This window comes from Dermacentor andersoni, unplaced genomic scaffold (genome assembly GCF_023375885.2).
Source record: "Dermacentor andersoni unplaced genomic scaffold, qqDerAnde1_hic_scaffold ctg00000039.1, whole genome shotgun sequence".
Lineage (NCBI taxonomy): Eukaryota > Metazoa > Arthropoda > Arachnida > Ixodida > Ixodidae > Dermacentor > Dermacentor andersoni.
The window spans coordinates 15,797,064-15,869,152 of NW_027314752.1; positions in this window are offsets into that span (position 1 = coordinate 15,797,064).

Sequence of the window (72,089 nt, forward strand, 5' to 3'; positions counted from 1 at the left end):
CGAACCCCGCCAATTCAGTGTAGACGAGTGAGTATGAGGAACTAGCTATACAATTAAAGCCCAATACGAAAATCAGACGAACACCTATCTGTGCTCCGAAATAGTAGCGCAAGAAAGTAGCGAACCCCGCCAATTCAGTGTAGATTAATGAGTATGAGGAACTAGCAATATATTTTAAGCCCAATAGGAAAATCAGGCGAACACCTTGTTGTGCTCCGAAATGGGAGCGCAAGAAAGTAGCGAACCCCGCCAATTCAGTATAGATGAATGAGTATGAGGAACTACCAATATATTGAAAGCCCAATACGAAAATCAGGCGAACACCCATCTGTGCTCCGAAATAGTAGCGCAAGAAAGTAGCGAACCCCGCCAATTCAGTGTAGACGAGTGAGTATGAGGAACTAGCTATACATTTAAAGCCCAATACGAAAATCAGGCGAACACCTATCTGTGCTCCGAAATAGGAGCGCAAGAAAGTAGCGAACCCCGCCAATTCAGTGTAGATTAATGAGTATGAGGAACTAGCAATATATTTAAAGCCCAATACGAAAATCAGGCGAACACCCATCTGTGCTCCGAAATGGGAGCGCAAGAATGTAGCGAACCCCGCCAATTCAGTGTAGATGAATGAGTATGAGGAAAAAGCAATATATTTAAAGCCCAATACGAAAATCAGGCGAACACCTATCTGTGCTCCGAAATAGGAGCGCAAGAAAGTAGCGAACCCCGCCAATTCAGTGTAGATGAATGAGTATGAGGAAAAAGCAATATATTTAAAGCCCAATACGAAAATCAGGCGAACACCTATCTGTGCTCCGAAATAGGAGCGCAAGAAAGTAGCGAACCCCGCCAATTCAGTGTAGATGAATGAGTATGAGGAACTAGCAATATATTTAAAGCCCAATACGAAAATCAGGCAAACACCCATCTGTGCTCCGAAGTGGGAGCGCAAGAAAGTAGCGAACCCCGCCAATTCACTGTAGACGAGTGAGTATGAGGAACTAGCTATACATTTAAAGGCCAATACGAAAATCAGGCGAACACCTATCTGTGCTCCGAAATAGGAGCGCAAGAAAGTAGTGAACCCCGCCAATTCAGTGTAGATGAATGAGTATGAGGAACTAGCAATATATTTAAAGCCCAATACGAAAATCAGGCGAACACCCATCTGTGCTCCGAAATGGGAGCGCAAGAAAGTAGCGAACCCCGCCAATTCTGTGTAGATGAATGAGTATGAGGAACAAGCAATATATTTAAAGCCCAATACGAAAATCAGGCGAACAGCTATGTGTGCTCCGAAATAGGAGCGCAAGAAAGCTGCGAACCCCGCCAATTCAGTGTAGATGAATGAGTATGAGGAACTAGCAATATATTAAAAGCCCAATACGAAAATCAGGCAAACACCTATCTGTGCTCCGAAATGGGAGCGCAAGAAGATAGCGAACCCCGCCAATTCAGTGTAGATGAATGAGTATGAGGAACTAGCAATATATTTAAAGCCCAATACGGAAATCAGGCAAACACCTATCTGTGCTCCGAAATTGGAGCGCAAGAAAGCAGCGAACCCCGCCAATTCAGTGTAGATGAGTGAGTATGAGGAACTAGCTATACATTTGAAGCCCAATACGAAAATCAGGCAAACACCTATCTGTATTCGGAAATGAGAGCGCAAGAAAGTTGCGAACCCCGCCAATTCAGTGTAGATGAATGAGTATGAGGAACTAGCCATATATTAAAAGCCCAATACAAAAATCAGGCAAACACCTATCTGTGCTCCGAAATGACAGCGCAAGCAATTAGAGAACCCCGCCAATTCAGTGTAGATGAATGAGTATGAAGAACTAGCAATATATATTAAGCCCAATAGGAAAATCAGGCAAACACCGTGTTGTGCTCTGAAATGGGAGCGCAAGAAAGTAGCGAACCCCGCCAAATCAGTGTAGATGAATGATTATGAAGAACTAGCAATATATTTTAAGCCCAATAGGAAAATTAGGCAAACACCGTGTTGTGCTCTGAAATGGGAGCGCAAGAAAGTAGCGAACCCCGCCAACTCAGTGTAGATGAATGAGTATGAGGAACTAGCTATACATTTAAAGCCCAATACGAAAATCAGGCGAACATCAATCTGTGCTCCGAAATGGGAGCGCAAGAAAGTAGTGAACCCCGCAAATTCAGTGTAGATGAATGAGTATGAGGAACTAGCCATATAATAAAAGCGCAATACGAAAATCAGGCAAACACCTATCTGTGCTCCGAAAGGGAGCGCAAGAAGTAGCGAATCCCTACAATTCAGTCTAGATGAATGAGTATGAGGAACTAGCAATATATTTAAAGCACAATACAAAAACCAGGAGACAACTATCTGTGCTCCAAAATAGGAGCGCAAGAAAGTAGCGAACCCCGCCAATTCAGTCTGGATGAATGAGTGTGAGGAATCTAACAATATATTTAAAGCCCAATACGAAAATCAGGCGAACACCTATCTGTGTTCTGAAATGGGAGCGCAATTAAGTAGCGAACCCCGCCAATTCAGTGTAGATGAATGAGTATGAAGAACTATTCAATATATTTAAAGACCAATACGAAAATCAGGCGAACACCTATCTGTGCTCCGAAATTAGAGCGCAAGAAAGTAGCGAACCCCGCCAATTCAGTATAGATGAATGAGTATGAGGAACTGGCAATATATTTAAAGCCAATTACGAAAATCAGGCGAACAACTATCTGTGTTCCGAAATGAGAGCGCAAGAATTTAGTTAACCCCGCCAATTCAGCGTAGATGAATTAGTATGAAGAACTAGCAATATATTTAAAGCCCAGTACGAAAATCAGGCGAACACCTATCTGTGCTCCGAAATGTTAGCGCAAGAATGTAGCGAACCCCGCCAATTCAGTATAGATGAATGAGTATGAGGAACTAGCAATATATTTAAAGCCTAATACGAAAATCAGGCGAACACCTATCTGTGCTCCGAAATGGGAGCGCAAGAAATTACCGAACCCCGCCAATTCAGTGTAGATGAATGAGTATGAAGAACTGGGAATATATTTAAAGACCAATACGAAAATCAGGCGAACACCCATTGGTGCTCCGAAATGGGAGCGCAAGAAAGTAGCGAACCCCGCCAATTCAGTGTAGATGAATGAGTATGAGGAACTAGCAATATATTTAAAGCCCAGTACGAAAATCAGGCGAACACCTATCTGTGCTGCGAAATGTTAGCGCAAGAATGTAGCGAACCCCGCCAATTCAGTAGAGATGAATGAGTACGAGGAACTAACAATATATTTACCGCCCAATACGAAAATCAGGCGAACACACATTGGTGCTCCGAAATGGGAGCGCAAGAAAGTAGCGAACCCCGCCAATTCAGTGTAGATGAATGAGTATGAATAACTAGCAATATATTTAAAGCCCAATACGAAAATCAGGCGAACACCTATCTGTGCTCCGAAATGGGAGCGCAAGAAAGTAGCGAACCCCGCCAATTCAGTGTAGATGAATGAGTATGAGGAACTAGCAATATATTTAAAGCCCAGTACGAAAATCAGGCGAACACCTATCTGTGCTGCGAAATGTTAGCGCAAGAATGTAGCGAACCCCGCCAATTCAGTAGAGATGAATGAGTATGAGGAACTAGCAATATATTTAAAGCCTAATACGAAAATCAGGCGAACACCTATCTGTGCTCCGAAATGGGAGCGTAAGAATGTAGCGAACCCCGCCAATTCAGTGTAGATGAATGAGTATGAGGAACTAGCGATATATTAAAAGCCCAATACGAAAATCAGGCGAACACCTATCTGTGCTCCGAAATGGGAACGCAAGAAATTAGCGAACCCCGCCAATTCAGTGTAGATGAATGAGTATGAAGAACTAGCGATATATTTAAAGCCTAATACGAAAATCAGGCGAACAACTATCTGTGTTCCGAAATGAGAGCGCAAGAATTTAGCTAACCCCGCCAATTCAGCGTAGATGAATTAGTACGAGGAACTAACAATGTATTTAACGCCCAATACGAAAATCAGGCGAAGACCCATTTGTGCTCCGAAACGGGAGCGCAAGAAAGTAGCGAACCCCGCCAATTCAGTGTAGATGAATGAGTATGAAGAAGTAGCGATATATTTAAAGCCCAATACGAAAATCAGGCGAACACTTATCTGTGCTCCGAAATGGGAGCGCAAGAAATTAGCGAACCCCACCAATTCAGTGTAGATGAATGAGTATGAAGAACTAGCAATATATTTAAAGCCTAATACGAAAATCAGGCGAACACGTATCTGTGCTCCGAAATTGGAGCGCAAGAAAGTAGCGAAACCCGCCAATTCAGTGTAGATGAATGAGTATGAAGAACTAGCAATATATTTAAAGCCCAATACGAAAATCAGGCGAACACCCATTTGTGCTCCGAAATGGGAGCGCAAGAAAGTAGCGAACCCCGCCAATTCAGTGTAGATGAATGAGTATGAAGAACTAGCAATATATTTAAAACCCAATACGAAAATCAGGCGAACACCCATCTGTGCTCCGAAATGGGAGCGCAAGAAAGTAGAGAAACCCCGCCAATTCAGTGTAGACGAATGAGTATGAGGAACTAGCTATACATTAAAAGCCCAATACAAAAATCAGGCAAACACCTATCTGTGCTCCGAAATGGGAGCGCAAGAAAGTAGCGAACCCCGCCAATTCAGTGTGGACAAGTGAGTATGAGGAACTAGCTATACATTTAAAGCCCAATACGAAAATCAGGCGAACACCCATCTGTGCTCCGAAATGGGAGCGCAAGAAAGTAGTGAACCCCGCAATTCAGTATAGATGAATGAGTATGAGGAACTAGCAATATATTTCAAGCCCAATAGGAAAACCAGGCGCACCCCTATCTGTGCTCCGAAATGACAGCGCAAGCAATTAGAGAACCCCGCCAATTCAGTGTAGATGAATGAGTATGAAGAACTAGCAATATATTTTAAGCCCAATAGGAAAATCAGGCAAACACCGTGTTGTGCTCTGAAATGGGAGCGCAAGAAAGTAGCGAACCCCGCCAAATCAGTGTAGATGAATGATTATGAAGAACTAGCAATATATTTTAAGCCCAATAGGAAAACCAGGCGCACCCCTATATGTGCTCCGAAATGACAGCGCAAGAAAGTAGAGAACCCCGCCAATTCAGTGTAGATGAATGAGTATAAGAACTAGCAATATATTTTAAGCCCAATAGGAAAATCTGGCAAACACCGTGTTGTGCTCTGAAATGGGAGCGCAAGAAAGTAGCGAATCCCGCCAATTCAGTGTAGATGAATGATTATGAAGAACTAGCAATATATTTTAAGCCCAATAGGAAAATCAGGCAAACACCGTGTTGTGCTCTGAAATGGGAGCGAAAGAAAGTAGCGAACCCCGCCAACTCAGTGTAGATGAATGAGTATCAGGAACTAGCAATATATTTAAAGCCCAATACGAAAATCAGGCGAACACCCATCTGTGCTCCGAAATGGGAGCGCAAGCATGTAGCGAACCCCGCCAATTCAGTGTAGATGAATGAGTATGAGGAAAAAGCAATATATTTAAAGCCCAATACGAAAATCAGGCGAACACCTATCTGTGCTCCGAAATAGGAGCGCAAAAAAGTAGCGAACCCCGCCAATTCAGTGTAGATGAATGAGTATGAGGAACTACCAATATATTTAAAGCCCAATACGAAAATCAGGCGAACACCTATCTGTGCTCCAAAATAGGAGCGCAAGAAAGCGGCGAACCCCGCCACTTCAGTGTAGATGAATGAGTATCAGGAACTACCAATATATTTAAAGCCCAATACGAAAATCAGGCGAACACCTATCTGTGCTCCAAAATAGGAGCGCAAGAAAGCAGCGAACCCCGCCACTTCAGTGTAGATGAATGAGTATGAGGAACTAGCAATATATTTGAAGCCCAATACGAAAATCAGGCGAACACCTATCTGTGCTCCGAAATGGGAGCGCAAGAAAGCAGCGAACCCCGCCAATTCAGTGTAGATGAATGAGTATGAGGAACTAGCAATATATTTGAAGCCCAATACGAAAATCAGGCGAACACCTATCTGTGCTCCAAAATAGGAGCGCAAGAAAGCAGCGAACCCCGCCACTTCAGTGTAGATGAATGAGTATGAGGAACTAGCAATATATTTGAAGCCCAATACGAAAATCAGGCGAACACCTATCTGTGCTCCAAAATAGGAGCGCAAGAAAGCAGCGAACCCCGCCACTTCAGTGTAGATGAATGAGTATGAGGAACTAGCAATATATTTGAAGCCCAATACGAAAATCAGGCGAACACCTATCTGTGCTCCAAAATAGGAGCGCAAGAAAGCAGCGAACCCCGCCACTTCAGCGTAGATGAATGAGTATGAGGAACTAGCAATATATTTGAAGCCCAATACGAAAATCAGGCGAACACCTATCTGTGCTCCGAAATGGGAGCGCAAGAAAGCAGCGAACCCCGCCAATTCAGTGTAGATGAATGAGTATGAGGAACTAGCAATATATTTGAAGCCCAATATGAAAATCAGGCGAACACCTATCTGTGCTTCAAAATAGGAGCGCAAGAAAGCGGCGAACCCCGCCACTTCAGTGTAGATGAATGAGTATCAGGAACTACCAATATATTTAAAGCCCAATACGAAAATCAGGCGAACACCTATCTGTGCTCCAAAATAGGAGCGCAAGAAAGCAGCGAACCCCGCCACTTCCGTGTAGATGAATGAGTATGAGGAACTAGCAATATATTTGAAGCCCAATACGAAAATCAGGCGAACACCCATCTGTGCTCCGAAATGGGAGCGCAAGAAAGCAGCGAACCCCGCCACTTCAGTGTAGATGAATGAGTATGAGGAACTAGCAATATATTTGAAGCCCAATACGAAAATCAGGCGAACACCTATCTGTGCTCCAAAATAGGAGCGCAAGAAAGCGGCGAACCCCGCCACTTCAGTGTAGATGAATGAGTATCAGGAACTACCAATATATTTAAAGCCCAATACGAAAATCAGGCGAACACCTATCTGTGCTCCAAAATAGGAGCGCAAGAAAGCGGCGAACCCCGCCACTTCAGTGTAGATGAATGAGTATCAGGAACTAGCAATATATTTGAAGCCCAATACGAAAATCAGGCGAACACCTATCTGTGCTCCGAAATAGGAGCGCAAGAAAGCAGCGAACCCCGCCAATTCAGTGTAGATGAATGAGTATGAGGAACTAGCAATATATTTAAAGCCCAATACGAAAATCAGGCGAACACATATCTGTGCTCCGAAATAGGAGCGCAAGAAAGCAGCGAACCCCGCCAATTCAGTGTAGATGAATGAGAAGAGGAACTAGCAATATAGTATTGTATATAAAATATAATATATAGTATGTATATAGTATATAGTATACAGTATATATAATATATAATATATAGTATAGTAATATATAGTAAATAATATATATATTGAAAGCCCAATACGAAAATCAGCAAACACCCATCTCTGCTCTGAAATGGGATCGCAAGAAAGTAGCGAACCCCGCCAATTCAGTGTAGATGAGTGAGTATGAAGAACTAGCAATATATTTAAAGCCCAATACGAAAATCAGGCTAACACAGATCTGTGCTCCGAAATAGGAGCGCAAGAAAGCAGCGCACCCCGCCAATTCAGTGTAGATGAATGAGTATGAGGAACTAACAATATATTTAATGCCCAATACGAAAATCAGGCGAACACCAATCTGTGCTCCGAAAGAGGAGCGCAAGAAAGCAGCGAACCCCGCCACTTTAGTGTAGATGAATGAGTATGAGGAACTAGCAATATATTTGAAGCCCAATACGAAAATCAGGCGAACACCTATCTGTGCTCCGAAATAGGAGCGCAAGAAAGCAGCGAACCCCGCCAATTCAGTGTAGATGAATGAGTATGAGGAACTAGCAATATATTTAAAGCCCAATACGAAAATCAGGCGAACACCTATCTGTGCTCCGAAATAGGAGCGCAAGAAAGCAGCGAACCCCGCCAATTCAGTGTAGATGAATGAGTATGAGGAACTAGCAATATAGTATTGTATATAAAATATAATATATAGTATGTATATAGTATATAGTATACAGTATATATAATATTTAATATATAGTATAGTAATATATAGTATATAATATATATATTGAAAGCCCAATACGAAAATCAGCAAACACCCATCTCTGCTCTGAAATGGGAGCGCAAGAAAGTAGCGAACCCCGCCAATTCAGTGTAGATGAGTGAGTATGAAGAACTAGCAATATATTTAAAGCCCAATACGAAAATCAGGCTAACACAGATCTGTGCTCCGAAATAGGAGCGCAAGAAAGCAGCGCACCCCGCCAATTCAATGTAGATGAATGAGTATGAGGAACTAACAATATATTTAATGCCCAATACGAAAATCAGGCGAACACCAATCTGTGCTCCGAAAGAGGAGCGCAAGAAAGCAGCGAACCCCGCCACTTTAGTGTAGATGAATGAGTATGAGGAACTAGCAATATATTTGAAGCCCAATACGAAAATCAGGCGAACACCTATCTGTGCTCCGAAATAGGAGCGCAAGAAAGCGGCGAACCCCGCCAATTCAGTGTAGATGAATGAGTATGAGGAACTAGCAATATATTTAAAGCCCAATACGAAAATCAGGCGAACACCTATCTGTGCTCCGAAATAGGAGCGCAAGAAAGCAGCGAACCCCGCCAATTCAGTGTAGATGAATGAGTATGAGGAACTAGCAATATAGTATTGTATATAAAATATAATATATAGTATGTATATAGTATATAGTATACAGTATATATAATATTTAATATATAGTATAGTAATATATAGTATATAATATATATATTGAAAGCCCAATACGAAAATCAGCAAACACCCATCTCTGCTCTGAAATGGGAGCGCAAGAAAGTAGCGAACCCCGCCAATTCAGTGTAGATGAGTGAGTATGAAGAACTAGCAATATATTTAAAGCCCAATACGAAAATCAGGCTAACACAGATCTGTGCTCCGAAATAGGAGCGCAAGAAAGCAGCGCACCCCGCCAATTCAGTGTAGATGAATGAGTATGAGGAACTAACAATATATTTAATGCCCAATACGAAAATCAGGCGAACACCAATCTGTGCTCCGAAAGAGGAGCGCAAGAAAGCAGCGAACCCCGCCACTTTAGTGTAGATGAATGAGTATGAGGAACTAGCAATATATTTAAAGCCCAATACGAAAATCAGGCGAACACCTATCTGTGCTCCGAAATAGGAGCGCAAGAAAGCAGCGAACCCCGCCAATTCAGTGTAGATGAATGAGTATGAGGAACTAGCAATATAGTATTGTATATAAAATATAATATATAGTATGTATATAGTATATAGTATACAGTATATATAATATATAATATATAGTATAGTAATATATAGTATATAATATATATATTGAAAGCCCAATACGAAAATCAGCAAACACCCATCTCTGCTCTGAAATGGGAGCGCAAGAAAGTAGCGAACCCCGCCAATTCAGTGTAGATGAGTGAGTATGAAGAACTAGCAATATATTTAAAGCCCAATACGAAAATCAGGCTAACACAGATCTGTGCTCCGAAATAGGAGCGCAAGAAAGCAGCGCACCCCGCCAATTCAGTGTAGATGAATGAGTATGAGGAACTAACAATATATTTAATGCCCAATACGAAAATCAGGCGAACACCTATCTGTGCTCCGAAATAGGAGCGCAAGAAAGCACCGAACCCCGCCACTTCAGTGTAGATGAATGAGTATGAGGAACTACCAATATATTGAAAGCCCAATGCGAAAATCAGGCTAACACAGATCTGTGCTCCGAAATGCGAGTGCAAGAAAGTAGCGAACCCCGGCAATTCAGTGTAGATGAATGAGTATGAGGAACTAGCAATATATTTAAAGCCCAATACGAAAATCAGGCAAACACCCATCTGTGCTCCGAAATGGGAGCGCAAGGAAGTAGCGAACCCCGCCAATTCAGTGTAGATGAGTGAGTATGAGGAACTAGCTATACATTTAAAGCCCAATACGAAAATCAGGCGAACACACATCTGTGCTCCGAAATGGGAGCGCAAGAAAGTAGCGAACCCCGCCAATTCAGTGTAGATGAATGAGTATGAGGAACAAGGAATATATTTAAAGCCCAATACGAAAATCAGGCGAACACCTATCTGTGCTCCGTAATAGGAGCGCAAGAAAGTAGCGAACCCCGCCAATTCAGTGTAGATGAATGAGTATTAGGAACTAGCAATATATTTAAAGCCCAATACGAAAATCAGGCGAACACCCATCTGTGCTCCGAAATAGGAGCGCAAGAAAGCGGCGAACCCCGCCAATTCAGTGTAGATGAATGAGTATGAGGAACAAGCAATATATTTAAAGCCCAATACGAAAATCAGGCGAACACCCATCTGTGCTCCGAAATGGGAGCGCAAGAAAGTAGCGAACCCCGCCAATTCAGTGTAGATGAATGAGTATGAGGAACAAGCAATATATTTAAAGCCCAATACGAAAATCAGGCGAACACCCATCTGTGCTCCGAAATAGGAGCGCAAGAAAGCAGCGAACCCCGCCAATTCAGTGTAGATGAATGAGTATGAGGAACAAGCAATATATTTAAAGCCCAATACGAAAATCAGGCGAACACCCATCTGTGCTCCGAAATGGGAGCGCAAGAAAGTAGCGAACCCCGCCAATTCAGTGTAGATGAATGAGTATGAGGAACAAGCAATATATTTAAAGCCCAATACGAAAATCAGGCGAACACCTATCAGTGCTCCGAAATAGGAGCGCAAGAAAGCAGCGAACCCCGCCAATTCAGTGTAGATGAATGAGTATGAGGAACAAGCAATATATTTAAAGCCCAATACGAAAATCAGGCGAACACCTATCTGTGCTCCGAAATAGGATCGCAAGAAAGTAGCGAACCCCGCCAATTCAGTGTAGATGAGTGAGTATGAGGAACTAGCTATACATTTAAAGCCCAATACGAAAATCAGGCTAACACCCATCTGTGCTCAGAAATAGGAGCGGAAGAAAGTAGCGAACCCCGCCAATTCAGTGTAGACGAATGAGTATGAGGCACTAGCTATACATTTAAAGCCCAATACGAAAATCAGGCGAACACCTATCTGTGCTCCGAAATAGGAGCGCAAGAAAGTAGCGAACCCCGCCAATTCAGTGTGGACAAGTGAGTATGAGGAACTAGCTGTACATTTAAAGCCCAATACGAAAATCAGGCGAACACCCATCTGTGCTCCGAAATGGGAGCGCAAGAAAGTAGCGAACCCCGCCAATTCAGTGTAGATGAATGAGTATGAGGAACTAGCTATACATTTAAAGCCCAATACGAAAATCAGGCGAACACCCATCTGTGCTCCGAAATGGGAGCGCAAGAAAGTAGCGAACCCCGCCAATTCAGTGTAGACGAGTGAGTATGAGGAACTAGCTATACATTTAAAGCCCAATACGAAAATCAGGCGAACAGCTATCTGTGCTCCGAAATAGGAGCGCAAGAAAGTACCAAACCCCGCCAATTCAGTGTAGACGAGTGAGTATGAGGAACGAGCTTTACATTTAAAGCCCAATACGAAAATCAGGCGAACACCTATCTGTGCTCCGAAATAGGAGCGCAAGAAAGTAGCGAACCCCGCCAATTCAGTGTAGACGAGTGAGTATGAGGAACTAGCTATACATATAAAGCCCAATACGAAAATCAGGCGAACACCCATCTGTGCTCCGAAATGGGAGCGCAAGAAAGTAGAGAAACCCCGCCAATTCAGTGTAGACGAATGAGTATGAGGAACTAGCTATACATTTAAAGCCCAATACGAAAATCAGGCGAACAGCTATCTGTGCTCCGAAATAGGAGCGCAAGAAAGTAGCGAACCCCGCCAATTCAGTGTGGACAAGTGAGTATGAGGAACTAGCTATACATTTAAAGCCCAATACGAAAATCAGGCGAACACCCATCTGTGCTCCGAAATGGGAGCGCAAGAAAGTAGCGAACCCCCCCAATTCAGTGTAGACGAGTGAGTATGAGGAACTAGCTATACATATAAAGCCCAATACGAAAATCAGGCGAACACCTATCTGTGCTCCGAAATAGGAGCGCAAGAAAGTACCAAACCCCGCCAATTCAGTGTAGACGAGTGAGTATGAAGAACTAGCTATACATTTAAAGCCCAATACGAAAATCAGGCGAACACCTATCTGTGCTCCGAAATAGGAGCGCAAGAAAGTAGCGAACCCCGCCAATTCAGTGTAGATGAATGAGTATGAGGAACTAGCAATATATTTAAAGCCCAATACGAAAATCAGGCGAACACCCATCTGTGCTCCGAAATGGGAGCGCAAGAAAGTAGCGAACCCCGCCAATTCAGTGTAGATGAATGAGTATGAGGAAAAAGCAATATATTTAAAGCCCAATACGAAAATCAGGCGAACACCTATCTGTGCTCCGAAAAAGGAGCGCAAGAAAGTAGCGAACCCCGCCAATTCACTGTAGATGAATGAGTATGAGGAACAAGCAATATATTTAAAGCCCAATACGAAAATCAGGCGAATACCTATCTGTGCTCCGCAATAGGAGCGCAAGAAAGTAGCGAACCCCGCCAATTCAGTGTAGATGAATGAGTATGAGGAACTAGCAATATATTTAAAGCCCAATACGAAAATCATCAAACACACAATCTGTGCTCCGAAATGGGAGCGCAAGAAAGTAGCGAACCCCGCCAATTCAGTGTAGATGAATGAGTATGAGGAACTAGCCATATATTAAAAGCCCAATACAAAAATCAGGCAAACACCTATCTGTGCTCCGAAATGGGAGCGCAAGAAAGTAGTGAACCTCGCAATTCAGTATAGATGAATGAGTATGAGGAACTAGCAATATATTTCAAGCCCAATAGGAAAACCAGGCGCACCCCTATCTGTGCTCCGAAATGACAGCGCAATCAATTAGAGAACCCCGCCAATTCAGTGTAGATGAATGATTATGAAGAACTAGCAATATATTTTAAGCCCAATAGGAAAACCAGGCGCACCCCTATATGTGCTCCGAAATGACAGCGCAAGAAAGTAGAGAACCCCGCCAATTCAGTGTAGATGAATGAGTATAAGAACTAGCAATATATTTTAAGCCCAATAGGAAAATCTGGCAAACACCGTGTTGTGCTCTGAAATGGGAGCGCAAGAAAGTAGCGAATCCCGCCAATTCAGTGTAGATGAATGATTATGAAGAACTAGCAATATATTTTAAGCCCAATAGGAAAATCAGGCAAACACCGTGTTGTGCTCTGAAATGGGAGCGAAAGAAAGTAGCGAACCCCGCCAACTCAGTGTAGATGAATGAGTATCAGGAACAAGCAATATATAAAAGCCCAATACGAAAATCAGGCGAATACGTATTTGTGCTCCGAAATGGCATCGCAAGAAAGTAGCGAACCCCGCCATTTCAGTGTACATGAATGAGTATGAAGAACTAGCAATATATTTTAAGCCCAATAGGAAAATCAGGCGAACACCTTGTTGTGCTCCGAAATGGGAGCGCAAGAAAGGAGCGAACCCCGCCAATTCAGTGTAGATTAATGAGTATGAGGAACTAGCAATATATTTTAAGCCCAATAGGAAAATCAGGCGAACACCTTGTTGTGCTCCGAAATGGGAGCGCAAGAAAGTAGCGAACCGCGCCAATTCAGTATAGATGAATGAGTATGAGGAACTACCAATATATTGAAAGCCCAATACGAAAATCAGGCGAACACCCATCTGTGCTCCGAAATAGTAGCGCAAGAAAGTAGCGAACCCCGCCAATTCAGTGTAGACGAGTGAGTATGAGGAACTAGCTATACATTTAAAGCCCAATACGAAAATCAGGCGAACACCTATCTGTGCTCCGAAATAGGAGCGCAAGAAAGTAGCGAACCCCGCCAATTCAGTGTAGATTAATGAGTATGAGGAACTAGCAATATATTTAAAGCCCAATACGAAAATCAGGCGAACACCCATCTGTGCTCCAAAATGGGAGCGCAAGAATGTAGCGAACCCCGCCAATTCAGTGTAGATGAATGAGTATGAGGAAAAAGCAATATATTTAAAGCCCAATACGAAAATCAGGCGAACACCTATCTGTGCTCCGAAATAGGAGCGCAAGAAAGTAGCGAACCCCGCCAATTCAGTGTAGATGAATGAGTATGAGGAAAAAGCAATATATTTAAAGCCCAATACGAAAATCAGGCGAACACCTATCTGTGCTCCGAAATAGGAGCGCAAGAAAGTAGCGAACCCCGCCAATTCAGTGTAGATGAATGAGTATGAGGAACGAGCAATATATTTAAAGCCCAATACGAAAATCAGGCAAACACCCATCTGTGCTCCGAAGTGGGAGCGCAAGAAAGTAGCGAATCCCGCCAATTCAGTGTAGATGAATGATTATGAAGAACTAGCAATATATTTTAAGCCCAATAGGAAAATCAGGCAAACACCGTGTTGTGCTCTGAAATGGGAGCGAAAGAAAGTAGCGAACCCCGCCAACTCAGTGTAGATGAATGAGTATCAGGAACTAGCAATATATTTAAAGCCCAATACGAAAATCAGGCGAACACCCATCTGTGCTCCGAAATGGGAGCGCAAGAAAGTAGCGAACACCGCCAATTCTGTGTAGATGAATGAGTATGAGGAACAAGCAATATATTTAAAGCCCAATACGAAAATCAGGCGAACACCTATCTGTGTTCTGAAATGGGAGCGCAATTAAGTAGCGAACCCCGCCAATTCAGTGTAGATGAATGAGTATGAAGAACTATTCAATATATTTAAAGACCAATACGAAAATCAGGCGAACACCTATCTGTGCTCCTTAAATTAGAGCGCAAGAAAGTAGCGAACCCCGCCAATTCAGTATAGATGAATGAGTATGAGGAACTGGCAATATATTTAAAGCCAATTACGAAAATCAGGCGAACAACTATCTGTGTTCCGAAATGAGAGCGCAAGAATTTAGTTAACCCCGCCAATTCAGCGTAGATGAATTAGTATGAAGAACTAGCAATATATTTAAAGCCCAGTACGAAAATCAGGCGAACACCTATCTGTGCTCCGAAATGTTAGCGCAAGAATGTAGCGAACCCCGCCAATTCAGTATAGATGAATGAGTATGAGGAACTAGCAATATATTTAAAGCCTAATACGAAAATCAGGCGAACACCTATCTGTGCTCCGAAATGGGAGCGCAAGAAATTACCGAACCCCGCCAATTCAGTGTAGATGAATGAGTATGAAGAACTAGGAATATATTTAAAGACCAATACGAAAATCAGGCGAACACCCATTGGTGCTCCGAAATGGGAGCGCAAGAAAGTAGCGAACCCCGCCAATTCAGTGTAGATGAATGAGTATGAGGAACTAGCAATATATTTAAAGCCCAGTACGAAAATCAGGCGAACACCTATCTGTGCTGCGAAATGTTAGCGCAAGAATGTAGCGAACCCCGCCAATTCAGTAGAGATGAATGAGTACGAGGAACTAACAATATATTTACCACCCAATACGAAAATCAGGCGAACACACATTGGTGCTCCGAAATGGGAGCGCAAGAAAGTAGCGAACCCCGCCAATTCAGTGTAGATGAATGAGTATGAAGAACTAGCAATATATTTAAAGCCCAATACGAAAATCAGGCGAACACCTATCTGTGCTCCGAAATGGGAGCGCAAGAAAGTAGCGAACCCCGCCAATTCAGTGTAGATGAATGAGTATGAGGAACTAGCAATATATTTAAAGCCCAGTACGAAAATCAGGCGAACACCTATCTGTGCTGCGAAATGTTAGCGCAAGAATGTAGCGAACCCCGCCAATTCAGTAGAGATGAATGAGTATGAAGAACTAGCAATATATTTAAAGCCCAATACGAAAATCAGGCGAACACCTATCTGTGCTCCGAAATGGGAGCGCAAGAAAGTAGCGAACCCCGCCAATTCAGTGTAGATGAATGAGTATGAGGAACTGGCAATATATTTAAAGCCCAGTACGAAAATCAGGCGAACACCTATCTGTGCTGCGAAATGTTAGCGCAAGAATGTAGCGAACCCCGCCAATTCAGTAGAGATGAATGAGTATGAGGAACTAGCGATATATTAAAAGCCCAATACGAAAATCAGGCGAACACCTATCTGTGCTCCGAAATGGGAACGCAAGAAATTAGCGAACCCCGCCAATTCAGTGTAGATGAATGAGTATGAAGAACTAGCGATATATTTAAAGCCTAATACGAAAATCAGGCGAACAACTATCTGTGTTCCGAAATGAGAGCGCAAGAATTTAGCTAACCCCGCCAATTCAGCGTAGATGAATTAGTACGAGGAACTAACAATGTATTTAACGCCCAATACGAAAATCAGGCGAAGACCCATTTGTGCTCCGAAACGGGAGCGCAAGAAAGTAGCGAACCCCGCCAATTCAGTGTAGATGAATGAGTATGAAGAACTAGCGATATATTTAAAGCCCAATACGAAAATCAGGCGAACACCTATCTGTGCTCCGAAATGGGAGCGCAAGAAAGTAGCGAACCCCGCCAATTCAGTGTAGATGAATGAGTATGAGGAACTAGCAATATATTTAAAGCCCAGTACGAAAATCAGGCGAACACCTATCTGTGCTGCGAAATGTTAGCGCAAGAATGTAGCGAACCCCGCCAATTCAGTAGAGATGAATGAGTATGAAGAACTAGCAATATATTTAAAGCCCAATACGAAAATCAGGCGAACACCTATCTGTGCTCCGAAATGGGAGCGCAAGAAAGTAGCGAACCCCGCCAATTCAGTGTAGATGAATGAGTATGAGGAACTGGCAATATATTTAAAGCCCAGTACGAAAATCAGGCGAACACCTATCTGTGCTGCGAAATGTTAGCGCAAGAATGTAGCGAACCCCGCCAATTCAGTAGAGATGAATGAGTATGAGGAACTAGCGATATATTAAAAGCCCAATACGAAAATCAGGCGAACACCTATCTGTGCTCCGAAATGGGAACGCAAGAAATTAGCGAACCCCGCCAATTCAGTGTAGATGAATGAGTATGAAGAACTAGCGATATATTTAAAGCCTAATACGAAAATCAGGCGAACAACTATCTGTGTTCCGAAATGAGAGCGCAAGAATTTAGCTAACCCCGCCAATTCAGCGTAGATGAATTAGTACGAGGAACTAACAATGTATTTAACGCCCAATACGAAAATCAGGCGAAGACCCATTTGTGCTCCGAAACGGGAGCGCAGGAAAGTAGCGAACCCCGCCAGTTCAGTGTAGATGAATGAGTATGAAGAACTAGCGATATATTTAAAGCCCAATACGAAAATCAGGCGAACACCTATCTGTGCTCCGAAATGGGAGCGCAAGAAATTAGCGAACCCCACCAATTCAGTGTAGATGAATGAGTATGAAGAACTAGCAATATATTTAAAGCCTAATACGAAAATCAGGCGAACACGTATCTGTGCTCCGAAATGGGAGCGCAAGAAAGTAGCGAAACCCGCCAATTCAGTGTAGATGAATGAGTATGAAGAACTAGCAATATATTTAAAGCCCAATACGAAAATCAGGCGAACACCCATTTGTGCTCCGAAATGGGAGCGCAAGAAAGTAGCGAACCCCGCCAATTCAGTGTAGATGAATGAGTATGAAGAACTAGCAATATATTTAAAACCCAATACGAAAATCAGGCGAACACGTATCTGTGCTCCGAAATGGGAGCGCAATAAAGTAGCGAACCCCGCCAATTCAGTGTAGATGAATGAGTATGAAGAACTAGCAATATATTTAAAGCCCAATACGAAAATCAGGCGAACACGTATCTGTGCTCCGAAATGGGAGCGCAAGAAAGTAGCGAAACCCGCCAATTCAGTGTAGATGAATGAGTATGAAGAACTAGCAATATATTTAAAGCCCAATACGAAAATCAGGCGAACACCCATTTGTGCCCTGAAATGGGAGCGCAAGAAAATAGCGAACCCCGCCAATTCAGTGTAGATGAATGAGTGTGAAGAACTAGCAATATATTTAAAGCCCAATACGAAAATCAGGCGAACACCTATCTGTGTTCCGAAATGGGAGCGTAAGAATGTAGCGAACCCCGCCAATTCAGTGTAGATGAATGAGTATGAAGAACTAGCAATATATTTAAAGCCCAATACGAAAATCAGGCAAACACCTATCTGTGTTCCGAAATGAGAGCGCAAGAAATTAGCTAACCCCGCCAATTCAGTGTAGATGAATGCGTACGAGGAACTAACAATATATTTAACGCCCAATACGAAAATCAGGCGAACACGTATCTGTGCTCCGAAATGGGAGCGCAATAAAGTAGCGAACCCCGCCAATTCAGTGTAGATGAATGAGTATGAAGAACTAGCAATATATTTAAAGCCCAATACGAAAATCAGGCGAACACGTATCTGTGCTCCGAAATGGGAGCGCAATAAAGTAGCGAAACCCGCCAATTCAGTGTAGATGAATGAGTATGAAGAACTAGCAATATATTTAAAGCCCAATACGAAAATCAGGCGAACACCCATTTGTGCCCTGAAATGGGAGCGCAAGAAAATAGCGAACCCCGCCAATTCAGTGTAGATGAATGAGTGTGAAGAACTAGCAATATATTTAAAGCCCAATACGAAAATCAGGCGAACACCTATCTGTGTTCCGAAATGGGAGCGTAAGAATGTAGCGAACCCCGCCAATTCAGTGTAGATGAATGAGTATGAAGAACTAGCAATATATTTAAAGCCCAATACGAAAATCAGGCAAACACCTATCTGTGTTCCGAAATGAGAGCGCAAGAAATTAGCTAACCCCGCCAATTCAGTGTAGATGAATGCGTACGAGGAACTAACAATATATTTAACGCCCAATACGAAAATCAGGCGAACACGTATCTGTGCTTCGAAATGGGTGCGCAATAAAGTAGCGAACCCCGCCAATTCAGTGTAGATGAATGAGTATGAAGAACTAGCAATATATTTAAAGCCCAATACGAAAATCAGGCGAACACCTATCTGTGCTCCGAAATGGGAGCGCGAGAAATTAGCTAACCCCGCCAATTCAGTGTAGATGAATGCGTACGAGGAACTAGCAATATATTTAAAGCCCAATACGAAAATCAGGCAAACACCTATCTGTGTTCCGAAATGAGAGCGCAAGAAATTAGCTAACCCCGCCAATTCAGTGTAGATGAATGCGTACGAGGAACTAACAATATATTTAACGCCCAATACGAAAATCAGGCGAACACGTATCTGTGCTTCGAAATGGGTGCGCAATAAAGTAGCGAACCCCGCCAATTCAGTGTAGATGAATGAGTATGAAGAACTAGCAATATATTTAAAGCCCAATACGAAAATTAGGCAAACACCTATCTGTGTTCCGAAATGAGAGCGCAAGAAATTAGCTAACCCCGCCAATTCAGTGTAGATGAATGCGTACGAGGAACTAGCAATATATTTAAAGCCCAATACGAAAATCAGGCAAACACCTATCTGTGTTCCGAAATGAGAGCGCAAGAAATTAGCTAACCCCGCCAATTCAGTGTAGATGAATGAGTATGAAGAACTAGCAATATATTTAAAGCCTAATACGAAAATCAGGCGAACACCCATTTGTGCCCCGAAATGGGAGCGCAAGAAAGTAGCGAACCGCGCCAATTCAGTGTAGATGAATGAGTGTGAAGAACTAGCAATATATTTAAAGCCCAATACGAAAATCAGGCGAACACGTATCTGTGCTCCGAAATGGGAGCGCAATAAAGTAGCGAACCCCGCCAATTCAGTGTAGATGAATGAGTATGAAGAACTAGCAATATATTTAAAGCCCAATACGAAAATCAGGCGAACACGTATCTGTGCTCCGAAATGGGAGCGCAATAAAGTAGCGAACCCCACCAATTCAGTGTAGATGAATGAGTATGAAGAACTAGCAATATATTTAGAGCCTAATACGAAAATCAGGCAAACACGTATCTGTGCTCCGAAATGGGAGCGCAAGAAAGTAGCGAAACCCGCCAATTCAGTGTAGATGAATGAGTACGAAGAACTAGCAATATATTTAAAGCCCAATACGAAAATCAGGCAAACACCTATCTGTGTTCCGAAATGAGAGCGCAAGTAATTAGCTAACCCCGCCAATTCAGTGTAGATGAATGAGTATGAAGAACTAGCAATATATTTAAAGCCCAATACGAAAATCAGGCGAACACGTATCTGTGCTCCGAAATGGGAGCGCAATAAAGTAGCGAAACCCGCCAATTCAGTGTAGATGAATGAGTAGGAAGAACTAGCAATATATTTAAAGCCCAATACGAAAATCAGGCAAACACCTATCTGTGTTCCGAAATGAGAGCGCAAGAAATTAGCTAACCCCGCCAATTCAGTGTAGATGAATGAGTATGAAGAACTAGCAATATATTTAAAGCCCAATACGAAAATGAGGCGAACACGTATCTGTGCTTCGAAATGGGTGCGCAATAATGTAGCGAACCCCGCCAATTCAGTGTAGATGAATGAGTATGAAGAACTAGCAATATATTTAAAGCCCAATACGAAAATCAGGCGAACACCTATCCGTGCTCTGAAATGGGAGCGCAAGAACATAGCGAACCCCGCCAATTCAGTGTAGATGAATGAGTGTGAAGAACTAGCAATATATTTAAAGCCCAATACGAAAATCAGGCGAACACCTATCTGTGTTCCGAAATGGGAGCGTAAGAATGTAGCGAACCCCGCCAATTCAGTGTAGATGAATGAGTATGAAGAACTAGCAATATATTTAAAGCCCAATACGAAAATCAGGCAAACACCTATCTGTGTTCCGAAATGAGAGCGCAAGAAATTAGCTAACCCCGCCAATTCAGTGTAGATGAATGCGTACGAGGAACTAACAATATATTTAACGCCCAATACGAAAATCAGGCGAACACGTATCTGTGCTTCGAAATGGGTGCGCAATAAAGTAGCGAACCCCGCCAATTCAGTGTAGATGAATGAGTATGAAGAACTAGCAATATATTTAAAGCCCAATACGAAAATCAGGCGAACACCTATCTGTGCTCCGAAATGGGAGCGCGAGAAATTAGCTAACCCCGCCAATTCAGTGTAGATGAATGCGTACGAGGAACTAGCAATATATTTAAAGCCCAATACGAAAATCAGGCAAACACCTATCTGTGTTCCGAAATGAGAGCGCAAGAAATTAGCTAACCCCGCCAATTCAGTGTAGATGAATGAGTATGAAGAACTAACAATATATTTAACGCCCAATACGAAAATCAGGCGAACACGTATCTGTGCTTCGAAATGGGTGCGCAATAAAGTAGCGAACCCCGCCAATTCAGTGTAGATGAATGAGTATGAAGAACTAGCAATATATTTAAAGCCCAATACGAAAATCAGGCGAACACCTATCTGTGCTCCGAAATTGGAGCGCAAGAAATTAGCTAACCCCGCCAATTCAGTGTAGATGAATGCGTACGAGGAACTAGCAATATATTTAAAGCCCAATACGAAAATCAGGCAAACACCTATCTGTGTTCCGAAATGAGAGCGCAAGAAATTAGCTAACCCCGCCAATTCAGTGTAGATGAATGCGTACGAGGAACTAACAATATATTTAACGCCCAATACGAAAATCAGGCGAACACGTATCTGTGCTTCGAAATGGGTGCGCAATAAAGTAGCGAACCCCGCCAATTCAGTGTAGATGAATGAGTATGAAGAACTAGCAATATATTTAAAGCCCAATACGAAAATTAGGCAAACACCTATCTGTGTTCCGAAATGAGAGCGCAAGAAATTAGCTAACCCCGCCAATTCAGTGTAGATGAATGCGTACGAGGAACTAGCAATATATTTAAAGCCCAATACGAAAATCAGGCAAACACCTATCTGTGTTCCGAAATGAGAGCGCAAGAAAATAGCTAACCCCGCCAATTCAGTGTAGATGAATGAGTATGAAGAACTAGCAATATATTTAAAGCCTAATACGAAAATCAGGCGAACACCCATTTGTGCCCCGAAATGGGAGCGCAAGAAAGTAGCGAACCCCGCCAATTCAGTGTAGATGAATGAGTATGAAGAACTAGCAATATATTTAAAGCCCAATACGAAAATCAGGCGAACACGTATCTGTGCTCCGAAATGGGAGCGCAATAAAGTAGCGAACCCCGCCAATTCAGTGTAGATGAATGAGTATGAAGAACTAGCAATATATTTAAAGCCCAATACGAAAATCAGGCGAACACGTATCTGTGCTCCGAAATGGGAGCGCAATAAAGTAGCGAACCCCACCAATTCAGTGTAGATGAATGAGTATGAAGAACTAGCAATATATTTAGAGCCTAATACGAAAATCAGGCAAACACGTATCTGTGCTCCGAAATGGGAGCGCAAGAAGTAGCGAAACCCGCCAATTCAGTGTAGATGAATGAGTACGAAGAACTAGCAATATATTTAAAGCCCAATACGAAAATCAGGCAAACACCTATCTGTGTTCCGAAATGAGAGCGCAAGTAATTAGCTAACCCCACCAATTCAGTGTAGATGAATGAGTATGAAGAACTAGCAATATATTTAAAGCCCAATACGAAAATCAGGCGAACACGTATCTGTGCTCCGAAATGGGAGCGCAATAAAGTAGCGAAACCCGCCAATTCAGTGTAGATGAATGAGTATGAAGAACTAGCAATATATTTAAAGCCCAATACGAAAATCAGGCAAACACCTATCTGTGTTCCGAAATGAGAGCGCAAGAAATTAGCTAACCCCGCCAATTCAGTGTAGATGAATGAGTATGAAGAACTAGCAATATATTTAAAGCCAAATACGAAAATCAGGCGAACACGTATCTGTGCTTCGAAATGGGTGCGGAATAAAGTAGCGAACCCCGCCAATTCAGTGTAGATGAATGAGTATGAAGAACTAGCAATATATTTAAAGCCCAATACGAAAATCAGGCGAACACCTATCCGTGCTCTGAAATGGGAGCGCAAGAAATTAGCGAACCCCGCCAATTCAGTGTAGATGAATGAGTATGAAGAACTAGCAATATATTTAAAGCCCAATACGAAAATCAGGCAAACACCTATCTGCGCTCCGAAATGAGAGCGCAAGAATGTAGCGAACCCCGCCAATTCAGTGTAGATGAATGAGTATGAAGAACTAGCAATATATTTAAAGCCCAATGCGAAAATCAGGCAAACACCTATCTGTGTTCCGAAATGAGAGCGTAAGAATGTAGCGAACCCCGCCAATTCAGTGTAGATGAATGAGTATGAAGAACTAGCAATATATTTAAAGCCCAATACGAAAATCAGGCAAACACCTATCTGTGCTCCGAAATGGGAGCGTAAGAATGTAGCGAACCCCGCCAATTCAGTGTAGATGAATGAGTATGAAGATCTAGCAATATATTTAAAGCCCAATACGAAAATCAGGCAAACACCTATCTGTGTTCCGAAATGAGAGCGCAAGAAATTAGCTAACCCCGCCAATTCAGTGTAGATGAATGAGTATGAAGATCTAGCAATATACTTAAAGCCCAATACGAAAATCAGGCGAACACGTATCTGTGCTTCGAAATGGGTGCGCAATAAAGTAGCGAACCCCGCCAATTCAGTGTAGATGAATGAGTATGAAGAACTAGCAATATATTTAAAGCCCAATACGAAAATCAGGCAAACACCTATCTGTGCTCCGAAATGAGAGCGCAAGAAAGTAGCGAACCCCGCCAATTCAGTGTAGATGAATGCGTACGAGGAACTAACAATATATTTAACGCCCAATACGAAAATCAGGCGAACACGTATCTGTGCTTCGAAATGGGTGCGCAATAAAGTAGCGAACCCCGCCAATTCAGTGTAGATGAATGAGTATGAAGAACTAGCAATATATTTAAAGCCCAATACGAAAATCAGGCGAACACCTATCTGTGTTGCGAAATGAGAGCGCAAGAAATTAGCTAACCCCGCCAATTCAGTGTAGATGAATGCGTACGAGGAACTAACAATATATTTAACGCCCAATACGAAAATCAGGCGAACACGTATCTGTGCTTCGAAATGGGTGCGCAATGAAGTAGCGAACCCCGCCAATTCAGTGTAGATGAATGAGTATGAAGAACTAGCAATATATTTAAAGCCCAATACGAAAATCAGGCGAACACCTATCTGTGTTCCGAAATGAGAGCGCAAGAAATTAGCTAACCCCGCCAATTCAGTGTAGATGAATGCGTACGAGGAACTAGCAATATATTTAAAGCCTAATACGAAAATCAGGCGAACACCTATCTGTGCTCCGAAATGGGAGCGTAAGAATGTAGCGAACCCCGCCAATTCAGTGTAGATGAATGAGTATGAAGAACTAGCAATATATTTAAAGCCCAATACTAAAATCAGGCAAACACCTATCTGTGTTCCGAAATGAGAGCGCAAGAAATTAGCTAACCCCGCAAATTCAGTGTAGATGAATGCGTACGAGGAACTAACAATATATTTAAAGCCCAATACGAAAATCAGGCGAACACCCATTGGTGCTCCGAAATGGGAGCGCAAGAAAGTAGCGAACCCCGCCAATTCAGTGTAGATGAATGAGTATGAAGAACTAGCAATATATTTAAAGCCCAATACGAAAATCAGGCGAACACCTATCTGTGCTCCGAAATGGGAGCGCAAGAAAGTAGCGAACCCCGCCAATTCAGTGTAGATGAATGAGTATGAGGAACTAGCAATATATTTAAAGCCCAGTACGAAAATCAGGCGAACACCTATCTGTGCTGCGAAATGTTAGCGCAAGAATGTAGCGAACCCCGCCAATTCAGTAGAGATGAATGAGTATGAGGAACTAGCAATATATTTAAAGCCCAATACGAAAATCAGGCGAACACCTATCTGTGCTCCGAAATGGGAGCGCAATAAAGTAGCAAAACCCGCCAATTCAGTGTAGATGAATGAGTATGAAGAACTAGCAATATATTTAAAGCCCAATACGAAAATCAGGCAAACACCTATCTGTGTTCCGAAATGAGAGCGCAAGAAATTAGCTAACCCCGCCAATTCAGTGTAGATGAATGAGTATGAAGAACTAGCAATATATTTAAAGCCCAATACGAAAATCAGGCGAACACGTATCTGTGCTTCGAAATGGGTGCGCAATAAAGTAGCGAACCCCGCCAATTCAGTGTAGATGAATGAGTATGAAGAACTAGCAATATATTTAAAGCCCAATACGAAAATCAGGCGAACACCTATCCGTGCTCTGAAATGGGAGCGCAAGAAATTAGCGAACCCCGCCAATTCAGTGTAGATGAATGAGTATGAAGAACTAGCAATATATTTAAAGCCCAATACGAAAATCAGGCAAACACCTATCTGTGTTCCGAAATGAGAGCGTAAGAATGTAGCGAATCCCGCCAATTCAGTGTAGATGAATGAGTATGAAGAACTAGCAATATATTTAAAGCCCAATACGAAAATCAGGCAAACACCTATCTGTGCTCCGAAATGAGAGCGCAAGAATGTAGCGAACCCCGCCAATTCAGTGTAGATGAATGAGTATGAAGAACTAGCAATATATTTAAAGCCCAATACGAAAATCAGGCAAACACCTATCTGTGCTCCGAAATGGGAGCGTAAGAATGTAGCGAACCACGCCAATTCAGTGTAGATGAATGAGTATGAAGAACTAGCAATATATTTAAAGCCCAATACGAAAATCAGGCAAACACCTATCTGTGCTCCGAAATGAGAGCGCAAGAAAGTAGCGAACCCCGCCAATTCAGTGTAGATGAATGCGTACGAGGAACTAACAATATATTTAACACCCAATACGAAAATCAGGCGAACACGTATCTGTGCTTCGAAATGGGTGCGCAATAAAGTAGCGAACCCCGCCAATTCAGTGTAGATGAATGAGTATGAAGAACTAGCAATATATTTAAAGCCCAATACGAAAATCAGGCGAACACCTATCTGTGTTCAAATCAAATCAAATCAAATCAAATCAGTTTATTTTTCATCTCAAGGATGAGGGCAGGCTCGGGATAAAAGTGACATCAGTCACTTGAGGGGAACCCGAGCCTCCCTGATACATGGAATGCATTGAGGACAGACGAACAAAATTCGTTCATAGCAAGAAGGGGTTAATATTTACAAGTCGTAATACACATAGATTCATCATGAACTGAAAATATAAATATACAGATTCCTTTACGGTTAAATTATACAGTATAATACATGAAGACAAATTCCAATATGCACTGAAAGTTCAGTTAGTGATAAATAATATTGCGTTGATTTCATGATAAAAGGGCTTCCCTAATAACACGTATGCCACATTCTTCAATTATTATGTTTTTTTTAATTAATTTGTTCAATAAAACAGGAACATTGAAGCGAAGCATTTGTCGGCCAAAGTGTGTTCTGCACAATGGAATGATCCAGTGTTGTTGGTGACGAGTAGGGTATGGGATAGTGTATGGTTCAAGTTGAAAAATATCCAGAAAAGCTCGATTGCTATTGAGCACGGATTTTTTATATCTTATTGCTAGGTAATACTCGTAAAGCTGATGAATTGGGATAATGTTAAACCGCTTAAATAATTCACCCGTATGTGCATAGTAGTCAACATTAGCAATGTGCCTAATCGCTTTTTTCTGTAGTTTGTATAGTCTATTAATGTTCGTTGCTGTTGTACTTCCCCATACCAAAAAACAATAACTGACATGCGATAAAAACAAGCTGTTATAAAGTGTTATCTTAACGGAAACTGGAAGCAAGGAACGCAGTCGTGCAAGTATACCTACACATTTGGAAATATTAGTTATTAGTTTATTAATTTGTGGTTCCCATGACATTATACAATTAAAAAACACTCCTAAAGTTTTAACCGTCTCTACAATTTCAATCGTCACGCTACCTAAGCGTAAGGCATCGCGTGGAGAAGTAAGCTGCATCCGCGGGTGAAAAATAACAGCTTTTGTTTTTGATGCGTTAATGACTAATGAATTTTGCTCACTCCATGCATATAGGTTCTCTAATGTAGTGTTGATAAGTGTAGTCAATGCGCTCATATCATTACCGGTGAAGAAAATGCTAGTGTCATCGGCATAGATTATATATTTAAGTTTATCATTAATTTTTACAATGTCGTTGATGTATAGGTTAAAAAGCAGCGGCCCTAAAATGCTGCCTTGTGGTACCCCAGTGATTATCGGCTGAAGAGAAGAGCAGTAATTGTTAATTTTTACACATTGCGATCGGCACTTAAGATATGATTTCAAGAGTGAAAGTGGGATGCCACGAATACCATACATGGTATTCCGAAATGAGAGCGCAAGAAATTAGCTAACCCCGCCAATTCAGTGTAGATGAATGCGTACGAGGAACTAGCAATATATTTAAAGCCTAATACGAAAATCAGGCGAACACCTATCTGTGCTCCGAAATGGGAGCGTAAGAATGTAGCGAACCCCGCCAATTCAGTGTAGATGAATGAGTATGAAGATCTAGCAATATATTTAAAGCCCAATACGAAAATCAGGCAAACACCTATCTGTGTTCCGAAATGAGAGCGCAAGAAATTAGCTAACCCCGCCAATTCAGTGTAGATGAATGAGTATGAAGATCTAGCAATATATTTAAAGCCCAATACGAAAATCAGGCGAACACGTATCTGTGCTTCGAAATGGGTGCGCAATAAAGTAGCGAACCCCGCCAATTCAGTGTAGATGAATGAGTATGAAGAACTAGCAATATATTTAAAGCATAATACGAAAATCAGGCGAACACCTATCTGTGCTCCGAAATGAGAGCGCAAGAAATTAGCTAACCCCGCAAATTCAGTGTAGATGAATGCGTACGAGGAACTAACAATATATTTAAAGCCCAATACGAAAATCAGGCGAACACCCATTGGTGCTCCGAAATGGGAGCGCAAGAAAGTAGCGAACCCCGCCAATTCAGTGTAGATGAATGAGTATGAAGAACTAGCAATATATTTAAAGCCCAATACGAAAATCAGGCGAACACCTATCTGTGCTCCGAAATGGGAGCGCAAGAAAGTAGCGAACCCCGCCAATTCAGTGTAGATGAATGAGTATGAAGAACTAGCAATATATTTAAAGCCCAATACGAAAATCAGGCAAACACCTATCTGTGTTCCGAAATGAGAGCGCAAGAAATTAGCTACCCCGCCAATTCAGTGTAGATGAATGAGTATGAAGATCTAGCAATATATTTAAAGCCCAATACGAAAATCAGGCGAACACGTATCTGTGCTTCGAAATGGGTGCGCAATAAAGTAGCGAACCCCGCCAATTCAGTGTAGATGAATGAGTATGAAGAACTAGCAATATATTTAAAGCCCAATACGAAAATCAGGCAAACACCTATCTGTGTTCCGAAATGAGAGCGCAAGAAATTAGCTAACCCCGCAAATTCAGTGTAGATGAATGCGTACGAGGAACTAACAATATATTTAAAGCCCAATACGAAAATCAGGCGAACACCCATTGGTGCTCCGAAATGGGAGCGCAAGAAAGTAGCGAACCCCGCCAATTCAGTGTAGATGAATGAGTATGAAGAACTAGCAATATATTTAAAGCCCAATACGAAAATCAGGCGAACACCTATCTGTGCTCCGAAATGGGAGCGCAAGAAAGTAGCGAACCCCGCCAATTCAGTGTAGATGAATGAGTATGAGGAACTAGCGATATATTTAAAGCCCAATACGAAAATCAGGCGAACACGTAACTGTGCTCCGAAATGGGAGCGCAAGAAAGTAGCGAAACCCGCCAATTCAGTGTAGATGAATGAGTATGAAGAACTAGCAATATATTTAAAGCCCAATACGAAAATCAGGCGAACACCCATTTGTGCTCCGAAACGGGAGCGCAAGAAAGTAGCGAACCCCGCCAATTCAGTGTAGATGAATGAGTATGAAGAACTAGCAATATATTTAAAGCCCAATACGAAAATCAGGCGAACACGTATCTGTGCTCCGAAATGGGAGCGCAATAAAGTAGCGAACCCCGCCAATTCAGTGTAGATGAAGGAGTATGAAGAACTAGCAATATATTTAAAGCCCAATACGAAAATCAGGCAAACACCTATCTGTGTTCCGAAATGAGAGCGCAAGAAATTAGCTAACCCCGCCAATTCAGTGTAGATGAATGAGTATGAAGAACTAGCAATATATTTAAAGCCCAATACGAATATCAGGCGAACACGTATCTGTGCTTCGAAATGGGTGCGCAATAAAGTAGCGAACCCCGCCAATTCAGTGTAGATGAATGAGTATGAAGAACTAGCAATATATTTAAAGCCCAATACGAAAATCAGGCGAACACGTATATGTGCTCCGATATGGGAGCGCAATAAAGTAGCGAACCCCGCCAATTCAGTGTAGATGAATGAGTATGAAGAACTAGCAATATATTGAAAGCCCAATAGGAAAATCAGGCGAACACGTATCTGTGCTCCGAAATGGGAGCGCAATAAAGTAGCGAACCCCGCCAATTCAGTGTAGATGAATGAGTATGAAGAACTAGCAATATATTGAAAGCCCAATAGGAAAATCAGGCGAACACGTATCTGTGCTCCGAAATGGGAGCGCAATAAAGTAGCGAACCCCGCCAATTCAGTGTAGATGAATGAGTATGAAGAACTAGCAATATATTTAAAGCCCAATACGAAAATCAGGCAAACACCTATCTGTGTTCCGAAATGAGAGCGCAAGAAATTAGCTAACCCCGCCAATTCAGTGTGGATGAATGAGTATGAAGAACTAGCAATATATTTAAAGCCCAATACGAATATCAGGCGAACACGTATCTGTGCTTCGAAATGGGTGCGCAATAAAGTAGCGAACCCCGCCAATTCAGTGTAGATGAATGATTATGAAGAACTAGCAATATATTTAAAGCCCAATACGAAAATCAGGCGAACACGTATATGTGCTCCGATATGGGAGCGCAATAAAGTAGCGAACCCCGCCAATTCAGTGTAGATGAATGAGTATGAAGAACTAGCAATATATTGAAAGCCCAATAGGAAAATCAGGCGAACACGTATCTGTGCTCCGAAATGGGAGCGCAATAAAGTAGCGAACCCCGCCAATTCAGTGTAGATGAATGAGTATGAAGAACTAGCAATATATTTAAAGCCCAATACGAAAATCAGGCAAACACCTATCTGTGTTCCGAAATGAGAGCGCAAGAAATTAGCTAACCCCGCCAATTCAGTGTAGATGAATGAGTATGAAGAACTAGCAATATATCTAAAGCCTAATACGAAAAACAGGCGAACACCTATCTGTGCGCAAGAAAGTAGCGAACCCCGCCAATTCAATGTAGATGAATGAGTATAAGGATCTAGCAATATATATAAAACCCAATACGAAAATCAGGCGCACCCCTATCTGTGCTCCGTAATGACAGCGCAAGAAAGTAGCGAACCCCAACAATTCAGTATACATGAATAAGTATGAGGAACTAGCAATATATAAAAGCCCAATACGAAAATCAGGCAAACACCTATCTATGTTCCGAAATGAGAGAGCAAGAAATTACCTAACCCCGCCAATTCAGTGTAGATGAATGAGTATGAAGAACTAGCAATATATTTAAAGCCCAATACGAAAATCAGGCGAACACCTATCTGTGCTCTGAAATGGGAGCGCAGGAAAGTAGCGAACCCCGCCAATTCAGTATAGATGAATGAGTATGAAGAACTAGCAATATATTTAAAGCCTAATACGAAAATCAGGCGAACACGTATCTGTGCACCGAAATGGGAGCGCAAGAAAGTAGCGAAACCCACCAATTCAGTGTAGATGAATGAGTATGAAGAACTAGCAATATATTTAAAGCCCAATACGAAAATCAGGCGAACACCTATCTGTGTTCCGAAATGGGAGCGCAATTAAGTAGCGAACCCCGCCAATTCAGTGTAGATGAATGAGTATGAAGAACTAGCAATATATTTAAAGCCTAATACGAAAATCGGGCGAACACCTATCTGTGCTCCGAAATGGGAGCGCAAGAAATTAGCGAACCCCGCCAATTCAGTGTAGATGAATGAGTATGAAGAACTAGCAATATATATAAAGCCCAATACGAAAATCAGGCGAACACCTATCTGGGCTCCGAAATGGGAGCGCAAGAAAGTAGCAAACCTTGCCAATTCAGTGTAGGTGAATGAGTATGAGGAACTGGCAATATATTTAAAGCCAATTACGAAAATCAGGCGAACAACTATCTGTGTTCCGAAATGAGAGCGCAAGAATTTAGTTAACCCCGCAAATTCAGCGTAGATGAATTAGTATGAAGAACTAGCAATATATTTAAAGCCCAGTACGAAAATCAGGCGAACACCTATCTGTGCTGCGAAATGTTAGCGCAAGAAATTAGCGAACCCCGCCAATTCAGTGTAGATGAATGAGTATGAAGAACTAGCAATATATTTAACGCCCAATACCAAAATCAGGCGAACACCCATTGGTGCTCCGAAATGGGAGCGCAAGAAAGTAGCCAACCCCGCCAATTCAGTGTAGATGAATGAGTATGAAGAACTAGCAATATATTTAAAGCCCAATACGAAAATCAGGCGAACACCTATCTGTGCTCCGAAATGGGAGCGCAAGAATGTAGCGAACCCCGCCAATTCAGTAGAGATGAATGAGTATGAAGAACTAGCAATATATTTAAAGCCCAATACCAAAATCAGGCGAACACCCATTGGTGCTCCGAAATGGGAGCGCAAGAAAGCAGCGAACCCCGCCAATTCAGTGTAGATGAATGAGTATGAAGAACTAGCAATATATTTAACGCCCAATACCAAAATCAGGCGAACACCCATTGGTGCTCCGAAATGGGAGCGCAAGAAAGTAGCGAACCCCGCCAATTCAGTGTAGATGAATGAGTATGAAGAACTAGCAATATATTTAACGCCCAATACCAAAATCAGGCGAACACCCATTGGTGCTCCGAAATGGGAGCGCAAGAAAGTAGCGAACCCCGCCAATTCAGTGTAGATGAATGAGTATGAGGAACTGGCAATATATTTAAAGCCAATTACGAAAATCAGGCGAACAACTATCTGTGTTCCGAAATGAGAGCGCAAGAATTTAGCTAACCCCACCAATTCAGCGTAGATGAATTAGTATGAAGAACTAGCAATATATTTAAAGCCCAGTACGAAAATCACGCGAACACCTATCTGTGCTGCGAAATGTTAGCGCAAGAATGTAGCGAACCCCGCCAATTCAGTAGAGATGAATGAGTATGAGGAACTAGCAATATATTTAAAGCCTAATACGAAAATCAGGCGAACACCTATCTGTGCTCCGAAATGGGAGCTCAAGAAATTAGCGAACCCCGCCAATTCAGTCTAGATGAATGCGTACGAGGAACTAACAATTTATTTAACGCCCAATACGAAAATCAGGCGAACACGTATCTGTGCTCCGAAATGGGAGCGCAAGAATGTAGCAAAACCCGCCAATTCAGTGTAGATGAATGAGTATGAAGAACTAGCAATATTTTTAAAGCCCAATACGAAAATCAGGCGAACACCAATATATGCTCCGAAACGGGAGCGCAAGAAAGTAGCGAACCCCGCCAATTCAGTGTAGATGAATGAGTATGAAGAACTAGCCATATATTTAAAGCCCAATACGAAAATAAGGAAACACCTATCTGTGCTCCGAAATGGGAGCGCAAGAAAGTAGCGAACCCCGCCAATTCAGTCTAGATGAATGCGTACGAGGAACTAACAATTTATTTAACGCCCAATACGTAAATCAGGCGAACACCTATCTGTGTTCCGAAATGGGAGCGCAATAAATAGCGAACCCCGCCAATTCAGTGTAGATGGATGAGTTTGAAGAACTAGCAATATATTTAAAGCCCAATACGAAAATCAGGCAAACACCTATCTGTGTTCCGAAATGAGAGCGCAAGAAATTAGTTAAACCCCGCCAATTCAGTGTAGATGAATGGGTATGAAGAACTAGCAATATATTTAAAGCCCAATACGAAAATAAGGAAACACCTATCTGTGCTCCGAAATGGGAGCGCAATAAATAGCGAACCCCGCCAATTCAGTGTAGATGGATGAGTTTGAAGAACTAGCAATATATTTAAAGCCCAATACGAAAATCAGGCAAACACCTATCTGTGTTCCGAAATGAGAGCGCAAGAAATTAGTTAAACCCCGCCAATTCAGTGTAGATGAATGAGTATGAAGAACTAGCAATATATTTAAAGCCCAATACGAAAATCAGGCGAACACCAATATTTGCTCCGAAACGGGAGCGCAAGAAAGTAGCGAACCCCGCCAATTCAGTGTAGATGAATGAGTATGAAGAACTAGCAATATATTTAAAGCCCAATACGAAAATCAGGCGAACACCTATCTGTGCTCCGAAATGGGAGCTCAAGAAATTAGCGAACCCCGCCAATTCAGTCTAGATGAATGCGTACGAGGAACTAACAATTTATTTAACGCCCAATACGTAAATCAGGCGAACACCTATCTGTGTTCCGAAATGGGAGCGCAATAAATAGCGAACCCCGCCAATTCAGTGTAGATGGATGAGTTTGAAGAACTAGCAATATATTTAAAGCCCAATACGAAAATCAGGCAAACACCTATCTGTGTTCCGAAATGAGAGCGCAAGAAATTAGTTAAACCCCGCCAATTCAGTGTAGATGAATGAGTATGAAGAACTAGCAATATATTTAAAGCCCAATACGAAAATAAGGAAACACCTATCTGTGCTCCGAAATGGGAGCGCAAGAAAGTAGCGAACCCCGCCAATTCAGTGTAGATGAATGAGTATGAGGAACTGGCAATATATTTAAAGCCAATTACGAAAATCAGGCGAACAAGTATCTGTGTTCCGAAATGAGAGCGCAAGAAAGTAGCGAACCCCAACAATTCAGTGTAGATGAATGAGTAGGAGGAACAAGCAATATATTTAAAGCCCAATACGAAAATCAGGCAAACACCTTTCTGTGCTTCGAAATTGGAGCGCAAGAAAGTAGCGAACCCCGCCAATTATGTAGATGAATGAGTATGAGGAACTATCAATATATTTAAAGCCCAATACGAAAATAAGGAAACACCTATCTGTGCTCCGAAATGACAGCGCAAGAAAGTAGCGAACCCCGCCAATTCAGTGTAGATGAATGTGTATGAGGAACTAGCAATATATTTAAAGCCCAATACAAAAATCAGGCAAACACCTATCTGTGCTTCGAAATGGGAGCGCAAGAATGTAGCGAACCCCGCCAATTCAATGTAGATGAATGAGTATGAGCAACTAGCAATATATTTAAAGCCCAATACGAAAATCAGGCGAACACGTATCTGTGCTCCGAAATGGGAGCGCAAGAAAGTAGCGAAACCCGCCAATTCAGTGTAGATGAATGAGTATGAAGAACTAGCAATATATTTAAAGCCCAATACGAAAATCAGGCGAACACCCATTTGTGCTCCGAAATGGGAGCGCAAGAAAGTAGCGAACCCCGCCAATTCAGTGTAGATGAATGAGTATGAAGAACTAGCAATATATTTAAAGCCCAATACGAAAATCAGGCGAACACGTATCTGTGCTCCGAAATGGGAGCGCAATAAAGTAGCGAACCCCGCCAATTCAGTGTAGATGAATGAGTATGAAGAACTAGCAATATATTTAAAGCCCAATACGAAAATCAGGCGAACACGTATCTGTGCTCCGAAATGGGAGCGCGATAAAATAGCGAACCCCACCAATTCAGTGTAGATGAATGAGTATGAAGAACTAGCAATATATTTAAAGCCTAATACGAAAATCAGGCAAACACGTATCTGTGCTCCGAAATGGGAGCGCAAGAAAGTAGCGAAACCCCCCAATTCAGTGTAGATGAATGAGTATGAAGAACTAGCAATATATTTAAAGCCCAATACGAAAATCTGGCAAACACCTATCTGTGTTCCGAAATGAGAGCGCAAGAAATTAGCTAACCCCGCCAATTCAGTGTAGATGAATGAGTATGAAGAACTAGCAATATATTTAAAGCCCAATACGAAAATCAGGCGAACACGTATCTGTGCTTCGAAATGGGTGCGCAATAAAGTAGCGAACCCCGCCAATTCAGTGTAGATGAATGAGTATAAGGATCTAGCAATATATATAAAACCCAATACGAAAATCAGGCGCACCCCTATCTGTGCTCCGTAATGACAGCGCAAGAAAGTAGCGAACCCCAACAATTCAGTGTAGATGAATGAGTATGAGGAAGTAGCAATATATTTAAAGCCCAATGCGAAAATCAGGCAAACACCTTTCTGTGCTTCGAAATTGGAGCGCAAGAAAGTAGCGAACCCCGCCAATTATGTAGATGAATGAGTATGAGGAACTATCAATATATTTAAAGCCCAATACGAAAATAAGGAAACACCTATCTGTGCTCCGATATGGGAGCGCAAGAAATTACCTAACCCCGCCAATTCAGTGTAGATGAATGAGTACGAGGAACTAGCAATATAATAAAAGCCGAATATGAAAATCAGGCGAAAAGCTATTTGTGCTCCGAAATGGGAGCGCAAGAAATTAGCGAACCCCGCCAATTCAGCGTAGATGAATGAGTATAAGGAACTAGCAATACATTTAAAGCCCAATACGAAAATCAGGCGAACACCTATCTGTGCTCCGAAATGGGAGCGCAAGAACGTATCGAACCCCGACAATTCAGTATACATTAATAAGTATGAGGAACTAGCAATATATAAAAGCCCAATACGAAAATCAGGCAAACACCTATCTATGTTCCGAAATGAGAGAGCAAGAAATTACCTAACCACGCCAATTCAGTGTAGATGAATGAGTATGATGAACTAGCAATATATTTAAAGCCCAATACGAAAATCAGGCGAACACCTATCTGTGCTCTGAAATGGGAGCGCAAGAAAGTAGCGAACCCCGCCAATTCAGTATAGATGAATGAGTATGAAGAACTAGCAATATATTTAAAGCCTAATACGAAAATCAGGCGAACACGTATCTGTGCACCGAAATGGGAGCGCAAGAAAGTAGCGAAACCCGCCAATTCAGTGTAGATGAATGAGTATGAAGAACTAGCAATATATTTGAAGCCCAATACGAAAATCAGGCGAACACCTATCTGTGTTCCGAAATGGGAGCGCAATTAAGTAGCGAACCCCGCCAATTCAGTGTAGATGAATGAGTATGAAGAACTAGCAATATATTTGAAGCCCAATACGAAAATCAGGCGAACACCTATCTGTGTTCCGAAATGGGAGCGCAATTAAGTAGCGAACCCCGCCAATTCAGTGTAGATGAATGAGTATGAAGAACTAGCAATATATTTAAAGCCTAATATGAAAATCAGGCGAACACCTATCTGTGCTCCGAAATGGGAGCGCAATAAATAGCGAACCCCGCCAATTCAGTGTAGATGAATGAGTATGAAGAACTAGCAATATATTTAAAGCCCAATACGAAAATCAGGCGAACACCCATTTGTGCTCCGAAATGGGAGCGCAAGAAAGTAGCGAACCCCGCCAATTCAGTGTAGATGAATGAGTATGAAGAACTAGCAATATATAAAAGCCCAATAGGAAAATCAGGCAAACACCTATCTATGTTCCGAAATGAGAGAGCAAGAAATTACCTAACCCCGCCAATTCAGTGTAGATGAATGAGTATGAAGAACTAGCAATATATTTAAAGCCCAATACGAAAATCAGGCGAACACCTATCTGTGCACCGAAATGGGAGCGCAAGAAAGTAGCGAAACCCGCCAATTCAGTGTAGATGAATGAGTATGAAGAACTAGCAATATATTTAAAGCCCAATACGAAAATCAGGCGAACACCCATTTGTGCTCCGAAATGGGAGCGCAAGAAAGTAGCGAACCCCGCCAATTCAGTGTAGATGAATGAGTATGAAGAACTAGCAATATATTTGAAGCCCAATACGAAAATCAGGCGAACACCTATCTGTGTTCCGAAATGGGAGCGCAATTAAGTAGCGAACCCCGCCAATTCAGTGTAGATGAATGAGTATGAAGAACTAGCAATATATTTAAAGCCTAATATGAAAATCAGGCGAACACCTATCTGTGCTCCGAAATGGGAGCGCAAGAAAGTAGCGAACCCCGCCAATTCAGTGTAGATGAATGAGTATGAAGAACTAGCAATATATTTAAAGCCCAATACGAAAATCAGGCGAACACCTATCTGTGTTCCGAAATGGGAGCGCAATAAATAGCGAACCCCGCCAATTCAGTGTAGATGGATGAGTTTGAAGAACTAGCAATATATTTAAAGCCCAATACGAAAATCAGGCAAACACCTATCTGTGTTCCGAAATGAGAGCGCAAGAAATTAGTTAAGCCCCGCCAATTCAGTGTAGATGAATGAGTATGAAGAACTAGCAATATATTTAAAGCCAATTACGAAAATCAGGCGAACAACTATCTGTGTTCCGAAATGGGAGCGCAAGAATGTAGCAAAACCCGCCAATTCAGTGTAGATGAATGAGTATGAAGAACTAGCAATATTTTTAAAGCCCAATATGAAAATCAGGCGAACACCAATATTTGCTCCGAAACGGGAGCGCAAGAAAGTAGCGAACCCCGCCAATTCAGTGTAGATGAATGAGTGTGAAGAACTAGCAATATATTTAAAGCCCAATACGTAAATCAGGCGAACACCTATCTGTGTTCCGAAATGGGAGCGCAATAAATAGCGAACCCCGCCAATTCAGTGTAGATGGATGAGTTTGAAGAACTAGCAATATATTTAAAGCCCAATACGAAAATCAGGCAAACACCTATCTGTGTTCCGAAATGAGAGCGCAAGAAATTAGTTAAACCCCGCCAATTCAGTGTAGATGAATGAGTATGAAGAACTAGCAATATATTTAAAGCCCAATACGAAAATAAGGAAACACCTATCTGTGCTCCGAAATGGGAGCGCAAGAAAGTAGCGAACCCCGCCAATTCAGTGTAGATGAATGAGTATGAGGAACTGGCAATATATTTAAAGCCAATTACGAAAATCAGGCGAACAAGTATCTGTGTTCCGAAATGAGAGCGCAAGAAAGTAGCGAACCCCAACAATTCAGTGTAGATGAATGAGTAGGAGGAACAAGCAATATATTTAAAGCCCAATACGAAAATCAGGCAAACACCTTTCTGTGCTTCGAAATTGGAGCGCAAGAAAGTAGCGAACCCCGCCAATTATGTAGATGAATGAGTATGAGGAACTATCAATATATTTAAAGCCCAATACGAAAATAAGGAAACACCTATCTGTGCTCCGATATGGGAGCGCAAGAAAGTAGCGAACCCCGCCAATTCAGTGTAGATGAATGAGTATGAGGATCTAGCAATATAATAAAAGCCGTATATGAAAATCAGGCGAAAACCTATTTGTGCTCCGAAATGGGAGCACAAGAAATTAGCGAACCCCGCCAATTCAGCGTAGATGAAGTAGTATGAAGAACTAGCAATATATTTAAAGCCCAGTACGAAAATCACGCGAACACCTATCTGTGCTGCGAAATGTTAGCGCAAGAATGTAGCGAACCCCGCCAATTCAGTAGAGATGAATGAGTATGAGGAACTAGCAATATATTTAAAGCCTAATACGAAAATCAGGCGAACACCTATCTGTGCTCCGAAATGGGAGCTCAAGAAATTAGCGAACCCCGCCAATTCAGTCTAGATGAATGCGTACGAGGAACTAACAATTTATTTAACGCCCAATACGAAAATCAGGCGAACACGTATCTGTGCTCCGAAATGGGAGCGCAAGAATGTAGCAAAACCCGCCAATTCAGTGTAGATGAATGAGTATGAAGAACTAGCAATATTTTTAAAGCCCAATACGAAAATCAGGCGAACACCAATATATGCTCCGAAACGGGAGCGCAAGAAAGTAGCGAACCCCGCCAATTCAGTGTAGATGAATGAGTATGAAGAACTAGCCATATATTTAAAGCCCAATACGAAAATAAGGAAACACCTATCTGTGCTCCGAAATGGGAGCGCAAGAAAGTAGCGAACCCCGCCAATTCAGTCTAGATGAATGCGTACGAGGAACTAACAATTTATTTAACGCCCAATACGTAAATCAGGCGAACACCTATCTGTGTTCCGAAATGGGAGCGCAATAAATAGCGAACCCCGCCAATTCAGTGTAGATGGATGAGTTTGAAGAACTAGCAATATATTTAAAGCCCAATACGAAAATCAGGCAAACACCTATCTGTGTTCCGAAATGAGAGCGCAAGAAATTAGTTAAACCCCGCCAATTCAGTGTAGATGAATGGGTATGAAGAACTAGCAATATATTTAAAGCCCAATACGAAAATAAGGAAACACCTATCTGTGCTCCGAAATGGGAGCGCAATAAATAGCGAACCCCGCCAATTCAGTGTAGATGGATGAGTTTGAAGAACTAGCAATATATTTAAAGCCCAATACGAAAATCAGGCAAACACCTATCTGTGTTCCGAAATGAGAGCGCAAGAAATTAGTTAAACCCCGCCAATTCAGTGTAGATGAATGAGTATGAAGAACTAGCAATATATTTAAAGCCCAATACGAAAATCAGGCGAACACCAATATTTGCTCCGAAACGGGAGCGCAAGAAAGTAGCGAACCCCGCCAATTCAGTGTAGATGAATGAGTATGAAGAACTAGCAATATATTTAAAGCCCAATACGAAAATCAGGCGAACACCTATCTGTGCTCCGAAATGGGAGCTCAAGAAATTAGCGAACCCCGCCAATTCAGTCTAGATGAATGCGTACGAGGAACTAACAATTTATTTAACGCCCAATACGTAAATCAGGCGAACACCTATCTGTGTTCCGAAATGGGAGCGCAATAAATAGCGAACCCCGCCAATTCAGTGTAGATGGATGAGTTTGAAGAACTAGCAATATATTTAAAGCCCAATACGAAAATCAGGCAAACACCTATCTGTGTTCCGAAATGAGAGCGCAAGAAATTAGTTAAACCCCGCCAATTCAGTGTAGATGAATGAGTATGAAGAACTAGCAATATATTTAAAGCCCAATACGAAAATAAGGAAACACCTATCTGTGCTCCGAAATGGGAGCGCAAGAAAGTAGCGAACCCCGCCAATTCAGTGTAGATGAATGAGTATGAGGAACTGGCAATATATTTAAAGCCAATTACGAAAATCAGGCGAACAAGTATCTGTGTTCCGAAATGAGAGCGCAAGAAAGTAGCGAACCCCAACAATTCAGTGTAGATGAATGAGTAGGAGGAACAAGCAATATATTTAAAGCCCAATACGAAAATCAGGCAAACACCTTTCTGTGCTTCGAAATTGGAGCGCAAGAAAGTAGCGAACCCCGCCAATTATGTAGATGAATGAGTATGAGGAACTATCAATATATTTAAAGCCCAATACGAAAATAAGGAAACACCTATCTGTGCTCCGAAATGACAGCGCAAGAAAGTAGCGAACCCCGCCAATTCAGTGTAGATGAATGTGTATGAGGAACTAGCAATATATTTAAAGCCCAATACAAAAATCAGGCAAACACCTATCTGTGCTTCGAAATGGGAGCGCAAGAATGTAGCGAACCCCGCCAATTCAATGTAGATGAATGAGTATGAGCAACTAGCAATATATTTAAAGCCCAATACGAAAATCAGGCGAACACGTATCTGTGCTCCGAAATGGGAGCGCAAGAAAGTAGCGAAACCCGCCAATTCAGTGTAGATGAATGAGTATGAAGAACTAGCAATATATTTAAAGCCCAATACGAAAATCAGGCGAACACCCATTTGTGCTCCGAAATGGGAGCGCAAGAAAGTAGCGAACCCCGCCAATTCAGTGTAGATGAATGAGTATGAAGAACTAGCAATATATTTAAAGCCCAATACGAAAATCAGGCGAACACGTATCTGTGCTCCGAAATGGGAGCGCAATAAAGTAGCGAACCCCGCCAATTCAGTGTAGATGAATGAGTATGAAGAACTAGCAATATATTTAAAGCCCAATACGAAAATCAGGCGAACACGTATCTGTGCTCCGAAATGGGAGCGCGATAAAATAGCGAACCCCACCAATTCAGTGTAGATGAATGAGTATGAAGAACTAGCAATATATTTAAAGCCTAATACGAAAATCAGGCAAACACGTATCTGTGCTCCGAAATGGGAGCGCAAGAAAGTAGCGAAACCCCCCAATTCAGTGCAGATGAATGAGTATGAAGAACTAGCAATATATTTAAAGCCCAATACGAAAATCTGGCAAACACCTATCTGTGTTCCGAAATGAGAGCGCAAGAAATTAGCTAACCCCGCCAATTCAGTGTAGATGAATGAGTATGAAGAACTAGCAATATATTTAAAGCCCAATACGAAAATCAGGCGAACACGTATCTGTGCTTCGAAATGGGTGCGCAATAAAGTAGCGAACCCCGCCAATTCAGTGTAGATGAATGAGTATAAGGATCTAGCAATATATATAAAACCCAATACGAAAATCAGGCGCACCCCTATCTGTGCTCCGTAATGACAGCGCAAGAAAGTAGCGAACCCCAACAATTCAGTGTAGATGAATGAGTATGAGGAAGTAGCAATATATTTAAAGCCCAATGCGAAAATCAGGCAAACACCTTTCTGTGCTTCGAAATTGGAGCGCAAGAAAGTAGCGAACCCCGCCAATTATGTAGATGAATGAGTATGAGGAACTATCAATATATTTAAAGCCCAATACGAAAATAAGGAAACACCTATCTGTGCTCCGATATGGGAGCGCAAGAAATTACCTAACCCCGCCAATTCAGTGTAGATGAATGAGTACGAGGAACTAGCAATATAATAAAAGCCGAATATGAAAATCAGGCGAAAAGCTATTTGTGCTCCGAAATGGGAGCGCAAGAAATTAGCGAACCCCGCCAATTCAGCGTAGATGAATGAGTATAAGGAACTAGCAATATATTTAAAGCCCAATACGAAAATCAGGCGAACACCTATCTGTGCTCCGAAATGGGAGCGCAAGAACGTAGCGAACCCCGACAATTCAGTATACATTAATAAGTATGAGGAACTAGCAATATATAAAAGCCCAATACGAAAATCAGGCAAACACCTATCTATGTTCCGAAATGAGAGAGCAAGAAATTACCTAACCACGCCAATTCAGTGTAGATGAATGAGTATGATGAACTAGCAATATATTTAAAGCCCAATACGAAAATCAGGCGAACACCTATCTGTGCTCTGAAATGGGAGCGCAAGAAAGTAGCGAACCCCGCCAATTCAGTATAGATGAATGAGTATGAAGAACTAGCAATATATTTAAAGCCTAATACGAAAATCAGGCGAACACGTATCTGTGCACCGAAATGGGAGCGCAAGAAAGTAGCGAAACCCGCCAATTCAGTGTAGATGAATGAGTATGAAGAACTAGCAATATATTTGAAGCCCAATACGAAAATCAGGCGAACACCTATCTGTGTTCCGAAATGGGAGCGCAATTAAGTAGCGAACCCCGCCAATTCAGTGTAGATGAATGAGTATGAAGAACTAGCAATATATTTGAAGCCCAATACGAAAATCAGGCGAACACCTATCTGTGTTCCGAAATGGGAGCGCAATTAAGTAGCGAACCCCGCCAATTCAGTGTAGATGAATGAGTATGAAGAACTAGCAATATATTTAAAGCCTAATATGAAAATCAGGCGAACACCTATCTGTGCTCCGAAATGGGAGCGCAATAAATAGCGAACCCCGCCAATTCAGTGTAGATGAATGAGTATGAAGAACTAGCAATATATTTAAAGCCCAATACGAAAATCAGGCGAACACCCATTTGTGCTCCGAAATGGGAGCGCAAGAAAGTAGCGAACCCCGCCAATTCAGTGTAGATGAATGAGTATGAAGAACTAGCAATATATAAAAGCCCAATAGGAAAATCAGGCAAACACCTATCTATGTTCCGAAATGAGAGAGCAAGAAATTACCTAACCCCGCCAATTCAGTGTAGATGAATGAGTATGAAGAACTAGCAATATATTTAAAGCCCAATACGAAAATCAGGCGAACACCTATCTGTGCACCGAAATGGGAGCGCAAGAAAGTAGCGAAACCCGCCAATTCAGTGTAGATGAATGAGTATGAAGAACTAGCAATATATTTAAAGCCCAATACGAAAATCAGGCGAACACCCATTTGTGCTCCGAAATGGGAGCGCAAGAAAGTAGCGAACCCCGCCAATTCAGTGTAGATGAATGAGTATGAAGAACTAGCAATATATTTGAAGCCCAATACGAAAATCAGGCGAACACCTATCTGTGTTCCGAAATGGGAGCGCAATTAAGTAGCGAACCCCGCCAATTCAGTGTAGATGAATGAGTATGAAGAACTAGCAATATATTTAAAGCCTAATATGAAAATCAGGCGAACACCTATCTGTGCTCCGAAATGGGAGCGCAAGAAAGTAGCGAACCCCGCCAATTCAGTGTAGATGAATGAGTATGAAGAACTAGCAATATATTTAAAGCCCAATACGAAAATCAGGCGAACACCTATCTGTGTTCCGAAATGGGAGCGCAATAAATAGCGAACCCCGCCAATTCAGTGTAGATGGATGAGTTTGAAGAACTAGCAATATATTTAAAGCCCAATACGAAAATCAGGCAAACACCTATCTGTGTTCCGAAATGAGAGCGCAAGAAATTAGTTAAGCCCCGCCAATTCAGTGTAGATGAATGAGTATGAAGAACTAGCAATATATTTAAAGCCAATTACGAAAATCAGGCGAACAACTATCTGTGTTCCGAAATGGGAGCGCAAGAATGTAGCAAAACCCGCCAATTCAGTGTAGATGAATGAGTATGAAGAACTAGCAATATTTTTAAAGCCCAATATGAAAATCAGGCGAACACCAATATTTGCTCCGAAACGGGAGCGCAAGAAAGTAGCGAACCCCGCCAATTCAGTGTAGATGAATGAGTGTGAAGAACTAGCAATATATTTAAAGCCCAATACGTAAATCAGGCGAACACCTATCTGTGTTCCGAAATGGGAGCGCAATAAATAGCGAACCCCGCCAATTCAGTGTAGATGGATGAGTTTGAAGAACTAGCAATATATTTAAAGCCCAATACGAAAATCAGGCAAACACCTATCTGTGTTCCGAAATGAGAGCGCAAGAAATTAGTTAAACCCCGCCAATTCAGTGTAGATGAATGAGTATGAAGAACTAGCAATATATTTAAAGCCCAATACGAAAATAAGGAAACACCTATCTGTGCTCCGAAATGGGAGCGCAAGAAAGTAGCGAACCCCGCCAATTCAGTGTAGATGAATGAGTATGAGGAACTGGCAATATATTTAAAGCCAATTACGAAAATCAGGCGAACAAGTATCTGTGTTCCGAAATGAGAGCGCAAGAAAGTAGCGAACCCCAACAATTCAGTGTAGATGAATGAGTAGGAGGAACAAGCAATATATTTAAAGCCCAATACGAAAATCAGGCAAACACCTTTCTGTGCTTCGAAATTGGAGCGCAAGAAAGTAGCGAACCCCGCCAATTATGTAGATGAATGAGTATGAGGAACTATCAATATATTTAAAGCCCAATACGAAAATAAGGAAACACCTATCTGTGCTCCGATATGGGAGCGCAAGAAAGTAGCGAACCCCGCCAATTCAGTGTAGATGAATGAGTATGAGGATCTAGCAATATAATAAAAGCCGTATATGAAAATCAGGCGAAAACCTATTTGTGCTCCGAAATGGGAGCACAAGAAATTAGCGAACCCCGCCAATTCAGCGTAGATGAAGTAGTATGAGGATCTAGCAATATATATAAAACCCAATACGAAAACCAGGCGCACCCCTATCTGTGCTCCGAAATGACAGCACAAGAAAGTAGCGAACCCTGCCAATTCAGTGTAGATGAATGTGTATGAGCAACTAGCAATATATTTAAAGCCCAATACGAAAATCAGGCAAACACCTATCTGTGCTTCGAAATGGGAGCGCAAGAAAGTAGCGAACCCCGCCAATTCAGTGTAGATGAATGAGTATGAGGAACTAGCAATATATTTAAAGCCCAATACGAAAACCAGGCGCACCCCTATCTGTGCTCCGAAATGACAGCGCAAGAAAGTAGCGAACCCCGCCAATTCATTGTGGATGAATGCGTACGAGGAACTAACAATATATTTAAAGCCCAATACAAAAATCAGGCAAACACCTTTCTGTGCTTCGAAATGGGAGCGCAAGAAAGTAGCGAACCCCGCCAATTCAATGTAGATGAATGAGTATGAGGAACTAGCTATATATTTAAAGCCGAATACGAAAATAAGCAAATACCTATCTGTGCTCCGAAATGGGAGCGCAAGAATGTAGCGAACCCCGCCAATTCAGTGTAGATGAATGAGTATGAGGAACTGGCAATATATATAAAGCCAATTACGAAAACCAGGCGCACCCCTATCTGTGCTCCGAAATGACAGCGCAAGAAAGAAGCGAACCCCGCCAATTCATTGTAGATGAATGCGTACGAGGAAGTAACAATATATTTAAAGCCCAATACGAAAATCATGCAAACACCTTTCTGTGCTTCGAAATGGCAGCGCAAGAAAGTAGCGAACCCCGCCAATTATGTAGATGAATGAGTATGAGGAACTAGCAATATATTTAAAGCCCAGTACGAAAATCAGGCAAACACCTATCTGTGCTCCGAAATGGGAGCGCAAGATACCCGGGCAGCACACCAGCATTGGTCCAACCATGACCCAATGCTGGCAGAAATTGGTACCAATGTTGGACCAATGTTGGCATATTGGCAAAGTGCAACCCAATCCAATGCTGGCCCAGCGGTAAAGCCAAGATTGGACCAGTGTTATGCCAATGCAGCAGCCATTGTGCTGCCAGCGTAGGACTAGCGTTAAAGCCAAGATTGGATCAATGTTATGCCAATACAGCAGCCATCTTAGGACCAGTGTCAAAGCCAAGATTGGACCAATGTTATGCCAATGCAGCAGCCATTGTGCTGCCAGTGTAGGACCAGTGTTGAGCCATATGGTTGCCATTATTAATGCCAGCTTTGAGGCAATGCCCTTTGCTTGACGAATATTCTAGGTATGCTGGCTTTAGAGCGCGCACGCATTCTTACCGCAAACCTTTTGCTAGCGACATTTTTTGTAGCGATTGTCCCCTTACCGTCTTCCTCAATAGTAGCTAGGAAAACTCGACAAAAAGATGTCAAGAAGGAGAAGTCGTATATGCTTGCAAATAATAATAAAAGAATACTGAAATCGAGTTTTATGACAGTTTATTTGCGAATAAATTTTCACAAACAAGCATTTTCCATGGACCTAGATGGGTGACACTCGGTTATCTTCAAACAGTTTATTTACAGGCACTGCCCTCAGGATAAGATTTGGGGAAGGTGCCGAGGACGGTGGGCTGGCCAGGGGTTTCAGGGCAGGGAGCTGACGTCGGTAGGCAGTTTGGTCAGTGCTTGGATGACGGCGGGTTGATCAGGCCCCCGAGGCCCACGATAACGCAGTGGTTTTGTTGATATTGCTACCATATCCCATAGCGACTTCACCATTACTTGGAGGTTTTATGGGATCGGGAACCAGCTTGGTCTTTTCCATGCCAGGACGACCCTCTTGCAGCAACTGCAGGATCCTGAACCGGAGACTGTGTGATCACCACCCTAGAACCCCGAAGTAGGCAGCCCTGCTGCAAGGTAAACTCGGCAGCCTTGTGGCTATAGGCCTGCTGTACCAATTCCGCCCCACGGGACACCGCCTTGACCGCATGAGACAGGACTGGGTCCGGGCTGGTCGCTTGCAAAACCGCAGATCTGGCGAGTACCTCAGGGTACGCGTGCTCCACCTTGAAAACATCAGTAGGTTCTGGAACAGCATCAAACACGTCTGGCAGGGGCAGGCGCCTCAGGGCATCAGCACGTCCCAGGTCCTTTCTCGGACGGTAAACCAGCTGATAACTGTAAGCCACCGGCCTCAAGGCCCACCATACGGAAACTGCTCTGTCAAGCCCCAGCAACCCCAATAGTGTTATGTGGTTCGTGACCACCTCGAACTTCCGGCCCCATAGATCTCGGCCCAAAACAATTCGAGCCTGCTGCTGCACGCCCCCACCGCCTACCTTTGCGACAGCTACCCTGGACGCGGGCTTGTAGGGTCATCATCATCATCATCATCATTATAAGCAGCAGCAGCAGCCTTGTTACGCCCACTGCAGGGCAACGGAATCGCCCATACTTGTCCAACTGCGCCGGTCATGTACCAATTGTGGCCATGTAGTTTCCGCAAACATCGTAATCTCATCCGCCCATCTAACGTTCTGCCGCCCCCTGCTACGCTTACCTTCATTTGGAATCCTGTCCGTAACCCTTAATGACCATCGGTTATCTTACCTCCTCAATACATGTCCTGCCCATGCCCATTCCTTTTTCTTTATTTCAATTAGGATGTTATTTACTCGCGTTTGTTCCCTCACCCAATCTGCCTATTTCTTATTCCTTAACATTACACCCATCATCCTTCTTTCGATAGCTCGATGCGTCGCCCTCAATTTAAGTAAAACCCTTTTCGGGAGCCTCCAGGTGTCCGACCCGTACGTGAGTGCTGGTAAGACACAGCTGTTATACACTTTTCCCTTGAGGGATAATGGCAACCTGCTGTTTATGATCTGAGAATGCCTGGCCAATGCACCCCATCCAATTCTTATTCTGATTATTTCAGTCTTATGATCCGTATCCGTGGTCACTACCTGCCCGAAGTAGATGTATTCCCTTACCACTTCCAGAGCCTCGCCACCTATCGTAAACTGCTGTTGTCTTCCTAGACTGGTAAACATTTTTAGACCTACCCTTCTGATTTGCCTCTCCAGGTCAGTGAGCATGCATTGCAATTGTTACCCTGAGTTACTAAGCAAGGTGGTATCATCAGCTAATCGCAAGTTTCTAAGGTATTCTCCATTAGCTGATATCCCTAATTCTTCCCGATCGCGGTCTCCGAATACCTCCTGTAAACACGGTGTGAATAGCACGGAATGGATCTTATATCGCTGCCTGGCACCTTTTTTATTGGGATTTTGTTGCTTTCCTTATGGAGGACTACGGTAGCTGTGGGGCCGCTATAGATGTCTGTCAGTATTTTTGCATACGCCTTATCTATACACTGATTCCGTAATGCCTGTATGACTGCTGAGGTTTCGACTGAATCAAACACTTTCTCGTAATCAATGAAAGCTATATATAAGGGTTGGTTATATTCCGCACATTTCTCTATCACCTGATTCATAGTGTTATTATGGTCTATTGTTGAGTAGCCTTTACGTAATCGGGCCTGGTCATTTGGTTGACAGAAGTGTAAGGTGTCCCTGATTCTATTTGCGATTACCTTAGTAAATACTTTGTAGGTAACGGACAGTAAGCTGATCGGTCTATAATTTTTCAAGTCTTCGGCATTCCCTTTCATATGGATTAGGAATACGTTAGCGTTCTTCCAAGATTCCGGTACGGTCGAGGTCATGAGGCATTGTGTTCACAGGGTGCCCAGTTTTTGTAGAACAATCTGCGGACCATCCTTCAACAAATATGCTGTTACCTGAATTTCCCCAGCTGCGTTCCCCCTTTCCATCGCTCTTAAGGCTTTCCTTACTTCTTCCGGTTTTACTTCTGCGATATCAAATTTCTCTAGACTACTCTCTCTTCCATTATCGTTGTGGGTGCCATTGATACTGTATAAATCTCTATAGAACTCCTAGGCCACCTGAACTATCTCATCCATAATAGTAATGATATTCCCGGCTTTGTCTCTTAACGCATACATCTGATTCTTGCGTGTTGCTTGTTTCTTCTTCACTACTTTTAGGCTTCTTTCTTTCCTGAGAGCATATTCAATTCTATCCATATTATACATCCTTGTGTGAGCTGTCTTATGCTTTTTGATTAACTTGGAAAGCTCTGTCAGTTCGGTTCTAGCTGTAAGGTTAGATGCTTTTATACATTGGCGTTTCTTGATCAGCTCTTTCATACCCTGCGATAGCTTACCGGTATCCTGTCTGACGGAGTTACCACCGACTTCTATTGCAGACTCCTGAATGAGGCCCAAAATTTGTCGCTCATAGCTTCAACACGAAATTCCTCTTCCACAGTTAAAGCCTTATACCTGTTCTGTAGCTTTATCCGGAATTCCTATATTTTCCCTCTTACCGCTATCTCATTAATGGGCTTGTCATGCATAAGTTTCTTCCGTTCCCTCCTCAACTCTTGGCTAATTCGAGTTCTCACCATCCTATAGTCACCGCAGCGCACCTTGCCCAGCACTCCCGCGTCTTGTATGATGCCAGGTTTAACGCAGAGTATGAAGTCTATTTCATTTCTAGTCTCGCCATTTGGGCTCTTCCACTTCCACTTTCGGCTATCGCGCTTGCGAAAGAAGGTATTAATTATTCGCCTATTATTCTGTTCACCAGACTCTACTAACAACTCTCCCCTGCTATTCCTATAACCTACGCCATATTCTCCTACTTGTCTCCAGCCTGCTTCTTGCCTACCCTTGCAATAAATTTGCCCATCAGTATAGTGTATTTTGTCTTGACTTTATCTATCACAGATTCCACGACTTCATAGAAGCTTTCGACTTCCTGGTCATCATGACTTGATGTAGGGCCGTAGACCTGTACGATCTTCAATTTGTACCGCTTATTGAGTTTCATAATAGGACCCGCGACCCTTTCGTAATTCTATGGAATCCCTATATGTTACCAGCTGTATCCTTATTAAACAGGAATCCAACTCCTAGCTCTCGTCTCTCCGCTAAGCCCCGTAGCAAAAGACGTGCCCGCATTTTAGCCCTGTATATGCTTATTTTGTCCTTCTAACCTCACTGGGTCCTATTATATCCCATTTAATGCCCTCTTATTCATCCAATAGCACAGCTAGTCTCGCCTAATTAGATAACATTCTTGAGTTAAACGTTGCCAGGCTCAGATTCTAATGGCGGCCTGTCCCGAACCTGGCATTCTTAACACCCTCTGCTGAGTCAAAGGTCTGACCGCCGCCATGATCAGTTGCTTAGCAGCTGCATGGGACTGAGGGCCAGGGTTTGATTGTTCTATTCATATGGAAGGTTGCGGCCAAGTACTGCACCTGCCAGTCCTCCTCTGATGAGGCAGTGCATTCCAGTGCGTTCCTGTGTTCCTCTGGTTCATCTGGTCAACGGGATCAGGCCACACTCAAGGCCGGTTTATCCAATTTCATCAACTAAATTAGTTAGACTAAATTTAGTTAGACCTGATAGGAAAAAGAAAATCGAGTGCGGCACTAACCACAGGAACAAGTTTGTGCCCTGTACAGCGAATGTCGTCTATGAGATTCCGCTGAGTTGCGGCAACGTGTACGTTGGACAAACAGGCCGCTGCATTAATATTAGATTATTAGAACATGCCAATTCCCTAGATGATTCTAGAGGACAGCATCTTCCTAAGCATTGCAAGACCTGCAGGCATGACGGCGAAGTTTGTACCCCACTTTTCGGCAGGACTAAGATTGTCGGACGCGCAAGGGATAAGAAAGAGCTTGAAGTAGTCGAAGCTTTAGAAATCGCGAGATTAGGGCCTGATAAATGTGTTAGCGAGGCTTCCATACATTTGTACCGCAAGTAGTTGGCGTTTCTAGGCTTGACTACATGATAGCGGCATTGGTCTTTGTCGTTGGTGCGCATGCGTTCTGTGGTCGGTGGGAAAGAGGCGTTGGAACATTAAACGAGTTGTTAGTCTGCGCCTGTGTCGTGTGGTTGTTTCTCTGTCTTGTTCTTTTTGAGCAGTTTCTCTTTGTTCTCATATTTCATCAACACGGGGATTTTTTCTAATCTGGTGAAAAATTGCGCAGCACTGGTATCCGAGCAACGGCCCTCTTGGACGCGAGGTGGTTGCTCTACCTCTATGCCACCGCTACAACTTCTTGGCTTGACGCTTGCTCCTAGTACGTGGGCTTGAACTACGCTGCCGCTTCTGTCCGTTGTTCGTCGTCCACCTTCGGCATACGCGTGCGAGGTATCTAGTTTTCCCGCACATGAAGCATTGTGCTTGAGAGAACAGGCACTGTGAGGGGGAGTGGGCACCACTACAGCGACCGTAGGTATTGCCGTTTGTCGTCAACTTGTTGACCACCGCTTCCGCCAACGGTCAGCCAGTCGCACGGGCAATCTCACCGGCGTCCTTAGCCGCAACTTCCATTGCCAGCGCTGCTCTAATGGCGTCTTCCAGCAAGGGGTAGCGAAGCTCCAGGAGTCACGTCTGTATAGCGGGTTTGTTGACGCCGCAGATGAAACGGTCCCGGAGCAGTGAGTCCAGTTGTTCACCAAAGGCGCAGGCACTCACTAACCCTCCTAGAGCAGCATCGAACTTCCCGAGGGTCTCTCTGTCTCGGCGGCTCCGGTTGCTGAAGTGGAAACACTCCATTCATGTGTACACAGCTGGGTTGAAATGCGAGCACAGTATGGTGAGCAGCTCAGTGATGGTAGATGAGATCGCCCTCTCACCATACCCTTACCGCCCATTTAATTTCAATCTGGAGCCAGATCTAGATCAAAGCATTTATTTCTCCCTTTCTGGAACATTTATTTTACCCTGGTCTCCACAATACACAATGTACCACCTGCCGAACGCCCCGGGCACATCTTTTCCACTGTTTGTAGAGCTGCCCCACACCCATGCTGGTAGAGCTACTCCCAACCCTTCATTTTTCTCGTGGGAGGCCGCTCTTCGGGACACTTGCTCAGATGACCAGCTCTGGCTGGTGGACCATGCTTGCCTAGAGATGTCGGCCATGGGGCTCCCTGGCGGCTAGGGGCCCAACCACATTTAAATAGATCCAATAAAGTTTTATCCACTCATCCATCACCCACCATCTTAACATGCAGCGTGGCTAGCTTGAGAAATTCGAGCACGATACTGAAGACGCATTTCGCACAGCTGGCCAGGAAAATTTCCCGCTGTTTCGCCTCGGGTGTGTCGTTTGGCCGGAAGAACACGTGCACTTGTTCCTCGTACACTGGCCAGGTGGACCCATCTCCCTCGAACGGCTCGAGCCTTCCGTACAGCGTTATGGCAGGCAACAACGGGGGGGGGGGATGTTTCGCCGCTCGCGGTGGCGTGGGACCATCCGTGGTTAGTTGTTGCCAGTGTCACGATGGGTGTTCGGGTTCGTGAACAACGGAGGGCTCGAGGCACCCACCGTTAGACAGACGCTGCGCAGCGTGTGGGTGAAGAACCATGACTACCCACCGAGCAGCTGTGCTCGTCTATGTTTATTGGTGCGGTAACGAATGTTGCCTACCCAACCTGACAGGTCACCGAAATTGGCGGGCCAACAAAAATTATGCCCGAGGTGACGCCACATGCTTATTGCAGGAATTTTTGTACAAAGTGAATTTTCCGACATCTTATAGACTCCGACAATATGTAGACTCGTCTACAAGAAGTGAAATTTCATAGGTCCATAAACAGTTTATAGATTTGTGTATAACAATTCTATAAATAGTCTACAGACATTCCCATATAGACATTTGGTACTCTTCAGTCTAAAAAAAAGTAGAACCATGTAAGCCTATACACTTTCGTCTATAGATATTCGGCAGGTATTTATCGACACAAGTGGATTTTCCTTCATGCATAGACAGTGTATAGACTCAGACACATAGTAGACTTGTCCGCAAGAAGTGTATGGCCGTAAGTCCGTAGACATTCTATAGACTGGTCTATAGCAATAGTGTATACATAGTCTACAAGGTATTTACCTATAAAAATTTCATACATTTCAGTCTACGCTAGTAGAACTATGTAAGCCTATACACTTTTATTTATAGTGACTCTGCAGGCAAATTTCTGCAAAAGTGAATTCTCATTCTTGCTGTGACAGGCTATAGACTCAGACATTTTGTACACTGGTCTGCAAGAAGTGTAAGGCCATCAGTCGATGGAGTCTATAGACTGGGCTTTAGCGATAGTCCATATATAGTGCACATAGACTTGCCCATTGACATTTCATACGCTTAAATGTTGAAAAAATAGAACTATGTAAGGCTACAAACTTTTGGAGTGCTAGATGTTGACTAGCAGCATTCCTGTCGTCGCCTCCAGAGAAGGCAATGCTATAGCCACGGTATTTCCATAAGCTGCCACATCTGCGGAGAAAATTCGAAGGGTCGAATAAGGGTGTGTCTCCTGCGGAGAGATCTTCTGATAACCTTCTCACATGATTCCAGCTATTCCGTCGCGAATACGAATGCGTGCCCTTACAATCCAGCATCTGTGTCACCATAGCAATGCCATTAGATATGCATTACTGATTAGGAGGCAAAATTCCCATATTAGTACTCAGAGACGCTTGTCAGTATCGTTTTTTTCCTTTGTTCTAATTGCTGCGGTCGAGCGAACTTCGCTGCTCCTTCGGCACCAAAGGAACAAGTCAGTTGCCTCCTGAAGGTTTCGGGCATCGCGCCTCCGGAAGCAGGCCCTTCATGTTTTAGGCCTCGCTTGATTAGGAGAGACCCTGTGGCCCGACGGCACGGAATGGTAGAGAATTGTTGCGGAGAGGGCTTAGTACTTTCACCGTTTTTTTTTTGCCGAGGAAGGGGGCAAAACCAGCAGCCTGGTTGTGGGCAGGGCAGATAGCATAGTTCGATAAGGCGCAAGCGCCTCACGCGACATTTTCTTTCCAATGGAGAAACTTTTCTCTTCTTTGACTCGTACGTGTTTTGTGTAAATGAGGTGCTTGTTTTCAGTTCCGACATGACCTATAATGTTCGGGTGTGCACCATCGCAAATCATGCAAGGAGGATTACTGGTGCATTTGTCTGCGGCTTTCCAACTGGCACCGCACTTAGTGCACGTAGGATTACCTCCAAACGGCCGAAAGCCAGGACCGAATCTTAGGCACATAAAGCACCGTTGTGGACTCGGCCTTTATGGCCTCACTCAGATCTGCACGTAGCCGGTTTCTATCAATGCTAGTTCGAAGTTTCTATGAACTGTCCCAATTAGCAGGTTGGTGGGTGTCTCCTTCTTGAGACGTCATATCTGAATCATCTTTTCTCTGTTAAGCATTCCTTTTATTCCACCCCCACGAGGACCACTGTTTTGCGAGTTATTGCACTTCTTCTTCTGACACCACACCACGGAATGTGTTCGTGGTTCGATGAGGAGTTATGGTAGTTCAAGTGTCTCCAAAGGCCGGAAAGTTTTGTTGTTTGCTGAAGTGAACTCCGTCACACACCTCAAGTAACAATATAGGCTGTCTGGGTGTGCGGCTGTCTCCAAAGACATATACTATCTCTGTGTGTGGTGGACCCATTTTGTGCGATTAAGTTCAGGACGGGAGCGTAACTCTTCATGGATGGAACGCCTCGGCCGTTGTCGATATACAGGGCAGATGTTGAAGAGCTCTTGAATTCGTCTCAGCATGACGGTCTATAAGTAAGTCTAAAGGACTCCATACAAATAAAGGGAGGCGAACAGAGATATAAAGACACGTGTGCTGTTTCGCGAAGTATCTTCCTTGAGCGTTTGTGTGCGTCTCTATACTCAGCAATTATTGGGTGGAAGCGAAATGTACATACGTAAAAATTGTGTGTCTGTATAGGCTTGAACGCGTCTGTATAGGCTTGAACGAAAGACGACGCAACGAGCTATGGAAAGAAGAATGATAGGTGTAACGTTAAGGGATAAGAAAAGAGCAGATTGGGTGAGGGAACAAACGCGAGTTAATGACATCTTAGTTGAAATCGAGAAAAAGAAATGGGCATGGGCAGGACATGTAATGAGGAGGGAAGATAACCGATGGTCATTAAGGGTTGCGGACTGGATTCCAAGGGAAGGGAAGCGTAGCAGGGGACGGCAGAAAGTAAGGAGGGCGGATGAGATTAAGAAGTTTGCAGGGACGGCATGGCCACAATTAGTACATGACCGGGGTTGTTGGAGAAATATGGGAGAGGCCTTTGCCCTACAGTGGGCGTAACCAGGCTGATGATGATGATGATGATGATGATGATGATGGTGTGATGATGATGATGATGATGATGATGATGATGATGATAGGCTTGAAAGCTGTACCTGTTCAGACTTACATTTATTTGAGCATCCTCGGCGGACAGCTACAAACTGCCTTAGAAGGTGTTGTGGCGAGTGCGTTTAAGTGGTCAATGATTATCTTGCTTTCGTCGATGCTAGCAGGTGTGTTGACACCCGGGTAAACGTGATGATGGTATTAAAGATAGAGTTTAAGTTGAGGATCACCTCTGAGGTCTCTATGGGCGGGTGCTTAGAGTGTTTGGAAATGAGTATATAAAGTGATTAAATTCTTAGGTGCTGGGCGTATGCCCCATGTAGTGTTTAAACCTGTCCTTGACTTCCGTTCGGCGCATTCAGAGGCTTTAAAGAATGCCATCCCAGTCTCTTGTTTGAATGCTGTATCTGAAACTCATGGCAGCATCGCAGAGACGACAGTTTTGCAAAATAATGTGACTGACTCAAGCCTACATAATTTCCTGAAGAACTCTAGGCCTTCCTGGGCGTAAGGGTATTGCAGAATATATAGGACGGAAGCGAGAGTTTGGGAGCAATACAAGAATCGAAACAAGAACCCGATTGCTAGCATTCGGTATGTTTCCGGTGTGTCCCGTCGTCAAAAATTTGTGGGGACAAGGAACAGGTTTAACGCGGTCTTTTCGATGAACTAAAGGCTTCCAAAGTATCCATGACGGTGGACAAGAAGGTATAAGGCCAAGGGTAAAGCATTCATGGGGAAACGATCAAGCGCGCCGATGGATTCGTCTGGTGTGGTAGAGGAGCAGTATATCACGCTCCGCTATCTTGCGAGAAGTGCTATGTCGGACGAATTGGTCGTTGTCTGAATACTACCTAATTGGAGCACAAAGTGCATTTGAGGAGACAGCCGTGTTCAAACTTATTGTTATATTGTAATGGGATGCGGCTTCGTTCCAATGTTTTCTGAAGCCAGGGTACTCAGGAATTCATAGAGAAGGTGGTACGAGATATTGAAGACGCACTTATTTTAACACATCGGGCTAAATATGCTGCATGCCGTTGAGATAGTTTACTAAGATGCTAACCACTGAGTGTAATTTCGTCAGAAAAGCCTGTTTGAAACTATTCTTTATTGACACCACGAGTTTTCCAGTACTTCTCTATCTGTTCGTTCTTTCATTATTATCTTCTGTTAACAGCCTGTACTACATGTGTGTTTTCTTTCATCTGGATTGTTTCGTGCTCCTCGCTTTGAGATATATTAGCAAAAAGCCCAGCAAACCACCTTTCTTATGAACAAGTCAGCACTAGCCATTCTGTCTATTTTGTAGCCTAGCCCAAACATTTTGGTAAAGCACTTTGTTACACGAAATGGCATCGTGGGAAAACCTTTCTTGGGGTTTGCTACTGTGTGTCACATTAAACATTGGGAATATTTCTGTGGGCAGAGGGGTTCTGAGCAAAAACATCAAGGTTCATTTGTCGGGTACCTTTTTTATTGAGCGGTCGGGAAAGGGAAGCAAGAGTATTGCCACAGGTAAATTTTTGTCTTCAGCAGAGATTCGAACCACCCACATGGGAACCCAACAAGTGCAATTAACAGCGCTGGTCTGTGTGCGCCATTTCAACACCACTGCTATAGTCCGACAGGTATAATAAGGGTGGGTATGAGACGCAAGGTTAAACCATGTCACCTAATATTCGGAGGTGAGGAGAACTCAACATATGACACGAAAGGTAAAATAAAGTCAGAGAAAAAAAAAAGGTTAAAGTAGGGAAGAGGAAAAAGCGAGTGCCGAATTCCACCACGTGGGTCAGTCTGGCAATGCTATCTTTGTGAAGTAGAAGCAAAACAGTTGTGTTGCTAACACCGACAGGACGTCAATGTGCAAGCGCCCGCCATTCACTTGAACACAACGTGGGAGCGCCCAACCCACGTGTGCTCGGTACCGTGATGTCATAAGACAAAAAATACCAGCTGACACAGACGTACGCGTAGGGAGTTGTGCAGAGTGAAATTATTCGAAATAGTGCAAAGAATCCGAATAACATTTGTAGATTTTTATTTACCCAACGTCTTTTTTTTATTCTAACCCCAGAACGCTAGCTGAAAAGGCTGTAGCCTTCGCAATTTCATGGTTTATTCTCACAAGGCCATGAAATACGCTCAATCATAACATCGTGTTCTCGAATAAATTTCGAAATTATTCTCACTTTTTTGTCTTCAAACTACACAAAGTGTGCATTATATCGTAGAGAATGAATGTACTACGGTACTTTAAACTGGCTATTGTAGAGCGCAACTATCTCACACATTGGAGTCATAGGCTTTTGTTTGCCGTATTGAACTAAGCCCTCAAAAACATCCTTTCTATAGCATATATTCTGAAGTCACGTTCATGGACATATTGCTTTTGCAACCTATATTTTTTAACAAAATAAATGTTTAGTTAAGATATTGTATAATAGGGGAGCACCCTTCCTTCCAGATGATAGTTCGTTGGTAAATAAGTCAGCTACAGGGCTGATCATACTTCAAGCGATCAACTTTGACTGCTTGCCCGAGCCAACGCAATAATTGACAGAAAATGAGTGGACAGATGCTCATGTGCCTCCTCGCCGAGATGTTCGTCATGGTTGCATACATGCCGACACCAGAAGGGGTAAAACGTTCACTTTCCTGCATGGCACGCTGATGCGTAAAAAAATAGGGGAGATAAGGCAGCCGATAAGTTGACTTTTTATCAACAGCAAGATAATATAAATGCTTTTTTCAGCATGGTATTATGCTCCAGGAAAAAATTTTTTTCAATGAACTAATCTTTGGTCAACTTAGGAAGGTGGACCTTAGAATGGAATGCTGGAGAAGCCGCAACAACTTGTTTTTTTTTCAATAAAATTTTCTATTCGTATTCGATATCCGCATTTATTCACTATGATTCTTCCCAATTTATTGAACATTGGTGAAATCGTCCATATCCGCCAATAACATACTAGTGACGATGTTGCCGGTTATGCGATAGAGCAAATGAGAGATACCCTGGCGTTAGACACAAATAATATCATACTCCTACCATTATCTTGGAAATAAGATCTCGTGCGAAGAAAAGATAAATTCTTTTCTGAGTACATTAGGTTAACACAATTATGTTGTCAACACTATTGGCTGCTGGAATTCTTAACCTTTGAAAGTTTGTAAAATTTTCCAAAGTATGCAGCAGTGTTAAAACCGGGTCGGCTGTGTCCCAGACCACTCGATTTTTACCGCAGGGTACACAATGGGACTGCCAGAAGGGGTCTTCTGCCACAAGACTGGCACAATACCACAAGCGTTTTAGTGCATAACAGGGAGTGCATGAGTCATAGGGAGTATAATTTATATTTATGCGTAGCCCATTATTATTGCTTAAATAGCTAACATGTATTTTAATTAGTGCTGTGCCACATTGTGACATGCAGTACATCGGTAAGTGCCCCTTTTATTTTCTTATTCGCAAACACCACCAGAAAAGAACAATGCTAACAATACAGATCACAATGACACATAAATGTATAAGTTGGGTAAAGGAAACTTTAGCGTCATTATGTTGTTACGGAAGCATATAGGAGAAAAGAACAAGAAGATCACGAGACTCTGGCAGCTGCGTGTTTTTGTTTCTGGTCACCAATATTAACCTACACTGAATCTGCTTCTGTATATATTCTAAATACAGCATTTCTATACTCCCAACACCCGTGTAACATATTTGTTAAGGTGTTCGTTGCCACGGCTATAAACGGAGCTCTACTGTGGACGTCGCCTCACCATTCCCACCATAAATGATGGATAGTACGCGGGATCAACGTCGTTGCCGCCTCCAACGTAACGATCACTAGCTGCGTCGCTGTCCCCTTCGGTTGTGGTTGTGCTACCCAATGGTCCTGGAACTTCCTGCGCTACCGACGGTGCCCACGTCGAAGAGAGGGTGGCGGTGTACGAACTCGTGAGTACAATCAACTGGTGGGCCCTACGCTTATTCTAGCTAACCTGTTGTTCTACCTGAGAGGCACGGCAAAAGTGTGGTACGGTAACCACGAACCCGAGCTATCTAGATGGGACCAATGCAAAGGGTTGTCTGAGTTGTTCGCCAAACCAGCCTGCCGTAAAATTGCGGCAAAGCAGGACCAGGCCTCCAGTGCCCAATCCCCCATGGAGTCCTATGTCTCGTACATCCAAGACATGCTGGCACTTTGTCGTAGTGCCGATCACGACATGACAGAAGCCCAGAAGTTCGGGTACATGCTTAAGGGCATTGCTGACGACTCCGTTAATCTGATCATCTGCGAAAGCTGCTCTAAAGTTGATGCTATCAATAAAGAGCGCCGACAATTCGAGCAGGCGAAAAGCCTACGCATTCTGCACCAATTCACCAGACTTTCCAATATTGCCGCAACGTCGACGTGTCAAGATCATCCCGCGCAGCAGCATGCATCGCAATCAGGGACCGTGATGCGAATCGTTCGACGTCAACTGGATGCGATGGCGCCCGGAGCTTTCTGATCGCGTAGCCCTGATGCTACCAATTTTTCCGTTAGTCTCGTACAAGCCATGGTTAACCAGGAACTTGAAAACATTGGTTTACATTCTGTGTTTGATGTCGCCTGTCCCAGAGCTAACAAACACACTTCTAATGTTTTCGCTCCACTCTGACGCTTCTCTCCGCCTTATCTCAAGCCGACTGAGTGGAGAACTGTGTAAGACCAGTAAATTTGTTTCACCTGTCCCTGCAGTGGTCATGTCGCCCGATACTGTCGCAACTCCTGGCCATGAACACCTCGTATGATGACCAACCTAGGCCCTTTTGATGAAAATGCACGCAATTGTTCGCCCACCACCGAGTCTAACAGCGCCGACAACTCTGCTAGGAGCATGTGGTACAGTCGGTCACCATTGCCGTGCGGACATCAGTCTCGCTCACCGCAAATACGTCGCCAGCCTTGCCGTTCACAGCAGGCACGTCGCCTTTCTTCCCCTGTGGCTTTTGGCCGCATCCTTTCGGAGAACTAAGAAACACAGCCCCCGGAAGTGGTGCACAATTTCCTACTACTGCAACAAACCCTGTCTGTGTCCACAAAGAGAAGCCTACTTCACTTTAATGGATACGGCGTACCAGTCCAACCAATCATCGACACTGAATCGCACGAATCTGCGATGAGTGCTAGCCTGCGTAGACGTTCAAAGAAGGTCCTCACCCCAGCGGCTGCCCAAGTGCTTCTTCTGGCTAACGGCGGCGTGCTGGTTGCTCTTGAAAAGTGTATTGCATGTTTAATTATAGCCGGCTGCGCTACTTCTGTTCTCTTTGCGGCTATCTACAAATGCGCTCACGACGGTGTAATTAGATTGGACGTTTAATCCAATCATTCTGCTCTCATCGAGTGTGGAACCGGCGTTCTTCAATTAGAACTGCTTCGACTCGCCGATGCTCCGAGCTCCGCCCTACCGCACTTGTACTAGCTTGACGATGTGCGTCTGTCACCTGAGGCACTCACTTACGTCGCTTTGACTACACAGTCACAGGTTCCTGACCGTGAATGTGTACTTCGTCCCATTGATTACGTGCCCCTGAAGCGTCACCAGCGTTGCTGTTCTGCATACGCTGCTGACATTTTATAATAATGGCGTCGCTCTATCTCTTCTGACTTTGAGCATGTGCAAATCAATGCTTCCGGCCAAGAGGTTCTTGGCCAGCATTTTAGTAGTTCCGGATTTGACATTAAGAGTCTGAATGCCGAGAGTGGTTTATTAGTGCCAATTCCAGCTAAGAGCTCTGGTTACTCAAAGGATACCTTCACGAAAATGATTGCACCTGAACTTAATTCTGCAAAGGCCACGGACACACATCTCCTGAGTGAATCGTACATTGACTTCTTTAATTTCGGTGACAGGCCTTTAGGCCAAGCATGTGTTATTGGCCACCGTAGAAAGAATGGAGACACGAATCCTATTAGTCAGCGTCCCTATCGCGTATCGCATGCTGAACGTACACTTATCCACTCAGAAGTGGACAAAATGCTCGACAAATGGGTCATATAACCATGCCAGCCCTCTTACTTCACCTGTCATCCTGGTGAAAAAAAATTTTGCCTTGCGTTTTTGCGTCAATTATCGATACCTAAACAAGATCACGCGAAAGGACGTCTACCCAATACCACGCATAAATGACGCCTTGGACTGCTTGCACAGCGCTAAATATTTCGCCCATGGATCTTCGATCTGGCTACTGGCAGATTTCAGTTGATGTAATAGACCGCGCGAAGACTGCCTTCATTACGCCAGATGGTTTATGTCAGTTGAAATCATGTCTTTTGGCCTATGCAATGCTCTTGAGTCATTTTAACTTATGATGGACTACCGTTTACAAGGGTACAAATGGGTACCAAAAGGGTACAAAATCTTCTCCCATGTTCGGCAGCCACCTGGCCCGACACGCTCCCATTATTGCGGTCTTCCGAAAGGGGGCCTCCAGCGGAACTCCACGAAATATCAATTCGGGCGCCATCAGATTACCGTGTCGAAACACCTCGTTGGCGCATTTTCGTGTACAACCAGATCCGGCGAAAGTTCGCGCCATTCGCAGTTTAGCTGTCCCACGTTCTGCGTCTGACGTGCGCTGCTTCGTCGGCCTGGGTTCTTACTTTCGCCGTTTCGTCAAAAACTTTGCCGACGTTGCTCGGCCTTTGACTAAAGAAGAACACACCATTCTCATGGGGCCCTCAGCAAGCTTACGCCTTCTCCGCTCTCATCGGGTTTCTGACCACCCCTCCGATACTTGCCCACATTGATCCACCTGCACCGACCGAAGATCACATTGACGCAAGCGGCCATGGCATCGGCGTTGTTCTCGCCCAACAGCAAAAGGGTACCGAGTGCCTGATAGCTTACGCCAGGCGCCTGCTGTCACCTGCCAAAAGAAATTACACTATCACCGAACGGGAATGCTTGGCTTTAGTTTTGGCTGCCACCAAGCTCCAGCCATATTTGTACGGCCACACGTTTTCTCTCGTTGCAAACCACCGCACACTCTGCTGACTGTGTTCCCTCGGGGACACCGTAACAATATCAGACACAATATTTGAAGCATAACATTATGTATTTCTACTCCTAAACTTTGATACTTGTTCAATGTTGGACATTACGCTATGTAAAAGCACGCCGTGCCATGTTCTTTAAAAGCGAACTTTGAACTATGATATATGACATTTTCATCCGCGATACTTTTCAACATATTAACAATAAAATTGCTTAATAGGTTCTCTGCGAGAACGATCGCTGCTTTTATTGTGTTCGGAACAACATTTGAATGGGGCCATATTGCGCGTGGTCCCTTGGAAGGTATCAGAAATTTAGCGGCAGTCTTTTTGTATCAAAAGTTTTCTTCAATGAAGAGCTTAATTCCATAAGGCCGACGCCAAAAATGTGGTATTTATTTAAAATTATTTCCATTTCTGTGCATCTTTATCTTATCCCAGGCAAAAAATCCGTTAGAGCTGTCTTGCTCGACATTCATAATTCCTAAAGTCAGTCAGAAGTTTCTACAGGCAGTCCCCAGTTCCATCAAGATTCTTGATGGTCATTCAGGAATTTCTACTGGGCCTTTTCCAATACCATTAGGAATCTTGACAGTCGTTCGAGAATTCAAGCTGGCACCTTCTTAACACAATTAGTACTCCTGAGGGCCGTTCAAGAATTTATACGGGCACGTTGCGATCCCCATTAGGATTCCTAACAGTCCATCAAGACTTTTTACGAGCGGCTTCGGAGCCCCATTAGGAACAACAGAGCCAAAATTAAATGGCCCCCACGCTGCATATGAAGTCGTGGTCGGGCTTGATGTTCGCAGAATTTCCTCGTCAACGATCGGCCGCCTCGCTTAGTTTAGCACACAGACAGACAAGTACGACAACGTAACCGACGTTTGCGTATGGTCGCAGTTTGACCGGATTTCGAGCCGATGACGCCTAAAGATTCGGTTGCCGTTCGATCGGCGGGTCTCGGCGCGATTGGCCTCTGATCTAAGCGAAAACATTGCGCTGCCAACTGTTTTTTTTTTCTCGCAACGCCTTTATTTCTATGCCTATTAAGTCGTCTTCAGTATTGAAGAAAGATTCATTCGAAGTTGAAATACATGAGTTTCAGTCTTCGCAGCTGATGTCGATCCTTTTCAGCGGACGAATAAGCCTATCGTGCTAGACAATTTCGTGGGCTAGCTACCGGGAGATCTGAATTCAAGTTTAAGCTGTTCTGTAGAATTGAACTGTTCTGCATATTTAGGTTTTGTGCGCAACGAGCTAAAATCAAGCCACTCTTGGCACGATGTGCATAAAGGAAGCGGTGACACAGCACGCTACGCGAACACAGGCCAATTATCCCACTACGCAACTATACGTCGTTTAGGGTGGCTGTTCCCTTAAACAAGTATTTAGCTCATACAATGGTTAGATGTCTGAACGTATTGTAGTCAAGGATTTGACTAGAAGCCGCCATGGTCAACTAAACTCCTAGTTATAAACCTTATAACTGTATTGAAGCGTATTTTTGTGGTGGCAAGTGATTTATTTTTTTAGATGGTGCGTTTTTCCCAATGTGAAGCATATAGGCGCTGATATTTATCCTTCGATGCAGGAACGCAAACTGCCTAGCTTACGTACTAAAACGGTGCCCGCACTGAATCTGCGCTTTCACGAGAAATCGCTGCTCCAGCAGCAAAGCTTTTTCACTGGGCATATACTAGTACCAGTGAATTTCAAATGTTGAGAAACTTCTGGTGCGATTTCTTACACAGCCTTGTCCCTTTCTTTTTTATCGCTTTGATTTCGCTGCACTTGTGCTACGTATGGCTGAAAGGAGCAGATTTGTAGTGACGCAAACTCTTCCAGCGTCATATGGATATTTATTTTGTTCGCTGCATGAGCAGAATAAAAAGAAATAAATGTGAAGGAATTGCTGTGTTCATATTAGCAAAGTAGAAATGTTTCCACATATGCATGCCTAGGCGCATTAGGCGTAACTCGATCGGGTAAGAACTTTGTGAAGTATACCTCCTCATTCTGCTGATTTCCCGGCGCGTGACCTCCCGTCGTGGCCGGTTGATCAGTCAGGCAATTTCAACACCTCATTAAACAAAGACAAATCAATGCAGAACAAGAACAAACAAATTAGGGCTTCGATCGGGTTGTTGCCACGACCAGGCGTGACTGAGTGCGGTCAGTAGCGGTGACGTAGACAAGTCTACATGCGCTTGAAGAGATGGTGCTCGTGCGATGTAGGCAGCAGTGGCAAAAAATAGTTCATTGTGACATCGAAGGATACAAATAAATAATAAATGAACGCCCTTTACCTCATTATAGGGCAAAAAATTTGATATCACATGTCGTATAACGACTGATATCAGTCGATGGCGCGCAGTACAATACCTGAGCTCCAGCTTAAACATGTACATTCTAACATGGGTTCTTAGCGCCGCGTCCGCCCGACAGCACAGCGTTATTCACGAGCTTATTGCAGCCACTGAACGTAGCAAATGCACTGCGTCACACTGCAGTTATAAGCAAATCATCTAGAGCGAAATTAATCGCATGAGCCGAGCAGCTAAACGGAATGAAGTGAATTTTATAGCAGTAGCACATAAAATTCACTCATTGCATTGCACATTGGCTACCTCCTACAGCCGATGCATATGTGTACTTATTGCGAAAGTACAGGTACATATTGTTTCGCAATCATACAGGTTTCTGAATACTTCGCTGCGCGTGCCTGAAAAAATTGTTTTACTTCCTGGCTGCAATGTTGAAAATTTGCAGAACAATCACATTTTTTATTTATTTGTTTTTTATTTATTCAATACTGCCGGTCGCCTTTTGGTAGCCAGGGCAGGAGTGGGTACATGATGCTTTTCATATTAATGGTCCATCAAGAAAACAACAACAGTAACAGTTACGACAGAGAACCACATAGGCACACAGTAAGGTTACTGCGAAGCAAAGCAAACAAAACAAGATGCAAATGCGTTACATTCAAATCCAAAAAAGAAAGAAAAAAAAAAACGGGCTCACAAAGGTTATTGGCTAGAACTGACTGCTGAAAAAAATGCCTCGGGTGATGATAAGGTGGCCACATCGTAGGGCAACTTGTTCCAGTCTGCTATCGTTCTTGGAAAGAACGACAGCTTGTATGTGTTGGTTCTGCACTGAGGCATTATAATTTTGCCGTGTTTGTGTCGAATCTGTTGGGTTCTGTTGTACTGCATGTAAGTGTGGAATTCTAATTTGGTATGATTATAATTGATTGCAAGTAGTATCTTCAGACGGTGCATTATCTTATATCGATACTTGTATTCCGTAGGCGTGGTGTATAAATCGCAGTCCCTTTCTCTGAACCCCCTCAATACTTTTTACATTCGTTTTAGTGTGCGGATCCCAGATCACGTCAGCATATTTCAGTAGGGGACGCACGAGCGAAGTATGAGCTACAAGTTTTGTTTTAGTGGTTGCATGTTTTAACCGGTGTCTTATTAGCCACAGTCTTTTGGATGCCACTGAAACCATGTATTTAATGTGGGGGCTCCAACTGAGGTTCGAGCTGATCGTTACGCCAAGATACTTAAATTGTTCTACTGGTTTTAGAGGAGCGCTATTAATTTTGTACGAATACTTCAGTGGATCTTTCTTTCGGGTTAGGGTCATTTGTTTGCATTTCGTGACATTTAATGTCATCGACCAGTTTTGGCACCAATTACTAACAGCACACATGCAGTTATTTAGAACGAGCTGGTCACGTTCGGTGAGAATAGTGTGATAAGTTACGCAGTCATCTGCGAAAAAACGGGCCCGCACTAGAGAGTCAAGTTTTAGTTCATTTAAATACATAAGAAAAAGAAGCGGCCCAAGGACTGAGCCCTGTAGCACTCCTGAAAATACTGGAGCGATGGGTGAGCTTGAACTGGATGTCTGGACGTACTGTTGCCGGAGAGATAGGTATGAATCAAGCCACTGTAAAATTTGTTGATTCTGTAAGATGTGTCTAAGTTTTAGCAGAAGCTTACTATGCAGTACGCGGTCGAAGGCTTTTTCAATGTCCATAAAAATGGCATCTATTTGTCCTGCTTTGTCAAGGGTTTTACAGAAATCATTGGTAGTGTGAATTAGCTATGTCACAATAGATAACCCGCGACAAAATCCATGTTGAGCTTCAGAAAAAAAATTATTGTCTTCCAAGAATGAGGCGATGTGTTTGAAAACAAAGTGTTCCATCATTTACCTGCGGTGCACAGCCAGCTAATTGGCCTGTAATTAGCGACATGGAGCTTGGTACCAGATTTGTGCACAGGAATAACCTTAGCCACCTTCCAATCCCTGGGGACATCACCATCTCGTAGACTAGTACGGAACATAATAAAGAGGAATTTTGAACACCATTTTGCGTATCTGGAAAGAAACGTGTTCGGAATATCATCTGGCCCAGACGATTTCTTTGTATTCAGGTGTAGAAGGGCGGAAAAAATGCCTTCTTCGCCTATGCTAAAATCGAGTACCTGGAATCTGGTTGATCTGAAATTGGTCAACTACGCAAATAACATTGCGTAGATCGTTGACGTGCATGTTTTGCTCTAAACACGTTAAAGAAAGTATAGACTAGTATATTCGTTGGAGGAAATATAATAAATATTGCCTGCAAGGTATTCCAAAGCAAATCCCCACGGCTGCTGACCACAATTGTTATGCACAATTTCCGTTCCCCCCAAAAAAGCGCCGCTGTGTTTCTCCAAGGGTAACATTTTAGCTGTCATATCGCACGTCGTAATCAATAACCTTCTATAAATGCTTAGCGGGGATAGTTTGCTCTAACTACGTTAAAGAAAATATGGACTAGCATACAGGTTGGAGGAAATGCATTATTAAGCATATGTAAGGATTTCCACAGCAACCTTTCATAGCTGCTGAGCATAAAATTCGGCACAATTTCTGTGCACAAAAAGGGGCTGCTGCGCTTTTCTCAAGGCAATATTTCAGGTGTCATATCGCAAGTCTTAATCAATAAGTTCGTACAGATGCTTGGCGTGGATGAATTGCTCTGTTTACCTTAAAAAAATGTGGACTAACATATTGGTTGGAGGAAATATGATAAGGAGCATATAGAAAGCATTCCACAGCAACATTTCACAGCTGCTGACCATAAAATTTAAGTACAATTTCTGGTCACAAATAAAGCGCTGCTACACTTTTTTCAAGGCAATATTTTTGGTGTCATATCGCACGTCCTAATCAATCACCTTGCATTGAATGTCAGCGTGGATGTGTTGCTCTTATTACGGTAAAGAAAAGACAGAAGGCATATTGGTGGGAGGATATATATTAAGTAGCATATGTAATGTTTTCCACAGCAACCTTTCATATCTGCTTACTATAAATATTATGCGCAATTTCTGTTCACAAGAAAGGCGCTGCTGCGCTTCCCTCAAGGCAATACTTTATGTGTCATATCGCACGTCCTAATTAATAACTTCGTATAGATGCTTTGCGTGGATGCATTGCTCTGTTTACGTTAAAGAAAGTGTTAAATAAAATATATGATAGAGGAAATATAGTAAATAGCATATGTAAGATATTACACAGCAATTCCTAATAGCTGCTGACATGAAAAGTGCAAGCAATTTTTGTTCGCCAAAAAGGGCAGCTGCGTTTCTCCCAAGGCAGTATTTCAGGTGTCATATCGCGTCTTAATGAATAACTTTGCATACATCCTTGGCGGGGATGTTTTGCTCTAAATTCATTAAAGAAAATACGGGCTAGCATATTGGTTAGAGGTAATATATCGGGTAGCATATGTAATGTATTCCACAGCAACTTTTCATAGCTGCTGACCGTAAAAATTTTGCACAATTTTTGTTGACAAGATAAGCGCTGCTGCCCATATTTCAAGGCTATCCTTAAGGAGTCATGTCGCACGTCCTAATCAATAACTTCGGATAGATGCTTCGCGCGGATGCATTAACGTTAAAGAGACTATGGAATAGAATATTGGTTGCAAGAAATATAATGAATAGCATATGTAAGGCATTGCAACGCAATTCCTCACGGCTGCTGACCACTTATATCACGCACAATTTCTGTTCCCAAAAAAAGCGCCGCTGTGTTTCTTCCAGGGCAACATTTTAGGTGTCATATCGCATGTCTAAATCAATAACCTTATATAAATGCTTAGCGCGGGTAGTTTGCTCTAATTACGGTAATGAAAATACGGACTAGCCCACTGGTTGGAGGAAATATATTAGGTATGTACTGGAGAAGAACGAGCAGCAAGCACTGCTTCGAGAAGGACGACGACAACACGTGGTTGGAAGCCTTGTGCCTGTGTTGCCGAAGCTCTGTGTCCTCTCGCTACGTGCTCTGCTATCCGACCATTTAATCAATTCAACTATAACGCCTCTTGAAATTCGATGGACGTGATGGATGTTTTTCTCTAATTACGTTAGAGAAAATACGGTCTAGCATATTGGTTGAAGGAAATATAATGAGTAGCACATGTAAGGTTTTCCACAGCAACCTGCATAGCTGCTGACCATAAAAATTATGCAAAATTTCTTTTCACATAGGAAACGCTGCTGCGCTACACCCAAGGCCATCGTTGAGGTGTCACATCGCACGTCCTAATAAATAAATTTATATAGATGCCTTGCGTGGTAGCATTGCCCTGTTTACGGTAAAAAAAGCATTGAATAGAGTATTCACAGGAGGAAACATAATAAAAATTATATATATTTGGTTAGAGGCAATATATTAAGTATAATGTGTAACGTGTTCCACAGCAACCCCCCATAGATCATCTTTTGAAAATTATGCTCAATTTATTTTAAAGAAAGCGCCAGTGCGTTTCTCTCAAGAAAACCTTTGAGGGGTCATACAGCACGCCTTAATCAATAGGCTTCTTTAGATCCTCAGGGCACAGGTGTTGCTCTAATTACGTTAAAGGAAAGGCCGTATAGCAAATTCGCTAGATGCAATATATTAGATAGCCTGTATAACCTATTCCAAACCAAACCATCCGAGCTCCTTAATTTAAATTTCTGCTCAATTTCTCTTCAATGAAAGCGCCACTGCACATCTCTCACGGCGAAATTTCAGTTGCCATATCGCACGTCTTGTGTTGCCATATCGCACTTGTGTAGATGCTCAGGGCAGAGGTTTTGCTCAAATTACGTTACAGGAAACGCCCTCTGGCAAATTGGCTAGATGCAGTATGTTGGGCAGCCCGAATAACCTGTTCCAAAGCGAACCCTCCGAGCTTCCACAATTTGAGTTATGCTGAATTTCTCTTCAATGAAAGCGCCACTGCGTTTCTCTTACGGCAAAATTTGAGTTGTCATATCACCCGTCTTAACAATAAACTTGTGTAGATGCTCAGGGCAGAGGTGATGCTCAAATTACGTTAAAGGAAATGCCGTCTAGCAAATTGGCTAGATGCAGTATATAAGGTAGCCTGTATAAGCAATTCCAAAGCGAACCCTCCGAGCTCGTTAACGTAATATTTTGCTCAATTTCTCTTCAATGAAAGTGCCACTGCGTTTCTCTTACGGAAAAATTTGAGTTGTCATATCGCAGTCTTAACAATAAACTCCTGTAGATGCTCAGGGCAGATGTGATGCTCAAATTACGTTAAAGGAAATGCCGTCTAGCTAATTGGCTAGATGCAGTATGTTGGGTAGCCTGAATAACCTGTTCCAAAGCGAACCCTCCGAGCTTCCACAATTTAGGTTATGCTGAATTTCTCTTCAATGAAAGCGCCACTGCGTTTCCCTTACGGCAAAATTTGAGTTGTCATATCGCACGTCTTAACAATAAACTCCAGTAGATGCTCAGGGCAGATGTGATGCTCAAATTACGTTAAAGGAAATGCCGTCTAGCTAATTGGCTAGATGCAGTATGTTGGGTAGCCCGAATAACCTGTTCCAAAGCGAACCCTCCGAGCTTCCACAATTTAGGTTATGCTGAATTTCTCTTCAATGAAAGCGCCACTGCGTTTCCCTTACGGCAAAATTTGAGTTGTCATATCGCACGTCTTAACAATAAACTTCTGTAGATGCTCAGGGCAGAGGTGATGCTCAAATTACGTTAAAGGAAATGCCATCTGGCCAATTGGCTAGATGCAGTATTTTGGGTAGCCTGTATAACCTATTCCAAAGTGAACCTTCGGAGCTCCTTAATTTAAAATTATGCTCAATTTACCTTCAGTGAAACCGCCACTATGTTTCCCATACGGCAAAAGTTGCGTTGTCATATGACACGCCTTAACAATAAACATGTGTAGATGCTCAGGGCAGAGGTGTTGCTCAAATAACGTTAAAGAAAATGCCGTCTAGCAAATTGGCTAGATGCAGCATATAAGGTAGCCTGTATAAGCTATTCCAAAGCGAACCCTCCGAGATCGTTAACGTAATATTTTGCTCAATTTCTCTTGAATGAAAGTGCCATTGCGTTTCTCTTGCGGAAAAATTTGAGTTGTCATATCGCACGTATTAACAATAAACTTGTGCAGGTGCTCAGGGCAGAGGTGATGCTCAAATTACGCTAAAGGAAATTCCGGCTAGCTAATTGGATAGATGCCGTATGTTGGGTAGCCTGAATAACCTATTCCAAAGCGAACCCTCCGAGCTCCCACAATTAAAATTAGGCTGAATTTCTCTTCAATGAAAGCGGCACTGTGTTTCTCTTACGGAAGAAATAGAGTTGTGATATCACACGTCTTAACAATAAACTTCTGTAGATGCTCAGGGCAGAGGTGATGCTCAAACTACGGTAAAAGAAATACCGTCTAGCAAACTAGTAGATGCAGTATATTGGGTAGCCTGCATAACCTATTCTAAAGCGAACCCTCCGAGCTCCTTATTAAAATTTTCTCAATTTCTCTGGAATGAAAGCGCCACTGCGTTTCTCTTACGGCAAAATTTGAGTTGTCATATCGCACGTCTTAACTATAAACTTTTGTAGATCCTTAGGGCAGAGGTGTTGCTCAAGTTACGTTAATGGAAATGCCGTCTAGCAAATTGGGTAGATGCAGTATATTAGGTAGCCTCTATAAGCCATTCCAAAGGGAACCTTCCGAGGTCCAAATGTATTATTATGCTCAATTTCTCTTCAATGAAAGCACCACTGCATTTGTCTTACAGCAAAATTTGAGTTGTGATATCACACGTCTTAACAATAAACTTCTGTAGATGCTCAGGGCAGAGGTGATGCTCAAATTACGTTAAAGGTAATGCCGTCTGGCAAATTGGCTAGATGCAGTACATGGGGTAGCCTGTATAACCTATTCCAAAGCGAACCCTCTGAGCTCCTACTTTAAAATTATGCTCAATTTCTCCTAAATGAAACCGCCACTGCATTTCTCTTGCGGCAAAATTTGAGTTGTGATAACGCACGTCTTAACAATAAATTTCTGTAGATGATCAGGGCAGAGGTGTTGCTCTAATTACGTTAAAGAAAATGCCGTATAGCAAATTCGCTAGATGCAATATTTTGGGTAGCCTGCATAACCTATTCCAAAGCGAACCCTCCGAGCTCCCTAATTTAAAATTATGCTGAATTTCTCTTCAATGAAACCGCCACTGCGTTTCTCATACGGCAAAATTTGTGTTGTCATATCGCACGCCTTAACAATAAACTTTCATAGATGCTTAGGGCAGAGGTGTTGCTCAATTTACGGTAAAGGAAATGCCGTATAGCAAATTGGCTAGATGCAGTATATAAGGTTGCCTGTATAACCTATTCGAAAGCGAACCCTCCAAGCTCCTAATATAAATAATAATCAATTACCCTTCAATGAAAGCGTCACTATATTTCTCCTACGGCAAAATTTGAGTTGTCA